Source organism: Pomacea canaliculata, linkage group LG13 (assembly GCF_003073045.1).
Source record: "Pomacea canaliculata isolate SZHN2017 linkage group LG13, ASM307304v1, whole genome shotgun sequence".
NCBI lineage: Eukaryota > Metazoa > Mollusca > Gastropoda > Architaenioglossa > Ampullariidae > Pomacea > Pomacea canaliculata.
The window spans coordinates 16,912,826-16,984,338 of NC_037602.1; the positions used below are offsets into that span (position 1 = coordinate 16,912,826).

Consider the following 71,513-nt stretch of genomic DNA (forward strand, 5'->3'; position numbering starts at 1 on the left):
CAGAAAACATACATTTCACTTGGCAGCTACAGCATTTCGTATTTAAAAACTGTCAACAGTTGCACTCTGCCTAACATTTGTGTATAGAATTTCAAAATGCCAATAAAGATCACTGTTGCAAAACACTTGCTATAAATAATACTAAATTTCAAAAAACCAATTATGTTTCTTTGCACTTAAACACATCAAAGTAACAGAAAACAAGTTTGTCCATAACAGTACATGATGCCATCACTATAGGGAGATGCAAAATTTGTTCAATCTGCATCCATTTCACCCATTTTCCTGTCATGCTGCTCCATCATAATTCCATCCTTTTAAATGGCTTAAAACACATATATACACATTTTATCATTTTAAATTTTAAATGTCTGCATACAACTGTAACAATAGAATGAAATTTAATGACTGCAGGTACAACTTTATTAACATACTTTTTTACTCCATTTCCACTATTTGATCTGTTCCTCCATACCAGAACAAATGAAAGTGTTACCTGTGAGGATAAAAGGAGATTTTTTGACAGAATCATTACATACTTCTACAACAGCTGTAGCTTTGCAGTGGTTGAAGAAGAAAGGCACAGAGAAGCCATGGTAATTAGTAAACTTTATTTTCAAACAAAAGCCAAAATGCAGACATCATCACATTCTTGGCTAACATAACAGAGCTTGCTTTTGTAGGTCTCTATCACTGGTTATCACAGCAGCATAAAATAGCAATGAAAATGTAGGGTTTTGTTCTCTTCATATATGATTAACTTTTGAAGAATGATAATATTGTTTTTCCATTTTTGGGAGGGGGTGTCTTCTTGGCTCTTTTAACTGCTCCTTGGGAAAATAGCTCATTGTCCTTGCTATTCATTGGCCTGGTGTAATAGTATGAAATAGAAAAATTATTATAAGAAACCTTAAAACAAAAAATGAAAATGCTAAAAACTAAATCTCAGTACTACTGAGTCCTTATTCTTAGTCTTTGAAGCACACACACCAGCACATTCATACTCATTTATATTTAAATACATAAGGATTATTCAAGGAGTAACCCCCCAAAAAACTGCTTATTTTGTAAATTGTGCTCTGTTTTTCTAAACCAATAAATATAAAATAGTGCTGTTTACAGTAACTGAGAAAAAAAAAGAAAACATCAATGTAGAGAAAATTCACCGGTCATAAATGACATAAGTCACCATTCTAAGATGTTGTTTCTAAGCCTTGAAAACTATTAAAACTCACCGTTTCCTATGCTGTTCATCGCTGTGTTTCTGTTCCTGGAGGATCTGTGAGATGGCGTCCCTATTCAGGCAAGTATCCACATGCTGATTGAAGCTCCCCAATGTCCAGTCGGAACGTTCAGCCCCACACAAAGGACACACCATGTACTCTACAAATTCTTTGCTAAGTGAAGACCCATCGCCATGTACGCAGACACCAGTGCTTGTGCTGTTTGAGCTGTCAAAGCCACCATTTCCCTCGGAAAGAACATCATGACTTCTACCAGCTCTGCTTTCCTCAAGCAAAGCTTCTGGCTTACTTCTTGTGTGTAATTCAGTCAGCCGCTTGTGCGCTTTGCTTGATCGTTTCTCTGTTGCCTGCTTCCTGGGCTTCTGGCTTGACAAGTCTTTGGGTTTATTTTTCTTTTGAGAACAGTCACTGCTTTGAGAAAAGTTGGGTGAGGTTCCTGCTAGAAGACATTTGTCAATATGAGCATTGAAGTCTACAAGATTTACACAGTTCACATGCTTGAAGCAAACTGGACACAAAAGAATCGGTTCATGAACAGACTGTGAGGGAAATACATAGGTATCTTGACTGTGCTGAGCTGATGTTGGACTTTTTGCCAGTAAACTCATAGCAAATGGTTCATGTCCTTCAGCTGTACTAAAGCACTGTGTACTAATTTGGCCATCTATATTCTGGGACATGGAAGATGCTTTCAAGGTGGTTTTTTCATTCAAGCAAACTCCCACATCATCAACATGAGAACAATTTCCTTCAGCACCACAAGAACTATGCATTTTCTTTCTTAAAGCAACATGTACAGGGCTATCTTCAACCTGTGATTGCAGAGTGTGAAAGGAACACATTTCCAAAACAGTACTATCTTGCTCAGGCATCTTGGGACAACTGGTGCCCTCTGCTTTGTTAATCTGTGTAGAACATGCATCAATACCTTGTACTTTGGTCACTTCAGTGGTTCCATCTTGGCATCCAGAATCCTTATCAAGGTCGTCTCTGACAAAAGATTCAGATGGTTTTTTTTCTAAGGACTTAATCTCTGAGGCACCAGAGTATGGTAAGGTCATTCCAGGGGAGGTAACTCTTTTTTCCACCAGGGAATTCATCTGTGCAAGCTTTTTCCTGATGTTCATTACTGGTTGCATTATGATCAAAATCCCCAGAGATCTGCTTACGACTTGACGAAACACTCCACAGGAAAATGACTGTCAGGATTTTTCTCAAACAATGCATCTCTCATGTAATTAAGTCTTTTTTGTCCTTGATTATTTTTTCTGAAGGTCCCTTGTTAAGGAAACCCATAATGGTTTCTTGTTTATGTCTTGGGCATTCACTTTCAAGGATTAGCTTAGCCATGCGGACACCTGTAAAAGTTTAGAGGTAAGTACCTTTAGATGCAAGCAAGTCTTAACTGCTTACAGTACAGTTTTATTACACATTAAAAGAAACTATGACAATTTTAAAATGTTAATAACTATAATGAGCTGGTCACCAGTCCGATCTTTCCACTGTTTAGCTAAAACAGATCATATATGTCCAGTCATGCACAATCATCATATGTTTACCCACTAATACACATGGAAATCTCATTAGGTGTGCATCGATTCACACATTATGGAGCATCCAGAGGTACAGCAGTTAATAAGGTATTTGTCACACAGAGATGTCATTTGGAATTGATTTTCCTGACGCAAGTATTACCATCAAAATTATTTTATAGTTTATCTGAAATATAAGGTGCACAATACATTATAACATGTAATTATCAAGCATCACTGACAATAGTTAGAATACCAGAGAACAAGATCAGAATTTTACCCATAAGACGAAGACGAAGAATTTTTGGCAGCTCTGCCTGAATTTCTGTCTGCAGAATGCTTTTAGCCACACTGAAGATGGTCTCAGAATCATTGGTATAACTGCTGAGAGTGTGCGCTCTAGTCCTAACCTGGAAATCGACTGTCTTCAGCTTCAAAGATACTGTTTTCCCCTGTAAAATTGTCAAAATGTTTGATTGTATGAGATGCCAAATTTGCCAGTGAGTGCAAACATGATCACCTTCATTGTTTTATTAAATATCTTAATCCTTTTCCAATTTTTTGTAACAGATTCTCCAAACGATCTCCTTCAACTATGATCATTAGCGCTTGTGATTAATAAGCAAATCTCATAATTTTCAACAGAATCATCACAATTACCTCCTAGATTTTCATTTTCAGGTAAGAATTTTTTTTAAGCCTAAATATATATCTTACCAAGAGGCCCTTAGATGCCAAATCAGAAGCAAGATTCTGACACAACTCCAGACACTTGCTGTAAAGCTCCTTGGGTTGGCTAAGTTCTCTGAAAGTTCTGCAGATTATAAATAGTTTAAATCTGTTGTCAAATGTCATTCACTGGTATTTATACCACAGTTCAACTTAAACTGTACTCAACGTAAACTGTGGTGTGATATATTAATTTTTTTGTAACAGCCTTGTGTTGAAGAAATAATTTTTCTGCTTCTTTTAATAGAGTGCCAAAAATATTAACATCATTATTTTCAGTATCTTTATTTGACATTTGCTGTATGTCACATACTTTTGTTGTGACTTCTCTTTCTAGAAGAAAAAAGCCAACTTTTCTGAAGCAGTACTGTTAACACCATTAAGCATTTCAACAAACATCTCCTTTTCTTCCAGAATCTAAAAAGCTATGGCACCAGTGTAACACCAGCTACCAAGAATAAAGTGAACCAGGTCTGATAAAATTGTGAAGGTATTTGAGAAATACAGGTGAAAATGGAGAAGGAAAAACAGGTCTACAAAGATGCTGTTTTCCAGGTTACTATGTTTTTTATATATGTATATTTATTAAGAGACAAAATGCTCACTGCTCTGTACTCATGCTTTTCCGATCTTCATCTCTGAAATTGGCAAGAACATGCATCTGTTCAATTCATTAAACAATTCACAAATACTAGTACATGGAGATATTCTCGTTCGATAGATGAGATAACAAATGATAAATATCAAAGGTAACACAAATATACGTATTTAAAAATATAATAAAGGTCTTTCTTTACCTGGCAACATGCACTGAACCAATGCCACAAGCAATCCTCATGAAGTAGTTGAAGGAAACAGATGAATACAAGTGATAGAGAAGAGCTCGTTGACAATACAGGTCGCTACAATGAGTAATGCCTAGAGCCCTTAGAAGCTGCTCAGTTACCCTACCAATGCCAGAGATCTGAAACAATGATTGCAGCAAAAAGGAAACAAATATTTCAGGTATTCAGGAATAACCTGATATTCAGGTATTCAAATATTCAGTCTTTGGTAAAACATTAAAACATTAAAATGATTTTCTACTGTAATGACAAGTAGTGGTTTATTGTCATAAAAACAGCTGTTTGAATAGCACAAAAGCTATCACACAGACAGGGTAATCTGCAAAACATTTTTGCTTTCTGCCATCATGTCTCTCTACTGGCAAGCACCTTTAACATGCCCTCAACTTTGTTTCCTTTGGTCAAGATATAACAATCATTAAGATGCAATTACCTTTCTTATTGGAAGCTTACAGACAAACTCCATGATAGTATTGTAATCAGGAGGCAAGAAGAACTGGCCATTGGGTTTGTTTTGATCTGAACACACTTTGGCAAGCATCATGTTGGATGCAATGCCTGAAAACATTTAAAACAGAAGACAAAATGATTATCTACACGTGAACATTTTTGTTCTATTTATCTCCCGCATTGTTAAGCTGCTCACACTGATTTTTATCTCTTTATTATTATCTATTCACTCTTAAACCCTTTTAATAAAAAAAATGTTCAGAGGATGCATAAAGAATCTACTATAACTATCCTGCTAAACAACGTCATGTGTATGAATACTTTGTACACAGATGCATTCTCACTCTCACACACACACACATGCATGCACTTGCATAAACACTTGCCCTTACTCTTTTTTACTGGCTACACTGTCACAAAACTGAATTTTATTTGTTCATCCTCAAAGCTGATCTTCAATGATTTACTTTTCTTTCTTCTAGACACTATACTATTCACTAACTTAAGAATAAGAGAGTACCTGCACTGGCAGTAAGAAGAGTGCGCTGCTCAATACGACATCTCATTTCCTGCACTGCAGATTCTACATCTGTGCCAAATGTGATAACCTCATATGCTGGAATCTTTTTACAACAGCCAGGGCATATCATCCCTGTTTCAGGCTGTTTTTGTTCAAGTCCTTTTCCATTTTACTCTCTTGATCTTCTTTTTTTATTGCATCCTGGCATCATTTCCTGATGCTTGTTTTCATTAAATTTAGAAAAAGATGCACTTGAAAGTAAAATGCAGTGAGCAGCGTCTGCTGAATGAGATGCACTTTTTGTCTTGTACCTCTGTGTCTTGTGCTGAAGACTGTGGATCTAGAGATGAGGACAACATATGAGAGTTTGTAGAGGAAGAGACTGCATTCAAGCAACTTTTTATTATTCTGAAAGAATTTTCCTCCACTCTACAGGTTGTTTCAGAAACATCTGCAACACTCTTCAACATCTGCACATCTGTTTCAAGGGATTTTGATTCTAGCAGAGATGGCCTATTGTGCAATTTAAGTCACAGCAACACAGAGAAATATCTGGTGGAGATTGGCATCGACGCAAGTATGTCCTTTGCACAGGCGAGTAAAAGAGCCTCTTTTTCATGTGATCAGTGAAACTAAGATATGCTTCATCCAAGCTAATGGGGCAGAACCCAGGATCATACTCTGCAAATACTTCCCGGATTTGTCGACTCACAGCAGTATACTTGGAGAAGTTGGGAGGAACGATAACCAATTGAGGGCACAGCTTGCGACCTATGAACCCTGGCATTGCTGCCCTCACTCCAAATTTGCGAGCCTCATAGTTGGATGTTGACTGAAATAAAAGATAAACATTCACATAGAGAACCTGTCAATATCCTACATTTGACTGTCAATGCAAAGCAGACAGTAATTTCATACCAGAAATACAAAAGATAAAAACAAATGAAAAAGGCAGTGTGAAAACATGTTTCACTCTTCCAAAACTGACATAGTGACGATACAGGCACAATATGCCAAAAATCAGCACAGAAACAATACAGGCACAAATGTACGTGTGTTTTACAAAATAAAAATATCAAGCATAAATGACATGTACCTGCACAGGCATTTTGATGTGTTATATTAACTACTTTTAAATAAATGCCATTAATCTTTAAGAAAAATTACATTGTTTAAATCTGACAAACACAACTTCATTTCAAACCATCTCAACAGTTTGGCTGGAAAATATTTGCAAGAAAAAAAATTACCAGCATTCCAATGCCCCCAACAGCCATAGGTTTATCACGGAGTGATGGTCATCTCTCATCTCCACTGCTGCGTAGAAAGCATCCATATCAACATGCACAATGGTCTGACTTAGATCAAGGTTTGCCTTCAGTTGGGATATCAGCTTGTCTGCCTGTTAGAAATCAAAATATAATACTAACTATAACTGGGGCACATTTGGAGGTAAAGCAATACAATTTCTCCCTCTCTCTCATACACACACGAGGAGTGAAGTAGAGAGTGACCAAATGACAAAGAAGCTAAGAGGTAGGAACAGGCTGGGCAGTTCCAGTGCTGACTCACATACATGCGTGTGACCCTGTGCAATGCACACACACACTCAACTCATTGATTTCCAACTAGTCAAAAGACCCGGTAACAGATCTCGCTGAAGCTGCCAAGCAAGCATTTTACCACTCATGTCACACAGACCAGTCTGGAATATATACCAATTGACACCCACTTCAGTTTTGAAATCAAAGTTGGGCAAGAACTTAAACAACTCAAGAAAACAAAAAATGTACAAAATATATGAAACTGCAATTACAGGGCATTCCAAATACTGAGGCAGTATCACTAATATGACAACTAGTCAGCGTTCAAGCAGAAGCCATCTAGGGTCTACACAGTTTCAGATCAGCCACAGGCATGAATCATATATGCATAGATATCTAACATTAACTACAACTGATAAAAGCTTATCTGTTATTTGTATTTTGGCAAATCTAAGGTTAGGAGAGATATGTGGGCCTCTTTGAACTTCTAATTTTATTGAAAAGGAAACAGTGAAACTGATGCATGTGAACACAAGGAAAATGGAGAATATAACCTTCCTTACCTCATCCAAGCCCCTTTTCAATTCCGCTTCTGTTATTTTTTGTCTGCATTTTTCCTGCTCTTGGATTCTGTGTTGCACCTGTTCCTCTTTTTTCTTTTCATTCTCAAAAAACTTTGATCCTTGAGTAGCGAAAATGAAAATTAAACAGTGGATGTGCAATAGAAAGCACATACATGGATGACAAACCTAAACGTTTCTTATTTTATCAAAATATTTGTAATTTCCATAAATCTCTAATACTGTAATGGTTAATATAAAAAATACTTTTAAAAAATTCATCATTACAATAACAAGTACTCTCACTACCTTTGGAGGCCTCATAGATGATCTGGTTTATGACAACCTTGTCAAGGCCCTCCATGCCAGCTTTGTTATCATTCAGCTGCATGCGACTCATAAGCTGGTTAGAACCATCTCTCCCAAGGCTTGCACTATTTTCTGTATCACAAGCTGTCATAACACATTTTAAAAATAATCAAACTAACATCATCATAGGAAGAGGTTATCTTTACTGAAATGTTACTATCGAGTACTTGCAGATAAACCGTTGGTTTAATTTTTGAAACAAAAACTTTTAGAAATATTCTGCATAATCTTGACTATGTTTGCTACTTTCTTAAAAGAATCACAGCTTAATAACTCAATTATAACATTAATATAATGAAAAGAATAAATGTTGCTGCTTTTAGCATTAAGAAACTTTACCAGCAATTGACTTCTGTTCACCAGCCATGTCCTTTGGTTCTGAGCAGGACAATGCTGAGCTATCTGCTGTGGACCATTTTGTATCCAACCAGTCTTCCTCGCTGCTTTGTTCTGCTTCGTCCTCATTATATTCCATCCTGATTGACTAGTAGTACAAAATCATTTCTGCCTGTTATATCTAGAACATATTCCCAGATAATACAGGCTTAATTATGGCACTAGGTTTTTCACATAACCCAAAGTTCTTTCACTTACTATATAAAATTGTCCCCATGTGGTTATTACTTTCTGTAACATTTGACTACAAATAAGTGTTGCATATAGTATCAAAGTTGTACAACTCTATCGCTTCCACATTTGTCTCTGTACCTTGTAGACTTATTCTGGAGCAGTACTGATAATAGTGTTGCTACTTGTGGGCAAAATGGGGAAATCAAAGAAAAATGTGATGTTAAAGCACTGTGAACAGTCTCAGATATTTATACAGTACTGCATGTACAGTCATCTATAACACCACGTATTGCCACTTTTCAAACATATTAATTTTTAAAATGGTATGATTAAAAATATTATGCTTTATCTGCTTGATACTTGGAGTGCTCGATATTTTGTGCTTATTTTCTTACCATCATGCAGTAACACTTCAGTTCTACATCTTTTATTTGGTACATGTATATGTTTTCTTTTACACTTAATGCCTTATTACCTGTGTTTCCCTTAACTTATAGTTCAGTGGTTGAAGATGTTTTTATCATAGCGTGTTATTCTTAGCCGTTGTTCCTGATGTCATTTCAATATTATCGCTGTTCAACGATAAGAGCGCAACCTGCTTGTAAGTGGTTGTAAGTACGGACTGATTGCAATGTTGAACGATAAAAGCTGATCGCTGTTATTAAAATTCTTATTCTTATTTTGGTATTAAATTTTGTCACAGTAATCAAGAAATGATTATTTTAAACAGGTGACGTTCAAATCATTTACTTTTATTTGTAGCAAAACAACTTACATGCCCAAAAAAATAAACTTTACGAAGGTGTTCTAACAACTTGGATTTGGCGCTTTCGGCGGAGACGTCGCAATGGAGCGGACTGACAAAGCTAGTCTGCGCGGCGCTTCGTATGTAAAAACAGAAAGTAACAACAAATGTTGATCGTCTTTGAAAGTTTAAATGCTTTTATGAAACCACACTTGCCAGTATGTGTGTATGTATATATATTTACTCAACGTCAATGTCAAAACATTTTAAAACCTGAGGTGCGATGGGGAAGAAGAAATAACTATTAATAGCATCGAAACATTTCCGACACGCTTTCGTTTTTTGGAAAATCCCAATGTCTAGAGAAAAGATTTTACTGTCCCAACTTATTCGCGCTGCAGCTTGAAAAGAAAACGTCAGACTTTTATTTCTGTGGTCATCCGTCTCATACCTTGTTACAAGGATAACTTTAGAGAAAGACTTTCAAGTTCTAAGTTCATAAAGGTGTATTCATGATTGTTGAGAACCCAAAGCTTTGACAGATCGAACAGTAATTTGTCCTCCTTCGGGGTTGTAATTGTGTCATTTAGCGACTTGATGCATGAGGTAAGTTTTCTCGCACTAATTAAAGCTCATTTTATTCAGTGTTACGCCATTGCTATAGCTTTTCTATTACTTAATACTGGGTTATATATATAGCTTTTCTATTACTTAATACTGGGTTATATATGGTGGGCTGGGCAATCTACACAGAAGCTTCAGTAGTTGACCTTACATTACCTGCAATCGTCATACTCTTACAAATAAACTCATGTAAAACGATGGCTTAGATATATAGCTTGCAACGGTAACATTGTTTTTAAAGTTCATACTTATAGTACAAATGTGGACATCTATATATGTTCCTGTAAATGATAATGAAGGTGATCAAACAATAGAATCGAGTAATAAAGAATGTTTCAAACATCATCAGGAACCAAAAAAAAATCAGATAGGTTGTAGTGAAGATCTTCCGAAACATTCATCACAGAAAGATAGCATTTGTACTTTATTTTAAAGTCATATATCATGCTTACATATCTTCATGTTTCGCTTTAAAATGAGAATATGTCACTAACATTGTAGGAAACAGAACACATTCTCAGTCAACAATCTGAGGAAATGGCCCCAGTCTGGAGGATGGTCACACACTATTGAAACCAAATTTTTCACCACTCAAGGAAAATAATTTCATCCCAATGGGAAAAACACATTTAAGTGTGGAGAAAAGTAAAATATTGTGATACTTCCCTGTCCCCTATATGCTTATGTACCCTTGTACCTAAACCTTTGTGTTTCTACATAAATGGGATATGAGAAGTTTATTATTTATCACTGAGACTAAATCAGTCACAGCCTCTGGAGATGAAGCAAACTAGATGATGTATTAATGTTAATGTCAAGATTGGAACAACACATCTATTCTAAAGGTCTATATGTTGTATGACTAAATGGCATATGCTAGTAAACACTTATAATAAAACCAGATAAAATGACTCTTAGTACTTTCAATGTCATGGCATCAAGCTAATCTTTCCACATGCTGCTACAGATTTACCTATTGACTTCCATGTCTAAGATGCTATGTTGAAGGTAAGGGAAGAGTTAAGAGCTAAACAATTCATGCTTCAAAAAAAAAACCTTTGAAAAAAAAGAACTTTATGATAAACTAGTTTGAGAGAATCAACTATCTTCAATAAGACAGGATGTAACTGCTACCTCTATAAAATAATAATCCTTACAAAAATTCAAATGTGGAGCAATCATTAGCTCTTCGAATACTGGTTTACTGAATCACCCCCATATGATATTACAATTTCTCACTCTTGGACCACGTGAAAGCTAAAAGCATCCAGGCTGCAGATGCTGGAAGATATGCCCCTGATGTAGGCAGCGTGATCCATAACATTTTTTTTTTAACAAGTGTTTCTGTTTCAGATTGGCTACCTATGGACTGTAACAGAATAAAGATTGGCAAAGTGAGGCGATGTCAATATAGCAAAGACTGTGGTTGTGAAGAAAGTCTCAAATGGTACACAACTTTTAAATTGTGTCGGGTCATATTTTTACATAACTTAATAAAAAAATAAAATAATATGCAGAAACAACCGTATTCTATAAAGATATTTAGTACAAATTTATTATGTGCAACACCCAACGATTAAAATGCAATAGAAGGAAGGTCTATCTGTCTGTATGTTGATGTCTCTGTCTTTTTAAGTGCCTTTTTCACATGTTGTCTCAATTTTGCTGAATGTTTCCAGAAGCTGGGTGCTTTCTCCTTGTCTAGTCAGCTTTTCTCCCTTCTTCTTTCTCTCTTTGTTTTGCAGCTTGCAGCTTTACTGCTATATCACATGCTCCTTTTTATTTCATGGGCATTAAACTCACCGCCAAACTGGGAAATGCATCGTAAAAGTGCTTTATCAGCATCATCATCTTATTTCAGTCAATCATATTCTCACTTCTTTGGCTGCAGCAGAACAAAGTTGCTGGTCGCAAAACATATTGTGTTGTAAATATCTGTCAGATGTGCCTTTTAATACACTCTTCCTGTACAGTTCACACCCTCGAATGCAAGCGTCTTCATAGCTGTAGCTGAATTGCATCGATTCGTCAGGATCGAATAAGTTAAAACTGCTTGTTTTTAATGAGACGAATTTAGCATAATCAACATATTTATGGATTTACAGCTGTTCATGTCTGTGTATTATGGAATGTTTGCAAGTGTATGTGTATGAAGGTTATACTGATGTTAGTAATATATTTGTTTCTGAAAGGAAATGAAAGTCAAAAAGGGCAAGAATTGTATAAAGAAGAACAGTCGCCAGTAACAGACAACTCCACTTATGGGGATCATGAAAATGTGTCAGATGAAGATCAACAGTTGCCACCAGCAGAGTATTGCCACATATGAGGATCAAATGAATGCCAATAGCTCTGCTCAAGGTGTGCATATATATCAGCCATTTTGACATCTGCAACTTATTTAGTAACTGACATCAATCTTTTAGATGAACATATGATTTCATTTTTAGTTTCTTGTTTTTTCCTGTATCCAACAGTATATTGTAAATGGCAGTCATGTGCAAAAATTTTTGTTCTTTGGTAGGTCTGTGCTAGATATGACAACATGGCAGAAAAGTGGAGAAGGGGAAAATTATTTATTTTGTAGGAAACGGTATATGTCCTGCTGTTGTAGTAGCCATGTGTGAAAGTTTGTGCATGCACTGCGTGTGTGTGTGCATGTTTTCTTACTCCTCAGGTATGCACATTAATGTTAAATGTATTAAGAAGCAGACAATAGAAATGCTCATTTTCAAAATGCTAATAATAATAATAATAAATGGCCTAGAACACAATGCTCTCAAGGCTAAGGAATGTTATGTTCTGGACTGGATGATTTTGCAAGATATGTTGTCATCTTAATTCTTTGTGTAGGCATCCATACACTTTTTTTGTGATGAAGAGAATTTACCAAGAACTGATAGAAATTTCCCAACATTAGCAAAATGATTTAAAAAAATAAGTAGGCAAGTTTATTTTGTTGTTTTTATTATGGAGATAGATATTTTTCTTAAAATACAAGCTGAAAAAATTTTAGACCATTGATACACATTCAGATGACTCTGGAATTGGTATCTTGAAGAAGACAATTTTAATCATGCCTGATGCCTAATGTTCTAAAATGGTCTCTGTTCTAAATATTAGATTATAAAAGATTTTTGTTTTGGAATATAAAGTTAAAAAACATACAGAATTCTAAAGGCTTGATTTGTTCTAAATGTGCTGACTTTTAAAAATATGCATCGTCAGATCACCTGCCAATCATGTCTGAAGAGTTACCTGCCCCTGTCCCAGTGACTGGTGAGGATAGTAGCAGCATGAGGTATGCTTTACCTGGCCAACCAATGTCCGACGACAGAATGGAAAGTGATGGTATGTAAATAGAGTCTTTATTATTTTTTCCCCAAATATTTTTGTTTTCAAGTATTTTACTGACCATAAAACTGAAATGCGAACAGGCCAGCAAATTCTAACTTTTTTTCTTTAGATTTTTAAACCACATAGCAATTTCATGATCTGTTTATTGCTATGTATCTCTAGTGACCTTTTATTTCAGTCAACTATTATTTTCATGCTTTATAATTTATTCCGTGATAAAAAGAAGACAGTCTCAGATGAATAACACATTTCTACATTCCATCCTACAGACTAGGAATAGATAAATTTTGCAATGGATGAGATGATTTGATGAATTGATTATATAAATAAGTAAATGAATAGAATAACAACAGATACATTTAATGAGTAAAATAATGCATATGTTTAAGGATAGTTTGTTCTTCTAATTTTGCACAGATGCATACTACTTATGAATAGTGTTCACCCTTGTAAATTCAAAGATTTGTTTTCAATTATTAAATATTTTTTTAACACCATCCAGGTTTTGTTGATCTCCAAAGGGAGATCATTTATGTAGAAATAACACAACAGCTGATGATATGGTGGCCAGTCCAATTGCTATGAGTGACCTCAAACACCATACTTTTGATTGTGAACAGCCAAATAGTCATCAAAATCAGGAGGAAGAAGTGAGTTCTGAGCAGAACTCTACAAATGCTTTTGAAGACTCTTCATCTGGAAGCTCATCACACTTAGAAAAATTCTCAGTTGGTTGGGAAAACTGGTAGTCCAGATAGTCCAGGAAATACCGACAGACGCCCTTCAGTGGTGGCTGAATCACATAAGAGGGAGGTATTAAGCATAGATGAGGTCTACCCAGCAAAAGACAACCAAAAAAACAGCCCAGAACAGAATGACAGCAGATGTGTTCAGACTGATGGATTAGAGGAGTGTGGACATATTACAGAAACTAAAAGAGATTTCCCTGATGACAGGTTTTTAAGTCGTGCACAAAGCTGGAGCTCACAAAGTGTTTCGAATGGAAGCCGAAGCTCCCTATCATCACAGAGCAAAAGCATTCTTGTGGTTGAGAGGGGTCCTCTCCTGCTGCAGGATGATGTTGACCCTGAGGTCTCATTTGCAGTCTTAAAAACAAACGATGAATGCTTAAAAAAACTCAGCACGCAAATTCATTTCCAGGTAAGGTTTTTTATTGGGGGGTTTTATATACATGTTTCTCTTAGGGACTTTTAAGATATTGCTTTAAGGTTTAAACAAAGCATAGCTGAAATACTTTAAGAAAAAGAACATTAAGATGTCAGGGTTCATTAATAGTTTGGTTGTTTTTATTTTGAAGGGGAGGGGATTTTTTTGTTAACCTAATTATTAAATTTTTACAGATGAAATAAGTAGGTTTCTTTTTGATTATATAGATGGACCATGTGATCTACTGAAAGTACACTGGAAAGGTATGCGTGCCTTGGTACAGACTTTGTGGTGTTTAAAACTAGAGTCAGCAATGAAAATTCCAATCTCCATGCAGAACTTGTATAGACATGTGCGTACCCTCTTACAGGAAGCACAAGCCCATACTATTCGAGCCATTATAAAATGCCTACTTGACAGACAGATTTACCTACAGAAATTAGATTGGGAGGATGGTCTGGTGTTTTTTCTGGGCCACATTAACCCAAAACAACAGGAAGGCTTGCCTCCAGGAGGAGGAAGTAGCCATCATCAAGGAGATACTGCTGCAACTGATTCCAGAAGACATGGCAGCGGGTGTGATCATGGAAACTAAGGTACTTGATGAGAACGAAGCAGACATTGGGATGGAAAACACACACTCATCTCCAGAAGTGTTTGAGCACTCCGTGTCAGGTCAAATTCTTTATCATAGCCAGTCACAACCAGCACTGGGGGTTGGGATGAGTGATTCTTCAGTGGCACAAAGACTGATCAACTCCCTGCTGTGGGAGGAAAAACTTCAAAGTAAGTGCAATATAAATTCTTTGTTTGCCCTCATTGATGTACAAAACTGAAATCATCATGGAGTTTCTCTTCGTGCATAACTGGATCATGGATGAAAAATACATTTTCAGCCTCACTTAAAATATATATATATATGTTGCTGCATGCAGAAATTTTCTGTCTCTGTCTCACACTTTATTTGTCTTTCTTTTTCTTTCACATATACACGTTGTTGCAGTCTCTCCCTCCCTCCCTTTCTCTCTCTTATGCACAAATTCACACACATACACAGACATAAATGCATTCATATACAAGTTAATCACCAACTTGATAGCTTGATCTCTGATATATACTTTTCCACCCAAAATACAAAACATTTTGATGCATAGTGTGAACTGTAAATTTGATTCATATATAGTTGATAGTGTAAACTAAATTTTATTCACAGTGGATACTTTAAACTGTAAATTGGATTCATAGCGGCCAACAGCATCCTGTGTCCGTGGAAAGGTGCTGTGCTCTTGTTTAGTAAGAGTCCCATGTCTGGGGGAGGGTGTTGTTATTGTTAATAAGCATTTATAATTTTAATTTTGCTTGGTTCCCAGGCATTATTTTATCTTTCTTCTCATCATTTTACATCTCTCTTACCCTCATCATACATAAATATATAAATTAAGCTGGATTAATAAGATTTACAAAAGAGAAAAAATTAGACAAAGGAAGACAGTGTCAGTTTGTAAGAATTGGAGTGAATTGACATTTATTTGTTTTATTTTAATTATACAACTTATGTCAGAAAAGCTCTGAAAAATGATTTATTAGTCATTCCATTTTCAGCTAATTCTGTTTCTATGGAAGTAAACACAAACTATTCCTCTTTTATATTCTCATATAGTTCAAGTTTTGGTGTGTGGGTTTTTTCTATTTTCTGAATGGTTGGCACAAACTGATGAGCAATCCTTTCATTTACTCTTGAGACTATGTGGTATGTCTACCACTAAGAGTTTTCTTGCTATGGTTTTCTTGTTAGATTTCACAATGGGCAACTTGCAAATGCTAACTTCTAAATTTTTGAAACATTATTTCGAACTCATTCTTTTTATCTTGGAAAGGCATATTAAGAACCAGATCATCTACCAGGCTACATGCACATGATGAATTATAGTCACTGTATAGTTGAGGTGTTGACTGTGAAATCTCAGCTTATAAAATAAGATATGGGCTACCTTTGATGGCTGTATACTTTCACATTTATGTATAACTGTGTTTACAAGCTTATGTGTACCTGTCTGCACTATGTTTAAGTGCATTGAACTACCTTACTCTGTACAAGTTAATATTACTTTAATCATCACCAACCATCTGCAGAAATATATAGCATAGTCAAGAACTGTCATAGCGAAAAGAGTTGTATGCACTAAAATTAGAGAACTCATCCTCATCCTGTTTTAGTCCCATAGACATAGTTCCTGACTTGTTTACAGTCAATTCATTATTGAGATTTTCTAGACATAGCTTGTTTGAAATTGAACTATAGTTATTAAAGAAATTTTATCCTTCTACATCTCATTCAGAGACCACATCACAGATACTAAAGAAACAGGAATCCCTGGACAGAACAATTCAGAGTCAAAGGGAGACAATAGACTGCATGCAACAAGAAATCAGCCATCTGAAGAACCGGCTCCAAAGTGTGGATGAGAGTGTGCAAAGCAGGCAGTTGAAGAGTGAAGAAGCCCTCAAAAAGGAGCTAATGGGGTACTTAGAGAAAACTGCTGAGGAGCATTATAGAGATTTCTCAGAACTGCTGAAAAAGTCGACAAAGGTGACTTGTTCTGAAACAGTTAAAAACCAACCTGAATGGTTTGCATTGTTTTCAAATATCAGTAGATATAGACAATATAAAAGTAACCTGTAAATTTCAGCCTCCAAAACCCATCTGTTAATTATCCACTACGATTCGCACCTGCGATTAACGAGCGCTGATAACAGTGTACTATGTCACGTTGGTACACTATTCACAACATTGCCTGCAGTCAACACCAGTCAGAAAGAGAGAATGAGCGACAGTTCGGATTATTTGAACGCTGACAGTCTGCATTCCTCATGGTTCTGCTACCGTAGCACAAGAAATGTAGACTTTCAGCATCCAAATTACCCGAACTGTTGCTGTGATTGATGTTGACAGCTGGCAATGTTGTGAATGGTGTACCAACATGACGTAGTACACTGTTAGCGGCGCTCGTTGATCACAGGTATGAATCGTGTACTTTTCTAGCGGCTAATTAATGGATGGGTTTGGGTAGCTGAAATTCACAGGTTATGTTTATATCGCCTGTTTCTACAGGTATCTGCAAAAAAAAACCCTCAAACCATTCAGGTTGGTCTTTTAAGAAGGTAATTTATTAACAATTGACAAGCTCTTTTCTGTTTCCTTTATTTATCAGTTTTCTTACTTTTTATTTCTTCTCACCTATTATCACTAGACTGTCCCCAATGCTCCCTCTTATCTTCTTAGATGTGACAGTCAGCCCTGGAGAACGTGGAATATCAGCCATTGACATCTAATCATCATGCCTCCTGTTATAAATATGTAGTTTTGGAAAAGATTAACATGATGCAAATTTTGTATTACCAGGGACTTCCTGAACTGCTTCATTGGCAACATGAGTTTGAAGGTCATGAGAAGAGAACTCTAGAATCAGCTGTCACTCAAGTACAGAAGTGTGTCTTCAGCATCAGGAAATGGTGGCTGAAAGTGAGAAAAGCATTAAGAACCAGCTTTTTCAGCTTCAAACAGAGCTGCAAAATCAGATTACTACAGAGAAGAAGAATTTGGAAAACTTCAAGCAGGAGATGCTTAAAAGGGTGATGACATTTTGAAATGCCTTCCAAGATATATAATTTTTCATAATGTTGAATTATATATTTTAAGCTTTCTTCTGAAGTATGAACATTTTTCGTAACACTGCTAGTCTGCTTGGATTTTTCTCAAGAAAAAACTTTAATTATGATCACCCACTCTTTTCCTATGTCTGTCTTCTAAGCTTTATTACATGACTTTAAACGTTTTGCAAATGTGTATAAGGCTGAAATAGGTTTCGAAAAAGTATTAATGACAACAATTATTGAAAAATGAATGTGGGGACCTTGAAGTATCTAAGATTATTTTTGTCTAGCTTTAGATTGAACTTCAGAAGAATGTTATTGTGCATTTTATGGTTAATTGAAAGTAATTCTGCATGCCATTTGTTTCGTCGCCACACCTAGCGAAAGTTGCATGTCACATGACTGGAACATTTGTTATTAGGGTGAAAGCCAGGGGAAGAGTGAAGAGAGACGGCATCAAGGTTTGCTCATGCAGCTCTTTCAGATGCAAAGTCAGTTTGAGAAACGTGTTAGGGCAGTTGAGGAAGCTCTGTCTTATCAGACATCATTGGCCCAGGAGACAGACAGTGCGGTGCTTGGTGCAGAAGGTGGGACTGCGAGCTATGCTGGGGCATTGTCTGAGATGGAGAAGACAACCGAATGGAGAGCCAAGGAAGAGGTGAGGTAGATTCGTGTTACGCACTAAGAAAATAAAGAATCTCATAGTATGAGAGGCTGTAGGATCAGTGAAAGTGGTTCACTATGTCTAAGGCATAGCATGTGAAAAGTGAATCTAGCCTTTTGGAGATTCGACCATGGAATGATCAGCCAAGTTGATTCAATCACTGTTGAGGGTCGATTTAGCCTTGATTGATAAGCTTACATGAGGTGCTGAAGTTTCAAAGCATGTTGATGATCATGGTTATTTCTTGCAGATCACCTTCAACCAGTATGACCATCTTCGCCTGGAGGCACCACAGTTGGAAACATCAGCACAAAATTCTAGAACAAGATCACTGGAAAGTCTTTCAGCTTCTTTACCTGCTGACTCTGCCACTGGTCAGACCGAAGAAATGCAACAGCTGGAGGAGACCACACCGAAAACTCCGTATGGTCAACATAATTTTTATTAGCCACTGTTGTTTATTACTGCTTAGACTAAAGTGTTTTAAGACACTGATAGCCCCATCATTCTTGAAAACTGATGTCTTTGACTGAAATTGATATGCACAGATAAAGTTCATATGTCACATGCCACATCTTTAATTCCATCTTTTACAGTATAGATATGTGCATGTGTGTGTTGGATGATTTTGTCCAAGGCTTTACCCCATCATGTCTAGCCAGTTATCAAAGCTACAGGTAGAATACAAGCAGCATTTTCATGATTTATTTATTCATGAATTATTCAGATTTTATTTTATATTATTATCAGGAAGCTGGTGGATCTCACTGTAGAACAAAACATTAAAATGATGGGCATATATTATTCACTGAAATTGTAACCATGTCTCAGTCCATTTTTTTTTTTACTACTTTTTCGTTTTTATTTTTGTTGGTTTTTTTTTTTTTTTTGTTTTTTTGCTGTTTAGAGTTGATGTCACCATTACTCAAGGATCACAGAACACTAAAAGCTCCTTTGAGACATCTGTAGATGGCAGTACTAGCAATGCTGATGTCAAGGAAAGGTAAATGAAACATTTGCATTCCTTAAAGGATGTCATTTCTGACACCTGCTGCTTTGACCTTTTTTCAAAAGTAAAACCCTACTAAAGTCAATCACTTTTTAATGATTGTTTTGCTTTTCCTGTAAGTCAACATCAAACTGACATGTAATCTAAGTGGCATTTATTTTTGTCATCACTCTGATGAATCTGTCAAGGGATATTACCTATTCACTTGTTTTTCCATAATGAGGATTTTAGAGGGAAGTTTAATACCCTTTGTCCTGTCCACCTCACTACAGCAAATAGCACCTTAAAATGTGATCTACACATTTGAAATAAGAGCAGAGGAAGAGTGAAACTGTAAATGCACTTGTGTAGTGAATGTGCATGTGCCTTTCTACCTGATCGGGAAATTTTGTACTGAATGCATGTACATTATCCTAAGTAGAGGTGTGATGAATAGAAAACCAGTAATTTTGTTGCAGTAAGCTCAATCAATGATTGATTTCATCACATGCTTCTAGAAAGTGGCATCACCACTTCCACTCAATATTCCTCTTCCCTCCTACTTGTAAACAGCTTGCATTTTTATTACATGTTTAATCATTGGGTTATTACAATTGTTGTTCTTTTATAATTTTACATCATCAATGATTGGAAGTTATAAGCAAGAGTATAAGCAAGATGTGTAGGTTATAACTGTTTTTTATAGTAGTTTAATGATTGTTGGAACAAGGTATGAATTATTCCTGTAACAATGAGTGCCCTTACTATTCATTTTCTAAACAATTTTTAATGAGGTGCATGCAGATTGCAAGATTTGACTAAATAGAGGATTTAAATGTCATACTGTCATGTTTGTGTTCTCTAATGTAATTGTTTATAAACTGTCATTCCAATTATTTTTTATTGTGACTGCCATAAGATTATTAAACTTGTCATGGATGTTATTCTCTTTCTTCCATATATATATACTTTTCTTCAAAAATGATTTAACAATTGCTTAATTCATTATTTTTAGTAATACTTTGAAAAAGGATCAGTAATAGTAATAATAATGCTTATTTATAGAATGCATTTCCCACCAACAAAGGTGGGCTCATGGTGCATTGCATACATAAAGTTGCATGGTGTGCTCACTCAGTAGCCATCAAGGCATGTCTTACAAATTCATTCACCTTAACTCAGGTCTTAACTCTCACGTTCTTTCCCTTTTACAAACACACACACACTGGCACTTATAAAGGGTAGAGCAAACCAGAGTACCCAGAGAAAACCACTGACCTGTAAACAGGTGTCCCATCCGGAGATATATAGGTGTCAGAACAGAGATATGAACCTATGACACCCTAATCTCATTGTCATGATGACAGGCGTTTTTGCAACTGCAACCATAAGCTATCCAGATCTGATTATTTGAAAAGTTGGTTGATTTTGTGCAAACAATATTTTCTACAGCTTAAATAGTTTTTTTAATATTTTTGACAGTGACATGTCAAGATCACCTACAGAGAGGGAACCAGAAGATACAGACAGTATGTTTGCTTCACAATAGTTAAAAATATTTTTAAAAAGACAATAACAATGACAATGACCAACTTTATTTGTCCCAGTGGGCAATTTGAAAATGGAAAGGTGCTGTAGTCACAAAAGTAAAAGTTAGAAAGAAAATAAGAAATAATGGGCATTGCAAGGTGCAGCGTTAAGGATGTCAACATGAAAAATAGTAATAAATGAAAAAAGAAGGCAAGTGACAATTATATGAAACAAAAATATTAATACATTACAATAGTAACATTCCCAAGCAAAACCAGGGGCAGTTTGTCCTCTTGGCACATAGTTTGTTTTGTTTAAAAAAAAAATCAAATTTCACTTTAGCGGGTGGTCTTCAAATTGAAAATTCCTCTCAATCTGACAATGAAACTTGATAGATATCAAAACCAGCCTTATTTATATAAAGCCAGTGACACACTAAATCGTTTCCTACAAATTTGACTGCTCCATGTTGTTTCAGTTCCATTTGGAGTCCATTTAAAAGTATGGGACAAATATGTCCCTTGGTCCTCAGAGGGTTCATACGTATACATTTATAATACTTTTGAAAGAACTGTGTGACTTGTCACAATGTGCAAAAAATGACAGTAGTTGAAAGAAATATAAAATCTTGTTTTTATTTATTGCTAGTTTAAGAGATTTCATTGCAGTTTATGTTTTAGTATGATCTGTATATAGATCATGTGCAAAAGGCTGATTTAAAATCTGTTTTTACATTGCAGTGTCCAGAGCAGAGCAGTTTTTAGACTCGTTGAGCATCAGTGGAAGCCTAAGATATCATAAAGAACCTATCAAAAATCCTCATGCAGTCAGTGCATGAAGCTTTAAAAGAAGGTAATAATATAACCTTTGAAACATGTTGGGATATAAGACCACATCTAAAACTGTCTTTTGTAGCTTGTGCATTCCATTTTTATGTTCATGGTAAATTAGAGTTGTGCCAGTTTACGGGCTAAATCTATTGTCACAGGGCACATAAACTCACACACACACTTAAATATATATACAAGCATACACTGCTTATTCAGTTTATTGATAGGTGTTTATTATTTGCTATGCTTAGAAGGTAAATGACATGTGCATGCACACATACACACACATATTCTAATGCATCCATTTATATGTAGCTGGATAATATTTAAACTAGTTATGATTATCAATTTTTGAAAGAAATAGTTTTTTATTCTTAGTATTTTGTGAACCACGCCTTTTCTTTTGTCCTGAACATGCCTGAAGGTAAAAATAACACATGATGGACTTCTGCTGTAAAAGACACATGAATTTATAGCGCAAAAAAAAAAAAGGTTATTGAAGAGAGAGTGTTTGATTTAATAAACAGAAAAGCAACCACCACCACGTGCCAAGTCTCTGGACACCATATTGTGCTTGGACGTGTCTGCTAGTGTGGTGGAAAATCCGGGTCTGGAGACAGTGAAGCAGATTGCCCTCAAGTTTGTAGATGGTGTGTGTATTCTGCATAATGTGTAAAAAAGCTTTTGTGTAGTTAAGCATCCATGGATCACCCTAGATAATTTGCTGTAACCTGAGTTAAAAGATTACACAAAAATAATTACTTTAACACTGGAAATTTGTGACAGTGTGTATTACATGAAACAAGAAAAGAAAGGAGTAAATGATAATAACCTTATCAGTTTTGTTTGGGTTTTTTTTTGGGGTGTGGGGGGTCCTAAGAAGATGAATGAAGCTATCTGTTAGTCAGACTTTATATGTTTATCCCAAAACAGGTGTAGAAGACTTGATGGAAGAAATGGACTTAGAGGAAAACATTGCTGTTGTGACAATGGGGAAAAAGGCAAAGGTCATCCAACACTTGACCAATGACCTCAGTCTGGTCAGGGAAGCTATAGGTACACCCATCACTTATTCTGTCTAATTCAACATGATCATTATGAATGTCATTCAGGAATATGATTTATATAAATCAGCTTGTATCAGTATTGCACAACCACTCTAATGACAGCCTCAAGGTAATGCTGTAACATGATAAAATATTTATTGGAAAGGTGATGTTGTCTTGTTACCTTTTACAGGGTTTAGCTTTGATTATTGTGTGTAGACTTATTTAGGCATCGTTGTCATGAAATTTTGATATAAAATCAAAAGTCAAATTTTTTAGGAAAACAATTGAAACTTTCAGCATATCAAGTAGAGGCAAGGTAAAAAAAAAAATTTTTTTTTAAATATGTGACCTAATGCAGATCTGGAATATAGCCATGGAAAATGATTAGTATGTGAATCTTGAAGGGATTTTATGGTCACGGGTATGTTTTGATCTTCCCAATAACAATGCATATAAAGTGCATCTCTTGTGAACCTATTTTCAAACTCAGTCCTGACAAAATGCTGATTTCATCTGGACCTGAGCAATTGCTGATGACCAATAGCTAGATGCATTTATTTTGGAAATTCTTTACTCGGGAACTGCTGTTTGTTCTAGGGAGGAACTGCTGCACTAAAAAGTAGAATAAATTCTCAATAAAATTATAGACCTTAAATTATTTCTTGTGATTTCATGATTGAGCTAATCTAATATTTTATAAATTTTGCTTCCTCCTTGGACTCTTGTAATCTGTTCATTTAGAGCACTTTTTAATGGCTACAAAACCATTCCAAATTCCTGAACAAAGTCCTTAAATGCATCCCTGTTATTTTCAGAATCTGTGGACAATGAGGCTGGCGGCCGCTCTCCATTTATGCAGGCATTGCTCGTGTGCCTTGCTGCTAACAAAGGCAGAGGTATGTGTCTGTATTTAACCATAGTTGTGAATGTATCATGTGCACTTATGAAAGCTGCTATCTATTTATATTTATTTATTTTGTTCTCGCTTCCTTGTCAAAACCTGTCACTCAGATATATGCTTGTCTTGAACTTGCATGTCTCTGTAGCGTTCTCCTGAGAATATTATTTAATGTAATGATGTTTGTTATGTCTTACGCTTGTCAAATGGCTGAATGTAACAAATTAAACCAGAAAAACATTATTTCTTACATGAAAGTTTTCATTTCACAATAATATCAGCAATATTTTGAATGTGTCCTTCATTTTACATGCTTCAGCCACACAGCTGATAAACTATTTGCTTGGGCATTTATCAGAATAGAAAGCAGAGTTCTTGATTAAACATACTGTTGTATTGCTGGAACTTTTAATTTTTCAGCAAATTTTTTTCCCCCTATAATTTGCTACATACCTATGAGAAGTATAAATGAACCAGTAGGTAAGCAAACCATCAATGTATGTATATATAGTGTGTGCATGTAAGCATATCTGCATTTAAAATATTTTCACTTTTTTTTGATCAATTGGAAAAGGTGGTATTGTGAATGTCGCTGGTGTGTACAAAGTGTATCCTCGCATCATTTTCATCACTGATGGTCATCCAACTGACGAGTCAGTAGAATCAGGATCTGATAGTCCAACCAACCTGAGCCAGGTATAGTTTGCCTCTCTTGATTCTATATATTTGATTGAAATGTCCATATTATGAAAAAGAATATAAGTACAATAAAATTCATATAGCACATTTACTAGAAAAATATGTTTCCCTTGTGCATTGCATTTTTGAATGTAAAAAAAAATCAAACTGATTTGCTTTATCCCAACAGGCGCACAATATATGGCATGTAACAGAAAGGGGTTAAAGAAACATTGCATCCTTTAACCCTCTTGATGTTAACCCCAAATCTTACTAGGGCTTAAATTTTATGGAAAGATAATAATTCTATTTCTTGTTAATGTTATCTAAAGCAGTTAACCCTTGAATGTCACTGCAAAGGGTAACCTGATTTGACCCAGATTCAGAATTGGCCAGAGTACTGCTCGGGGTTAACTGTTTTTATGTAAATTTCAAGCCCGAGTAACCTTTGAGAATTAATGCCAAAGAGGTCAAGTAGCTTTAATTTTTCTGTAATTTGACAGCAACCAGTACTTGTTATGGGTCTGGCAATGTAGTGAGTTCTTCTCATTGAAACTATAACTATAAATGCAAGTTGTTTATTTATTTTCTTTTTTCAGTGAAGAAAGTTTATCAGAACTGCTCTAAAATGTTCTCACAGGTTAAGTTTTCCCTGGTGCAGCTAATCACTGAGATTTCTTCCAAGAAGCATAAGTCTACCCCAAAACCTATTTTCTGGGTGCCAGTGGGAACCAAGGCAAACATGGTATGGGGGACTCACTGATAAATTTTTCTTGGTTCTTCATTGAGAGACTCTTAAATATTGTTTACACACAGTTTCATGAAATGATAGTCATCAGCATTTTGTATTTAAAAAAAGAAATATGAATTGCATGTGTGTCTGGACATTTGCGTGCATCTGTACATTCACGTGAGAGAGACATCTCAAAGAAGCCTTAATATAATGCTGATGGATCATGCCAGGCTCATCTAGAAATGTGTGACCATTTGCGCATATTTCAACTTTTCTTTTTGCCAGGCATTCTTAGATTCTTTGGCTGAGCTATGTGGTGGGAGATCAGTGCCTGCTGAAGACATCAAAAGCTTGTGTCGCTACTTCAAAATCCATGTGAGTACCTGAAACCTCTTAGTTTGATTTATTCAGAGAGCTTACCCAGTTTATCCAAGTAGCCGTGAATGATGCTGATGACAGATGCTGTCATTCTTACCCTTCCCTAGCAAGCCTTTATCAGTTTTGTTCATCTTTTTAGCAAACAGCTGGACGTTTGTACAAGATGATAAAAAACCACCCAGACCGCTATGTAGATCAACAAATGCAGTCAGTGGTAACAGCCATTTCACCAAACTTGACCATCAATGAGCAGGTTAGTCATCATGAATTAGTTGCATAATTTTATTTTGACATGTAATAAAAAGATAAACATACACTTAAACACACACTTATAAACCATCTATCTGGGATGGAAGTGGTGGATTTTTTTTCAGAAATTTACAGAGTTTCAAATGGACATCTCAGACACACTTAAACAGGACACAATACTAATTTGTATCCATGGCATTGCTGCAACAGGATATATAAAATGTAGAAGTTTAGGGGAAACAGGAGTACAAAATTATTTTGAAATGAGTTGATGTAGTACATGATACTAGACTAGTTCCCATAATCTAAGCAGACAGGAGCCTCTAAAAAAGAACATTTTTCACATGGAGTTTGGAAGGAGATCAAGACCTCCAAGCCATTTCTCACTGTGTCACAAGAATAGGTTCACAGATTTGACAGTGCCTCATTAGTCACTGTGTCACAAGAACAGGCTTACAAATTTGGAAGTGCATTCATTAGTGTTTTTTTCAAAGTCTCACACTAGCTTGCAACCTTCATTGATATCAGTTGGTGTAGTCTGTGTAGCTGTCTTAAAATTTAAGTAAAATAATGTCAATAATGCATTTTATATAAAATAATAAGATTGCTATATCATCTATATTAAGTTTTGTTTTATATCTTACTCATCTTTAAAAATAGATACTTAGCTTGTTAAGTAAGACAGGTGGGTGGTGAACATTTTTGACATTATCAAAAGAAGTGTGGCTTAAGGCACTCAGTTTATATTTGTCTTTGTAGCGTACAGTTTTGGAGATTGTGATGAAACTGAAGGATAAGCCACCAGAAGAGGAAGAACCAGAAGCAGACAGCTTTGGCAATTTGTATGAAGACAAAGGTGGGCACTTCTTAAGATTGATGCCTAAGCTCAGAGTTACACATAAAACCAGACAAATGTGGGCAAAAGTTTGAGTAAATTTGGCAGAGCTTTTGTACAACTGTCATGTAGACACTTCCCCTTACGTTTAACAATGCTTGAAGTTAAGTTGTGGGTAGTGGTTGTGTCCCTGCACACTGTGGCTCTCAGTAAGCAAGGAGGCAGACAAACTTGTCTGATGCTCGTTAACCAGGCAATCTCTTACTTTGAGGCCAAAGGCCTGCTCATGTACCACTTCAAAAGTTAGTAGGTAGACAACCACGACCCACCATTAGACAACCAGATACTGCATACAAACACAACTCACCCTTACATGACTAGATGCTCAGTCTCACAAGCACCAACCATCATCTTCTGGACACTGCTGACAGTGTGCTCATATGCACCACCTGAAAGCTGTCACACTGACAACTGCCCATGCGAGACAGACCCACTGACCCATGAGCATTCTGCAGCTCTACCCACTACACAAACAGGCACGGACAGAGCTGTGGCCTCACGGAGGCAGAAGAATTTTGGGACACCGACATTGAAATTGCTGAAAATATCAAAATCTGATAAGCACGCTTTCAGAAAGTGATTGTGGGCTGGAAAGGGGTCATCAACTAGAATTTCCTTTTTTTTTTTTTTGCTTTGCTTTTTCCCATATCTTCCTACTACCCATTAAATCAAAAATATAAAATTTTAGCTAAATTATTTATACTAAAATATCTAATTTCATCCTGTTGAAACTCTGAGCTAATCTTTAAAGTTTAAACATGGCAGGAAATGTGAAGAAAAAAATGATTTTCTTCTATGTGTACTCTCTCTCCAGAGAAAGTGAAGACTGGTGAGTTGTTGCCACTTGGAACTCGGGTGGTTCGTGGACCCGACTGGAAGTGGAAAAATCAGGATACAGATGGTGCAGGCACAGTGATTCAGCATGACAAGGAAAACAGTGAGTAACCTTGTATCTTCCATGCTTTTCCTTTAAATATTGTAATGATCTCCCTTTGAAAGAACATTCTCATATAAAGACTGCAGGAATTGCCAAAACAGCAAAGTAATGCAATAAATAGTCCTACAAGCCCATATTCACCATAAACACCCAGTCTTGCTGAGCTGAAAAGAAGTAAAAATATATACTTTGAAACTTCCTTATTAAGACTTGCTAAAATGCACCAAAATCAGTCTTAGTAGAGAAATCTATCAGTCTGCTTTCATTTCACAAACTATGACTTCAAATGCCTATAAATTCAAGTTTCTTTATTTGAACGATGAAAAGAAAAGTTTTTAAAACCATATTATAATGCTTTTCTTTGTCATGTTCACTTTCAAAATGATTTCAACAGATGACTTCTCCAAAACACAGACTATCAATCACAAGTTGCACTAGCAAGGTAGATGACATTTACACAGTGAAATATGTCCATGAAAAGTTTTCGGGTTATATCCAAGAGGGAGTTGCAATATGGAAAGTCTTAATGAGGAGGTTTCACTGTATATACATATACACCCCAATATGGTAAAAAATAATTCAGCCATATAATATATAAGTACATAAATAAGTAAATAAATATGATGTGATCTTTCTATGCTTTCACCTAATTTTTTAGACTGGATTTATGTGAAATGGGACAATGGAACTCATAATGCATATCGATACAACGAAAATGGAAAAGTTGATGTCGAGGAATCAAAACATCATCCCAGAGAACTACCACTAGACAGCCCCAGCCTTGACTTTGGAGTACGAGTAGTCAGAGGTAAGCAAAGGATATTGTTTATTTTTCTGACACAATTTAACATGAACTTTTCTTAAAATCTCTGCTGATAGAAAGAGAATGGACACTTTGCTACTTTGCTACATTTTATGTGAGTGAATATATAAATATATGTATGTGTTTGAGTATAAACATTGGAGTCCTGCCATCTCTTTTTGACCTCTTGTCTTACCCCATAAGGATCTTTCTCTACATGACATCGTAAACAATATAATAAAATCATTCCTTTTTAGTACTTCAAAACCAGATTTTCTGCTGCTTAATTGAAAAAATCCACTGCATTTAAACATCAAAAGAATTAAGACACACTCCTTAATCCTAAGGTCCTGACTGGAAGTTTGAAAATCAGGATGGCAAGGGCCCAGGCATTGTTGTGCGATGGCGCAAGTCAGATGGAAAGTGTAAGGTATGTCTGTACCAGCTGCAGTACAGTTTTCATTATGTTGGTCTTTGTAAGGTACATTTTTATCTGGTCTTTGGCATCTCCTTGATTTTTGAAAACAATGAATCTAAAAGGTAGAGATGATTTGTGACAAATGACAGACTGAAACTTATTGCCTCGATGTTTCTTAAACAAATGTGTTTTAAGGACACATTTAAATGATTTTATCATCTGTTGGTGGTGTGTCATATGATGGAAGGTGTTCCAACAAGTTAATGCTGATCGATGAATAGCTTAAATATATGAACATGTATGCAACAGAAAAAGAGATGCAGACCTTGCTGCATAATAGTAGATTGGAGTTTTTTTCATTATTCTCTACATTTACTTACAAAAGAATATAAGTGGATATGGGAAATACTTATTCCAAAGCTTATTCGTTAGTGACATATTTTGTATTCCATATTTGATAGGTTCGATGGGACAACACGGGTACATTCCATGAGTACTATTACAGTGCTAAACGTGGTCATGAAGTGCAAATCTAGTAAGTAAAGATTTAGTCATCTATTTCTCCTGTTGTGTGTGTTGTGTGCATTTACGCCTTGCAGTTCAATACAGAACAACACTACTGTAGTGCAGGTCTTGTCTAAAAATTGGTATATCCACCTGCAGTATGGATGAGCATAGCTTCTTGCCATTATTATTTTGTTAAACGTGCATCTCATTGAGAGTGTGAAATATTTATTTTCTTTAATTAAATATATTCTAAATTGCTAGGCACTGATTTCTGAACTTAAAATGCATGCGTAAAGTAAATACAAACATTAAAGAAAGAAGTCATGTAATCTGTTTTTGGCTTTACAGCACACCTCAGTTTGCTAGGGATGGAACAATTCTGCAGACAGATAATGGAAAACCTACAGAAGAAAGTGTTGGGCAGACTTCCAGTATGTCATTATTATTGTTTTGTTTTGTTTATAGGGTTCTTTTTTGTGGTGGAGGGGTTGCTTCTTATTGTATGTCTTGTTTTGTTATTTTAAACCTGTCACCAGTGCAGTGAAGGTTGGTCCACTGGTTTTGGTTGTCAGGGTGAGCTGCTGGATAGACACAGCAGTTGTCATGATTTGCCAGTTAGGTCTGTCTCGGATAGTGGTGACATTTCTTCCTATTCTCAAGATTTCTCAATATGTTCTCAATCTTCTCCTGATGTTACTAATCCTTGTTTTCTAGAGTCGTCGCTGCTAAATCTGTAGCCATTGCCCTTTGCATTCTTCATTGTATATCTTTGTGATTATTTCGTACATCCTTTAAGTGCATTGAGCTTGCCTATTGGCTGAAATATTGCACTGTACAAATAAATTTATTATTAAGGGAATTCTAGGAAAGTGTTACTTTTAAACTATTTCTTTTAAATCTTTGTCTAACATCCATTTTAATGCATGATGATACTATTCATCACTAAAATCTTAAACACTTTGAGACTTAATTTGTGAAATGTAAGCAAAACATGCCACAGAAATTGAACAAGGTCAAAAGTTCATCTTAAACACTTTCAGCAGCTCCCTATCTCATAAAAGGCAACGTTGATATTGTTTTATTGCCTTCAGCAAAGACTATTCCTATGTGGAAGTGGAGAGATGAGAATCGGAGGTGGCGACTCTACAGTGAAGACATTTCTGTTTAAACTGGAGAATGAATATCAGAAACGGCAGCAGGGTTCTGCAGTTATCATGAAAAATGGCATAAGGTTAGTGTAGCAAGTCTGTGATTGGCTGGTATTGTCCTACATAAGATTTGTGTGTGTATGCGCGCGTTTGCACGTGCACAACCATGTACCATGTTTCCATAAAATGATGGTTCAGGATACTCATCATAAGATAACTGTCAGAAGATAACTGTAGTAGAATAAACGTAGATTTTTGCTCATGAAAAGATTAGATATCCCCTGAATATAAGCCCTAATACTTCTATTGGAGAAAAAATTAATATAAGACCAGGTCTTTTTTAAGGGAAACATGGTATATTGTGGTTAACATGAAGAGAATAAGCTGGATGCAGACCCTGCTATAATTGTACGTTTTTTCTTATTTCTGTACATTTGTTAATTTTTTAAAATGTGCACAGTATGAGATGGATGTCACATTGCTTACTCGTGGACATCTGTCCGTATTGTGCTTTTTTTCTGATTTCCTAGCTGGCGCGTCAGCTTCAAAACATGGCAGGAGAAGGCTGTGGACAAGGGTATTGCACATGATGTGGAGAGAGAGTGTAAGTTTGTCCACTTTAGTTGTAAACTTGAGTTTCTTGATCATCGAACACAATGAATTCATTTAATCAAAAAACTGATGAAAACCTTTAACATAATGTCACAAGTGTGCTAATATTTCTTTAGTTTCTTTGTCATAGCTCACAGTAGAATAAATCCAAAACAAAATTGAAATATAGGAACTTTATTTTCCTTACAACAATTAAGTGGAACAAAAATAAAGAAAAAAGGACCATAAATTTTCCTGTCTTTTTTTTTTATCTACAGCTGGTAACTAGATGTTTTTATTTTCAGTGGTGGATGAAGAAGGAAAAAATGATCTACTAGCCTTCGAAATTTCTCTGCAGATTGACTGAGATAGAGTAAACCAAATTGGATAATCTGGTCCTCAGCTAATGATAATGATACTAATGCTGCCCTTCAAACCTTTTGTAAGGATGAAATCTGTGCAGTGAAATGGAAATGTTAATGTGAAAACTTCTGCCACTTCTCCACTTGCTGGTCTTTACTCTAAACAGTGGAATTTGTGCCATGAATAGTGCCATTTCTGCTACTGCTGTGGTACATAAAATACCACAAAAGATGGCATTTTGAGTATGTGCTTCTTGTATTGCACATATTATCACCACAGTTATTTGATATTTTCATCATTGTTGTGGTGATGACAAAGTATTTGTACAGTCCTTAACAAGATATTCTGTCATGTCTGTGAGACTTGATCTACAGGCATGTAGTACAGAGAGTGTGTGAGTGTGGGTGTGCATGTGTGAACAAAATCAAATTATTCACATGGCAGTTATATTTGTTAAATGGTCAGACTGGTGATGTTGAACTTTGTGATATATGTATATATATTATGCACTTTTTCCATTTGGTGAGATCTTAGCTGTGAGCAGGGCACTAGAAAAGCAACATTTTCTTGGAGCTGATGATGTTCACACTTTATAAGTAATTGTTGAGTGGGGAGAGGGGACAATGATATATGGGAAGCAAAAAAGTTGCAAATGTTATTCATGATTCTCTTGAGCTGTATTTGCCTAAGAAAAAACTTAGTTATATTGCCAGCAGTAAAATGCAAAACATCATCTGTTCAAACTATCAAGTTACAAAGATTATTGTTTTAAAAACAAGTTGCATCCCTTCATGAATTCACATTTCTCAGGGGTAGTGCACAAAACACAGACAAGTGACATGCCTAAAACAGTAAATGGCTACTCTCAGGTTGCAATGTACTGCACTTTGCAGGGTTTGCATGCCTTGCCAATGCGCTCCGAGCTTTGTGCAGGGCTCACAAAGGGCCTTGAAACAAAGTTTGCAAGGATAGGACACAGTTCTGTTTTTCACAAGGCATGATCTACATTGCATAGCTGTAGCCAGTCAGAATGTTCAAACACAGTAGGCTCCCTTTTACCTCCAAATTATAATGTGAAAATGCCAAAGGTCTGAGGCAAAATGTTTTATGTTAAGGGCACTGTGGGAGATTAATATACCCCTGTATACTCAATTAAGCCCTTGCGCCCTCACCCACATGTTTCTCCTTTCTCTCTCTCTGGTTCCTCAAGTAATGTGACTAAGGTAGCTGCAGTATCTTTTTGTCAATGTTGTCTGCTGTATGCTAATTGCCCATACTCTAATGGATGACATCACCTTGCAAGCCATTTGCGAGTGGCCTTGTTGCATTAGAGGAGAATGGTGTTGCAAAGCTTCATTCCAAGTGAAATCTTGCACACGCAAACCTTAAAAACATTGCAGCATGAGAATATAGCCCCTAAATCTGTAAATGTTAAAAAAAAATGAAATTAACATCTTTGTATCCCAAAGGCATCAATATTTTTGCTCTATTTTAACTCATTCAGTACGGGTGTATTGACACAGTTGAGCTATAGCTATGAAGACCTCGCAGATGCAAGCCATATAGGAAGATTTACTCTAGTTCCTACTGTCATGTTAAAGTGAATAAGGTTCTTTTAAGAAATGGTTTGCTTTCTATTTTACCATGGTTGTACAATTGCAGGATGTTTATTTTCCAGATTGTGATAAATCTTGTACTTTTAACATTGTGATTTGCAAGCAATTTTTAAATTATCCCATGTCATTCTTAACTCTGTACAGATTTACATAAACTTGTTCAGTCAAAAACCACATGGTGGCATTCATCTACACTCAAGAAGTTTATGCAATAAGAGCTTGCAATGATCAGCATAATTCCACATCAAAGTAAGGTCAACATAAGACACCACCAGCAAAGCTGAAACCAGTGCTTGTGTTCATATACCTGTGTGTACATGTGCACACATGTACATGTCATGTGTACATATGTACAAGAAAGGGAAGGCAAGAAAGTGTCTCTGGAAGGCTATATACATGTGGTTTTGCTTAGGACTTGACGAAACAATAAAACACTAAATTATTATTTGGTTTTGCTTATGACTGGAGGCAAAAAATCTGGAATTTTGCATTTGCTTAAGTACATGTATTCCTGAATGTTTTGCAGGTGTGTCTGTGTGTAGTTCATGGGCTCACATGACTGCCAACATAGAGTCAGCTGTAGCTCATTTACAATTTAATGAAGGTGATGCACTACACAATCGTCACATTCTGCTATCAGTGCCTTTATGGTCTGGCCCATATGGAGATGGTGGCTCGTCTGCTCAGATGACACAAATCTGGCCACAACTCCTTCTGTCCCCAGAATGTCTTCTTTCATGCAGTAACCACTGTTAAACCTTCAAGGATGGCCTTGACCCACACGATTATCTCAACTAGTTGGTTATCTCCTTTTCAATTTTTTTTCCCCTCTTCCCCTTTTTTTGTAGCTTACAAATTTTGCAAGTGTATGTTTTTCTCTCGCTGTGATTTTTCTAAGCACACAGAGCTCACTGACAGGTGCAAAATGAGCTATAACTGTGCTTTTTATTAATTTCTGATAATTTCTCTTGGGGTTCATCTGTAAAACTGCCATTCAATACACCCATCCAATCATCTAATAATCTCTTCCAGCAGTACAGACATCTTACAATTCAAACAGAAATATTTTTATACACATTTTTTTATTTACACATTGCAACATTAAGAGTGGCTAAATAATACTTATCTTTCTCCAGTATTATGTTTGACAACAATGTTGTCACTGCCAGTGGGGTCAATGAAGTATGCAAAGTAACATTTCCACATGCCAGTTGAGCTCTTGCAGAAGTGACATCAAGCAAACAAATCAGCCAATGAGCCTGCATTGTTGAAATACATTGTTTCGTTCCAACTACAGTTGGAATAAACTTCTTTCTCTCTTAAGCTGTTGTATGCTTTTTGAACTTTACACAGTGACAAAAGCTTGAAAAATATGCTAGCAGCAATGATGGGAGAGTTAAATATGCTTATTTTACCAGCAAAGACCACTGCCATTGAAGAATTTTGTGAGGGATGTTCCCTCCCTTTTTTCAATTTTTTTTTTTTTGTGTGGAAGGGAGGGGGCGGGGGAATAGGTGTTTTACACTGAACCAGCAACTAAGGCTATATCACAGCAAAGCAGCCAGTCCTGTAAATAGATGCCACATGCAGAAAAAGGACAGCATGCCTGGGACAAGATCTGAACCTAGGACAGCCAATCCTTGCTGTATTGGTGATATGAGCTAACCGTTTGGCTATCAGACTGCTAGGAACACAAGAAGAATGTCAAGACAACAGAATGAGTGTTTGTTATTCCACCATGGACCATGGCAATTAAAACAATCCATTAAACACTTAAATTTATCGATGACTAAACCATTCTTATCCAGTTTACTTTTCTGGAATGGACCTCACAATTTAAAGGTTACATGCAAGGGAATGTATCTGCTGAAGGGGTTTGGTATGTCTGCTCAGCAGACAAATTGTGACTGCAATGAACCACTTTTCACACAGATCTTTACATCGATGCTTCTGCATCAACATCATCAAAAAGTCCTTCAATTTCATCCTCATCACCACCAACTGCACGCCAAAATGTGACTGCAATCTAGTAAACATACAAAGAAGTGTCAGTAAAATTTGATAAGTCAATAAAAAAAAAACATTTTGCAATTTACTTGTCACAAATATTCTGTTATGAAGAAAACAATGAAATGTCATTGCTATTTTGTATACCAGTAAATGTCAATGCAGTCTTTCAAACAAGGATCAAGAGATATATATATGTGAGAAGTATTATAAGTATGTTTCCTCATGTACATTAGTAACATAGATGCTCTGATTTTTATACCTAGAGCAGCAGCTACATAAAATCTCTAACAAAAGTTTCATATTTTTTTCATTTCATTAATGGTATAGATGGTGACATATAAAATGGCTAAAACTGCAGGCAAGTGTCATGTCATTAAATTTCCTCTGTGCAATAATCAGTGGTTTTTTTTAATTTTGTGACTTGTTAAAGTTTTTAAAAAATCAATTTTTTCCATCTTTTTTGCTCATCCCACTTCAGTGTCTGCATGTTCATACCATCAGCAACTGATTTCAAAACAAGTTACAAATCAACATGCTATACCAAACTAGATCATACATCTTTCATCATATGATTAAAGTGATTTACCTTTTCTGCATATATTTTTCTTTCTTCTGGTGACAAGGTTGCAGCTTTCTCTGTGTAACAAGAGAAATATATATATATTTTTTTTTACAACAAAACATTAGGAATGACAGTAGTTCGCAAACAAGTATTTTAAACAATTTTTACTAACCCGTGAACACTTATTTGTGTGATGAATTCAAGTGCTTAAACTGGTAGGTTTTTTTTTATAAAAGATTAACATAAGTTTTAGTACTTTCTATGTTTGCCTACATAAGCTTAAATGTATAAGCTTTGTACACAGAGAAAAAAAACGAGATATTCTTTCCCTCTCTTTACCTTTCATTAAACGCAGTCTTGTAAAAAGCTGTTCAAAAGACTCATCGCCTGGATCTTCATTACCAAGAGCTGCTAGCAAGGCCAGTTCATTGTCATCTGGAATCAGACCTTCAAACAAGAAAAAAATTACCATGATGCTCTATGTTTAATAGTGCTGTTACATCTTATATTATAATAATAAATGCAAATTTTGTAAAGCACATACTCACACTGCTATGGAGCATGCTCTTAGCACTTAAGAACAAAAAGGAAACATGGACACCATAAGAGGGATCGGAAAACAAACAAATAAAATATGAACTATAAAAGAATAAACAACCGTACTAAACGAAGAATAAAATCAAATACAGAAAACACAAAGAGGAACCAAATAAGAAAAAGAGCTAAGAGTAACATGATATTGCAAAATATATATGCTTATAAGGAAGATATAAAAGATTGTTAAAAATCCCAGTGAGAACCAAAAAAACTTATTTCAATTACTAAAACTGATCAAATTCAAACCAACACCTAAATAACATTAAATAAAAAAATTAGATTTTCCCCTGTGCATTTTCCGGCACCAGTTTGAGATATGCCAAAAAACTGAAAGCACTGAAAATGAAAAGATTAATATTTTTTTTAATGGAGAGGATGAGAAATGGTTTGGCAGAAAAGGGCTGACAAAGAAGGAGAGAAGGATCATGGGGGGAAAAACCCGAATCAGCTCTGTGAATGTCTCACAATGAAATCTAAACCCAGGACACTATAGTTCTGACAGTAATGAGGAATAAGCAATATAATAAGTATTCTGCCAAAAGAGTCCCATAAATTTTACATACAAACTACAATCAACAGGAACTAGAAGCAGAAACCCATTGCCAAGTTTGCACATATTCTAATCTCACCCTTTAAAATCTAGCCAAGGGGAGAAAAGCACAGCTCTCAATGGGCTAGAAAAAAAAATCTTCTCACCAAACTCTGCCTTTGTATCAGCAGCCAGCTGGCCTTCTGCAGAAACTCCAGTTCCCGCGCCATTTGGAAAGAGTGGCTGGCCATTATGCCCTGCCTCTTCTTCCTCTCCTTGTCTACTGCTGCAGCCATCAGCTGCTCCAGCCTGCACAACGTCCTCCCGAAGGACTGCTTGTGACGACTGCTCTTCTGTCCCTGCTACCTGTTCTGATTCTGTGGCTCCTTTGCTAGCATCCGAACGTTCATCCTCACCCATGGCTGCTGCAGCTGAGGCTCGAAGTGCTGCCTCTTCCCGCATGAGACCCCTAAAATAGGGACTGCATACAGGCGACCTGCCTGAAAGGCAGAGATTGCTAAATGCCCTTTTTTATATTTGAAGGAAACAATTGCAAAAAAAAGCAAGCTTCTCATGACACCCCAGCATATCAATTTATGACAATATAAAAACGAAAGTTTGAAGAATGAGAAATATGGTAATCAAAGCCACATCTCCAAGACAAACAGATTTTTAAATTAAGCTAAATTCTAATAAAATATTTCACTATTTGGCGCTTCATGTTGTGTAAATATATATTTTTTTATTCTGCTTTGTGATCCACATTCATGACAGGAGCTCTCTGTTCCATCTTTAAGTTACCATCTTTTATTAAGATTTCAAATACTGAATGATCTCATTTCTGATTAGTCTTTTAATGCATACTTTTCAACTTCAGGTTGGGCCATGTGTGAGCATGAAGAGCTTGAATTATTCTTTTTACACCATTGGACTCCACAAAGTCATCATCTGCAAAAATAAAATTTAAATAAAAAAAAAACAAAATAAACAAAAATAAACTTATAATCGCTATCCATACATCTTTCATCCCTTCACTCAGTCTTTCAGTCCTTTCTCCCTTTTTGTGAGCAAGAACATGCTGTGCTTGAAACAGACACTCATCAGAGAAATAACTACAACAAAAACTCAGTGATAAAACATAACTCTGAAAGATATATTTATATATGGTTGTTGGTGATCTGAGGCTTACTACTACTACTAATAATAATAATAACATTGTGCGTTTTTATAGAGTGAGTATCCCAGCCATAGCCAAGCTCTACAAGCATAACAAACACAAAAACACAAGACAGATAAAATTGTTGTGGCTCTCTCTGTGAAGTTAATGGGAATGCCAGGTCATTCTTCAATGAGACAGTTTGATAGTCATTGGACTGGAGCAAAACAGATTAATAATCAAACACAAAGATCAATTCATCAGGAAAATATCCAGATGATCACGAAGCAGAAATTGCACTACAACATTGAAATGCATGACTGTTTGGCACTGATGTAAAGTCTGTCTAAGGGACAACTTGTAAAATGAAGAAACTGTGATGGCTTAGCAGTTAAACACAATGCTGATGATGTCAGAAAAAAGTGCACCTTGGTAAAACTACAAACACAAAAATTCCAAGAAGAAAATGAAAATGTGTTCATGGAAATGTCATCCAAACTACTCACCCAATATACTGGTGACTAATTTATTAGGAAAGGTTAAATAAAGGCAGCGGAGAGAATAAAAGTCTTAGGGTCAGCTTTCTAAATGCTGTTCTTCTGAAACTTCACTTCCCATAAAACTAACACGTTATGAGATCTTTTAACTTTTAACATCTGGGATACATAGCATCATAACAAAACAATCACCTTCATCATCACTGTTAGCCTCAGGCTCCAGCTCCACCAGCTCAAAGCCATGTTCAATGCACCACTGTTGTGCTGTCAATCGACTGACAGCTGTCACAAAAAGAGTCTCTTTATATGTTAACTCACTCATCAGACATGACACACACAAACTTAATCAGCAAAAAATTCCTAGGGGTGACAATTTAAAAACCTGCTTTATCATTATCATTTATCTGTGTAGAAGGAGTCATGTTTGGCCTTGAGATTTTTTTTTCATTTTCGGTTTTTGTCACTCTCTGATTATAGCTTTCTTTTGGTCACCAAGTAAATCCTTTTTTCTTGAATAAGATTTCTCTTTCACAATTTAGGTATTTTGATATCTGCCTCCATCACTTATTTTCATATGAGCATACAGAATATATTATCTCAGTCGAGAAAGTTTTTTTTTTTTTCTGAAACCTTTCGTTAATGGTGCAATCTGCAGCTTGTGCAACAATTTAAACTCTCTCTCACACACACACAGGGGAACATCTACACGAAAGAGTCATGTCTGCACAGCTGTACAGCATCAAAAGATCATACGGTCATCTTGATGACTGGTTTGACAGACCAGGATCTGTACAGCAGGATTAATGTGTCGAAGATATGACATCCATGACTTCACACTATCAAAGCTTGAGACCTGAAGATTTTAAAGAAAAATTTAATAACTGATGGCAGAGATATTTCTCATGATCATTTATGATGATAACGCTGTCTGTGATATCATCTGATCATAATGACTGGTAATGATACTCTTAATTACTCTGGACTTCATGAAGTTTAATATACAAAAACAAAAATGTAACAAGCAGAAGTTAATGTGAATGCATGAACACTCAAAATAATGGAGAATGCATCAAGCTAGTTTCAATCTGCAATTCAAGAATTTTAACCAAAGTAAGCCTTTTTACAGAAAACAGGCAAACATGATATAAAAATGAAGACTTTAACGTAGTCAGAGTAAAACTCCAGAGTCTGTTACAGAATGATTTAAATTCAAATTTAAAAAGAAGTACAGGTTTATTTATCAGCAAATAACAAAGTGAAGAGCATGAAATCAAGCAGAAAACATTTTAAATAAACATTATGCATAAGCTTCTTTTTATCTTTCTTCTTTCTCTAAAATGTAAAGAAAACTACATCTGGTTAACAAGACTGAAACTGCACATCTCTCACCTGATGGATTAAAAGAAACGAAAGAAAGTCCAAGTGTGCTCCAATCAAATGAGCATTAGTTTTAAAGAATTAAGATCAACATTTTAATAAGTGTGTAGGTGTGAAAAAAAAATTCATGAAAATCTGATACAAGCACCAAACGGAAATAACATTTAAAAATAAACAGTAAGCAAAACGTACTAATGTACCTCTCTGGAATCAAAGTATACAACAAAAGCCTGCACTGATTGAGCAAAATTTTCATCACCAATGGTCCGTGTGCTAGCTGTGCATAGATGTACATCAGCTGTATAATATTTGGTGTCTATGTGCCAGTCATATGCTAGTACAGATTCTATAACTGGTCTCCCAGCAGGCAAGTCTGTCACATTGAGAATTTCTGCACAGAAGAAGCGTTTGTCACTTTGAGCTCATTTGGTTCAGCGATTCTTCTCTAATTTATGGGTCTTATAACTAGTAGTTTATACATGAATTATCATTAAAACTATTTGAAGCGTTTGATCATGAACCAGTAAGTATATATATTCCTGACTGTTAATCTTTTTATATTTATTATCGTATGTGTATCACAAGTGTAGAAATGGTTTATCTGTTATTAACACTAGTATTACTCTCGGTGGGAGGAGACATGGATCATCGACGTCTGATTTGAAGATACTGGGATTAGTAGATCTATAAGATTAATTTATAGGAACACTTCTTCTCCTCCTTATCATCAAAAATATTTTCTGACGCAAAAACATGCATGCATACGTTTCACAAGCTCCTCTGGCTGAAACGCAGCACAGCTGGCAAATAGTGCACAGGGCGCCGCCATTATGGACTGCCGTGTGGTCTACGTCATCATTCTGTGTTGTTTGAACTGTTGCTGAGGAACGTCATTGCTCTTTGCTGTGTGTGTGTGGCTGGTATGGGCATACCATTTCATATATAAATTGTTTTAAAGTACTTCTCAAAGCTTAAATGTCTGCATTTGAGGATTGATTATTTTTCTTTCATCATGACTGACATTGAAATGCGTCCAGAGGACGTAGGGCAAATACTCGTCAAAGTAAGTATCATCTCCATCTCGCGCACTGGCATATATATATAAAATTATAGTTCTTCCTCCTTTGGGATCTTGCATTTAAGAGAGGATTCGCAATTATGCAATTACTAACTAAATTAGACATTATTATGCAGATACTGGCAAAGGATTGCATTTTATATTCAGCCATAATAACTTTGATTTCTGTAATCAATAATAAATATAATATATGGATTTATAAATTCTCATTGATTTTATATATATATATATACAATCAACAGTGAATTGACTATAAACTGTTGTAAATTGACTGTAAACTGCCTGATGCAAAGTGGCCAACTCAGGCTTTCAGTGATTAATTACCATATTTCTCTAACCAGGTTCAAGAGGACCTAAAGCAGCTTCGAGAGAGGTTTATACGGAATCCTGATGGGCAGGTCAATTTCTCTGAACTAGAGGATGCATTGTCCAAGACAGAAAAAGGACTACAGGTATATAAGATGATGGCAGTTACTTTGTTTGACTTTTGTTACAATTAAACACTAACCAAAACCAAAATTATTATCAAATCGATAATTATAATAAATTTATTTAAGGTGTATTGCATTTCATGAGATGCATGCTAGGCCTTTGATCATAGACAAATATTAGCTTCTACTTAAAAACTGATCATGCCTCAAGTGACTTGTAGCTTTCTTTCAAAATGTGTGCATATTTCTATGTGATGGAAAATACTGAATAATGTATGCGTCTTCTATATGCATTTTGCTGTTTACTTTTGTCATTTAATAGACTTTTTTTTAAAACCCAGAAACGAACAGAGGAGGTGGTCAACAGACTCAATGACAGAGTGCAGATGATTCCTTTCTCAGATCAAGCTCTTCATGAGGAGCATTCTCCAACCTTGGAAACTACAGTGAACCTTCAGCATGCTGTCAACTTAAACAAACCATCCTACATGATGCGGTCAGCATCTGCATGTAATTGTGTCTGCTTGTATGCATGGCACTTTTGATTGTTTTTGATGTAAATGATTTTTAATTAAATGTGCAATAGTTCCAGTGATTTAGATGCCACAGATGCTTCAAGGGCATTTATTGTTAAATTTGTAGACAAGATGTGATCATCAATTTTTTTTAAGGGAAAAATGGCTGATGGACTATTTTGTATGTACAGCCAGCCACAACCACCTGGAGTTATGTTACCTGCCCGGCGTGTCCAGCTGAAAGGCCTTTCGCCTGGCCAGAGAGTGAGTTGAGGTCTTAACATGTTTTTTTTCCTAAATGCTTTAGACATACTGATTCTGATGATTTAGAACTTTGTTTGGCTTCTGACCATCCTAATGAAAGTTCCTGGCAAAAGTTTCATAATGAGAAAACAAAGATTCCTGTAATTTCCTTTTGTAAAAGAGATGGCTGACCCTTTAAATTTTTTTTTATGTCTGCAATTTGATTAATTTAATGTGTTTGCAGTCTACGCTGTTAGGAATGGGAGTAACCATTGTAATTCATCAGACCTTCATTAGGAGCTGGATGTTTTTTATTCATTCTTTGTTATTGCAGATAGGTCTTCTGTTTTATGTGCATTTTTGAACCTGTTTAAATGCATTCACAAATTTCATAATCCATGTCGTCTTTATCAGAAATAAAAAGTAAAGGTAATGTTGAGTGGTTCATCTTATCTAGGCTATGGCATGTAAAAGATATCCCAACCCTCTTCTTCTGCTGCCTTTTACATTCCCTGATTAATAGGGTGTTCATCTACTGGATGGGCATGGGAAATTTTCCACTCATAGGCCAGATCCTCCAGCCAGTTAAATTTAACTAGTTGAATGTGCTAATCATTAAACAAAAAGGCCTTCCTTAAATTAAATAAAAATTAATTTTAAAAAGCTTTGGGGTGGACTTAAAACTGTCTTTCTCTAGGGTAGGGTGAGGAGACAATTTGTTTGAAATCTTGCGCAGGAAAGCAAGAGGATGTATGATATAACTTTGCTGGAAATATCTGATGCAGCATCATCAGCAGTGGGCTTTGAGAACTATTTTCAATCCACACAATGAACAGAACCGACCAGTGATGCGGGAAAACTTTGGCATCCAGTTGCCCCTTATTAATGAACGCAGATCACAGAAGGTGAGAGTGGATTTTCTTCAGCAGTATTCAGTGATATTTATTAATCATGTTTATTACTTTTTAATTCAGGTTCTTGATGTCCAAAAGTTGTTTGAAGGCTTAGCATAGTTGATATCTCCAGACTTTCTTGGAAAATGTGAATTGAATTTCATTGCTACTGCTGAAAGCTACTGTTCAGAACAATTTCAGAAACCAAAATAGAATAACATTTGGACCAAAATATTAAGAAAAGATCAGTCTTGTTAGCGTAAAGGCATGGGGAAAACATATATATATATATTGTCTCCGTCCATTTTGTCCCTTGTTATGCTAGTCAGCAATGGAAAATATATGAAAATGATGATGCTGAGTTTTCGGGGTTTTTTTATTATTGATATAGCCACCGCCAAAACCAATACAGGGCACAACAGTAGATCATCTTACTGTTTTGCCAAGAGCTAATCGTGTTGATCCTCAGGTTAGTATTGGCGGAAATGAGGGACTTTGATCAGTAAAATGTTTGGCTTTGGTGAAATATGATTTCTTTTTTTTTATCTTAATTCTCTAAATGTTTCACCAAAGCATTAGTTTACAGAGAGGAAATATGAGATAAAGGAATAAGAAATGAAGAAGAATGAATGCATGTAGATGAATCGTGCATACATGAATGTATGTAATCCACACATATATCCCATTCTGTGTCTCTGTTAGTTTCATATTAATGTTATGTAAGTGGCCTATTCTGATTGTTAAAGTTTTAAATTCAGACTACTTAAACTTGTCCTTGTGTCTTCTGGATTTTACCATCAGCTGGCACCACCTCCGATCACTGAAAATGATGCACGTAAAGGCATTTTAAGTCTGCTAGAACGCGGGCTCATTCCACAGGCAGCCCACCTGACCCTTGACCCCTCACCTGTCCATCACAGGGCTGTCACTCTGCTCAATACTGACAGCAAGGCAAGGACAGGAGTAATAGGTAATTAGAATATGGATTGTTGTAGCTTTTATGTCTTCACATTCTTATAAATGTTTTATTTTATGATAATGCTATGTAATTAAATGAAGACATTTCATTGTTTTGTTTATTATGTTCATCTTTTGCCAGGTAATCATATGAAGGGTGGAGTAAACATTTTTGCTATAGTAGTCAGTATTAAGACTCAAATATAAGTTACATAAAAGTCATCCTTTTTTTTTCAGAAACCTCTGCAGCAGTGCCTAGTCTTCAGTACTTTAGTGGAAAGTCAAGTGGTGACCAGATGGATCTGAGTCGCATACCACCTGTGCCGTCTCGTCCTGCACCTACACCTGAGACTCGAAGTCAGTCTGCAAAATCACGCCCATCTTCAACACTGTCTGGACACCCCAAGACACCTGCCACTGTCAAGACTTTTGAAATGCAACTGCAGCCAATGGTAAGTAATTGAGTTATGTGAATTTTACTATTATTATTATTAAGGTAAAAATAAAAGATGGTCTAGGAGCTGTTGGGTAGTGAACCTTCTCCCACCCTGTTTATTTCCCCTGATAAATCAGGTACCCATTTCTGCAGAGCAGCCGCTAGGTGGGAGTTAATGCAGCCATAAATCCAAGCAAGGCCTGAAAACAGTAGGCTTCTGCTCCATCAAGTCTGCTAACATCTATAAGCTACACCATCTCCCAATTGTTATTAATATCTCTGTTTGACAGAGAATTATGAAAGGTAGAGTAGAGATAATGTTTACCATTTTGCTTGTAAATACTATACTGAGCTTAGGACATTGAATTAATTTTAGTAGATTATTCAAGTTGAAAGACATTAAAAGAGTTCAAGCAGATTATCTACAAAGGTGTAGGAGTTCAGTTTTCTACCTTAATTGGTGAGATTCAGAAGTTTGCCTCATTTGGAATAACATTTAGTATCGTTTGTGTATGTTTGGTAAATGACATCTAATTAAAACTTTTTTGTTCGTTACAGCAAGTGTATACTGTATATAGTAAGCCTAAGTTCAGAAATATTGTTTAACATTGGGCCTATCAACTCCCCAGACAATGCTACCATTTTCCTCTCATTGCTGCTATATATGTTCTTGAAACAATCTTTTATCAACAATGCATTTACATGTGACCTTATGTGGTCTGTCTTCAACTACTTTCAAATAACATTAAGATCTTCTTCAAAACTTGAGTAAAGTGTTAAACTGATAGGCTTTGCTTCATAGTTCACAGTGGTGTGTGGGTGACGCATATGTAAAGTAATTTATAGGACGTACTCTGTACTTTATTATTTGTTTAAATCTGTATGTGTAGTAGCTTCACAAAAATGTAAGTCTATTTCTTGCTATATATTTTAGTTTGAAATAGTGAAAAGATTTGTGTTTGTTCACTGTATAAGAAAATCTGTATTTCCAATACATTCAGGGAGATTTAATTTGATGTTTGATGAGGGGGGCTGGGGATTGAAGGTTAATATTATTTTTATTTAGTATTCTTTTAAATGCATTAGCATCTATAATTTTTCCATTTTGTGCCTGACAGTCAATTTGTAAGTCATTCATATTCTATTGGTTCATGGAAAATTTTCCTTTTTCAAAATTATCACATGCATATGTCATCACTCTGTTAGTATTTTTTTAGGTGTGAATCTGTTTTCTGTCACTGTCCTATATGATATCTTTATTATCACAGTAATTTTTCCATCTCTTGTCACCAGCTTCCACTGATACAGGTTTCAAATTTTGATTGTTGCCATACATATTTCCTGCTTACATGCTTTAAGAATCAGTTTTATTTGGAGCACTTATGTATGTGCACATTTTTATTTCTTAGCCCTACTTGGTTATCTTTCTTGTCTCCCCTTAATCATGTATAAGAAAATTATTGATAACTATGGATATTTTCACTGTCGCATACAGTCTTCTGTGCTCAGTGATGATTACAAATTTATGAAGGAAATCTGAAGTCATGTATAAATGGTAAATCAGTACAACAGTGGTATAACTCTGGTATATGTAAAAATCATATTTACCAGTGAACTGAAGGAAAAAAGTAAGTCTGAAAATAACGAAAGGAAACGATCCTTGTCATACATCTTCATCAAATTTGAACACATGTTCAAGGGACAAACAAATTATGTTCATAGTTTTAGGTGGGACATTGTTCAGATGTTCATGATGAGTGATGGAAGTGCATTCTTTCATGCTTCTCATTCTGTCACTTTGTTATTTAACTTAATATCTAGTTGTCGTTAATGTGTAGTTTATCTATCTGCTTTGGCTTTAATTTATCATTGGCACTTATGCATTTTCCTTATAAAATAAAAATCTGTCACTTGCCATCCCACCAGTATCAATAGTAGTACATAGTGCCTCATCCAGGAAGAAGGAATCAGGATATTCACGGTGTGAACAACATTGCTTGTGGCGGATTAGTCTCTCAATTCTGACACCTGTGTTAGATATCATGTACCCTCATGAGAATCATATTTTCTTCCTACATTTATTTTCTTAATAAACTTTTCACGTTTTTTCCTTCTTCTAGAGAAGCTGGCATCTCACGCTTAAACCTTATTTTGCAAATTCTGGGAAATATGCTTAAAGTGCCACTGCACGTAATTTTTTTCAGGGGTACTCTTCAATCACTTAGAAACTTTACTTTCTTTACTTAATTATTATCAGCTTTTTAAAAAAAAATTAATAAATATCTTGTGCTAAATTATTTACTACAAGACAATGCTTTGTGTAAAGACCAGTTTAATGTATTGTAGACTGCCTCTATGCAAACTGTATATACATTGTTACCTCTTTAAATGAAAGCCCCAAAAATCAACATGTAGGAGCCATAATATAAAAACAAAGATTTTGTTTTTGTTTGGTACATTAAAGCAATCAGACATTAGGGCATTCAGCACAGAGTGTGGGTTTCGTGTTTGAATGTATGCCTGTATTTTTTTTATCTCTCAGTGTGCATGCATGCATGCGTGTGTATGCACATATGTATGTGTATGTGATTTGAATATACATGAGATTGAAAATTCTTTGTGTGTGTCTGTGTGTGTGTATTCATAGATTTATGATGGTAGATGGTTAACAGGTGCTGTTTTATTAACCTCTAAACAAATCAGTGTTTATAAGTGTCATATAGTTATACTTTATTCCTAATACACCAGTTTAAATGATCAAAGGTTATTTACACATAATCGTGATAGTAGAAGTATTTCACATTGTAACGCTTAGTATGGCCCAGTGTCTGTCTTTTTCTGCAGCCTCCTCCCACTACACCAGCCAGTGGAGATTTTAAGACACAGAATCACCGTTTTGCAATTCAACATGGCAAAGTACGTGACACCCAGCCAGAGTTTCTGGCCTTTAAGCAACACTATTGTCTCACATGGGGCAGGTAAGTTCTAAATGTTTAAAATGTTGATACTACAGTAGTGGAAAATATGAGGCCTTAGGAAATTGTAGCACTAAAATTGATTTTATTTGATGGGGTAAAGCTGTTAATAAGTGGCTGTGGCTTTGGTGAAGGGTTCATAATGATGATAAAGTGATAAAAATTCTTGCAGCAGGAAAGTTAATATGATTACCTTTCAGACATCTGTATGCTGGGAAAAATTTAAATACTTAGGATGTGTGTGTGTGTAAGAGAGAGAAATGTGTTGGCAAAAGGATGACTGATGAAGGGACTGGCAATATTAAGAAACAAAATTTGTTACTGTTTATTTTTTCATTTTCAGCATTGTCACAACATTAAAATACTTGGAAAGGATGCTGGCTAATTTTGCAGTTCCTGTTGCATTTATAAATGGAGACAAGTAAGCAAACTTTTTTCTTATCGCCTCTATCTAAAGTTTATTATTTCTGAAATCAGCAATGAACTTTTGCACAATTTAATTTCCAGAAATATACTGCGTGCCATGTTAAACAGCTGTCTCACAAAATACACACACACACTGTTTTACTAATTTGTACTAGCAATATTAATAATAACAATAAAACAACAGCAGAACCAGCAATAATACAAATCTTGAGCAAAGGCCTTTTTCTTTCAGTTACATCCAGTATATATTTTTTTTTTTTGGCAGGCTGGCAGATTTGTCTATAGAGTATGAGCTGGAGAAGGCACCAAGTATTTCAGAGTTTCTGTCTGTCATTGTCAACAGGGAGGATGTTGAAGCCATCATCAGCAAACCGGTTAGGGCATACATATTTTTATCAAATAATGCTTTGACTAAAAATTTTTTTATGCACAGAGAACATGGTTTACTTTTCTATGTTTCTTGTAAAAATGCTTCTGAATAATTACATTTGTATACCAGGGAAGGCGTTTTTTGGGCCCAAATGGCCAAAATATGGCAGCCACACATATTCAGTCTACATGGCGACGGTATCGTGAGCGTTCACAGTATCTTGGAGTATCGACGGTTAAAGTGGGCTGCTGGTGTTATCGCAATATCTTGGATCATGCACATAAAAATGGCCAAAATGCGAGAACAGCTACGACAGACCCGGCAGTACAACTTGAAAACTTCAAGCAAAGAGCAAAGGTAGACCTTTCCCCTTTGGAAATGAATGTAATTAGGTATTTTATGAGCTAAAGAAAATAATCAGGACTTAAGGAATTTTCTTTTGGCTTCTCCTACAGGAGGGATGGAAATTTCATTGTTAAGTAGTTAATTACACCATCCAAATATTTTAAAGTGTTGGGTCTTTCTGATATTCTTGTTCATGACCAATTTCACCATCATCATCTGTCCCAAAGCTTTGCTGTGCAAAAAAAAAAGTGATGGCCATAGAGCTGAAAGCTTTTGACAAACTTTAATCACTGTGCCAACAAAAACTTCTCAACAAAGCTTTTGTTGGAGTCTTGGACACCCAATACTGGTCGCATCTGGATTAGAGATCCTGTTGCATCATTGAAGTGGCACAGTGCTTGCATTTGTTTGGGTTGCAGAAATTTTCCGCAGCCTGGGACCGTATTAAAAAATCCAAGCGAGTTATTGTACATCCCTTCACTGGGACTCAGCCAAAACATTCGAGACAGCATCAGTGACTTTGGTGTGCGGCAGAACACCCAGATGGCACGACTGTGTGACATCCAAGGTTTGTGTACCATCACTTAGCCCAAATGTCTGTGTATTTATGCTGGGGTTTTTTTTTTAATGCATATAGACAACCATGCATGTTTCTGTGTATTATACTACAACTAGTAATAATAAATGGCACATTTATAGCCCACTTCCTCACCAATGAGGACAAGCTCCATAGTGTTACTGCTATATTTTAAATAATTCAGACAGCCTTAATTCAATCAAGTTTGATTGCACCGCTAAAATGACCATTAACGATCAAGATGGACAACTTAATGTCCTGAGTAAGCTAGATTTGGATATTCGTGTGGTATATACTCAAACACACACTGGTGAGAGATATGTAGATATATGTCTGTGTATGTATTATGTTTATGGATACATAAATATGTGTGTAAAATATTACAGATCCGAATGTGGATGTCATCTTTGTGTCACCTGTACCACTAAGTGACGAGACACTGCAATACTATTCTAAACTGCTAGGACTGTCATCAGCTGTGGCTTCTGGAGAGGTTGATGACCAGTGTGACATGTCTGAAAGATACAAAATCTTTGTTCCTGAAGCTGTGAAAAGTTTCCCGGTGAGATTAAGATACCATTAGTGTTTGGTTTTTACATGAAAATTGTCTAGCTTTAGTTCATAATCACACACACGCACAGACAAAGGAAAACGGGTACCCAAGGTGTTAAAGCACAAGCATATGGTGCAGCATACTTGATCCAGTTTATCCAGCTGCTGAAGGACTTCCTGAACTCAAAGTGTAAAGCAAGAACTAGGAGCAAGAAATAGGTAATAGGCAACGTCCTTACCAAAAACTGCACCCAAAATAAGTGCGGGCTCAAACACCTTACTCGCCAACAAGCTAAAAATGGCTACAAAGCTATTTTACCTTAACTTGTACAGTAATCATCATCTCTAACTCTTATTTAAGCTAAAGTCCTGACATGTTCTTTTACTTGTCTATGTCTGTTCAAACTGCATGTTATCATGATGGAATGCTTCCTGATGCAGACAGTCATATTATCATGATGGAATACTTCCTAATACAGATGGCCATGTTTCTGCCATAGGCTCACCGAATGTGCCTGTCCTCCATTCTCAAGTATTCTCCACGAACACTGAAACGCATTGCAAACCTCATCCGAGGCCGAGATGCATACATCGTTACTGGCATCCCCCATAAAGATGATCTTGCTGTAGCAGACGCCCTGAACTTGCCAATCCTGTCACCTGAGCCTGAGTTAGCACATCTATATTCAACCAAATCTGGATGCAAGCGGATTTTTGCCTCTGCTGGTATCAGCACACCCCCTGGGGAATACGATGTTTATAGTATTGGTCAGGTAGATATTTTTCAACATTTCAAAATTCTTCACATTAACGTATAGAAGAATATAAGACATTTATTAACAGCATATATACATGATTAAAAGCTGTTGTAGATCTGCAGTAATTTGTAATTTGGGTAGGTATACCTAAGTATCATCATCATATGGCCCACCCTTCCCCCATTTATTACGAAGACACACTAAGACATGCCAAACCATATTGCTGCTGTACAAGACATTGTACTAATCAACTTGCTAAATAAAGTCATGTAATGTTATCAAAACAAGTTAACAAAATCTGGCCGGCTACTTTTAACTGATTATATTCATGCATATGATTAGAACAAGATTATAGGTTTATCATTTTATTTATTTTAAATATTATTGTGTATTATTTAAAAGTATTATTAAACATTAAACTTATTTACTATTATCTAAATGTTATTTATTTTAAATTATTGATTTGATTTTTATTTAAAATGAATGTAATATTTCAAAAAATTATTGTAAAATCTGTTGACAGATCACATTTTGTTCACTATTTCTGGTGTTAGAGACTAATTTTTATATTATGGTAAATTGCGAAAAAAAAATATTTTAATTTGGCTTTCACAAATCTTTCACTAATGCATGCTGTAATCCTATATTCTTATTATTTCCCCTTTACTCACTCAGCTACATGAATGCCTGGCGCAGCTTGTGACAGAACATCTCAGTGTTAAGCGCTGGCTGTTCAAACTGGACAGTGAGTTGGATGGACGAGGCATTGCCTTCTGTGATGTTACTGAGCACCTTAAGTGCTTTCGCTGGGCTCAGAAAGAGGCTCAACGATATGGTGACAAATGGAGCAAGAAATGGGCACAGGTTTGATTATAAAACTTCCTAATTTAATTACTGCCATACAGTTAGATATTCTGCAATACAATAAACACTGACTTTCAGCAGCCAAAGAGCTTGTTTACTGTTGCAACCAAACTAAAATAAATCATAATATAGTGAACAAGTCTTAGCTTGTTCATTAAAGTGTTGTCAAGCATGATTTTAGCTTAAGGACAAATGGCATTGGTAGGTAACTTTCTAAAACTCATTGTACAACAGAATAACTGAGTATGCAGTCAAAACAACCCATACCATGAAGTCTCCGTTATTTGTCCCAGCATGTAAAGCTCAAATCCAGCATTATCCCCTTCTTGCAGAAGTCATCCTTTGGTCAGCTTGTTGTGGTGATCTGATATGATTTATCATCGTTATGATTTCCCATCATTGAAGGCATTAATTTTAAAGGTCAAAGAATGCGAAATTTCTGAAGTAAGAAGCAGGATAATAAAAAACTGCTTGGTGAAAACCTTTTCTATAATCATTGTAAACCACCACCATGAAAGGAAATAAAAATTTCTTTTAACATGTTAAGTGAATGCTTAAATGCAGAATTTTCATAGGGATTTGGATGCCTAAGACTGCTTCAGGCTGACAGACATCTAAAAGAAAAGAATATGCTACCCCAAAAGAAACAAAAGTTGGAATGCTTAATTCAGACTGAGGAGAAGTAAAACTACCTTGGTTATTAGCAGAGATCATGCAAGCATGACATCCCTTTTTCAACCCCTTTGTGATATTAGAATCATCAGCATACTATTAAGTGGTTTGTAGCATTTAAAATATTAAAATTTTGTAATGGAGGAGTTTGCTATTTTTCATCAGGAAGCAGCATACATCAAGATTCATGCAGAGATTCCAGACATCCTTTCAGAGTTTGCCAAGCCTTGCAACACAAAGATCTATCCAACATGGGAGCACTTTTTGAATGCTTTTCTGTCTTTAGGTAAAGACTTAAGTGTGAATATATTCAAGCAGGATGCACTGATTTATGTGGATTAGTGAGTGGTCATATACTCAAAGAAGAAATGCTGTTGCTGGGTTTCTAGTGTTATATTCAGCAGGTGGTTTTGGGGAAGAACACAGTCATATTTATCATTAAAGAAATATATTTTCATATGTTGCTTAACATTAGTCTTCCTAGACATGTTGTGGAATATCTAATTCTCATAAGAGCATCATATTACAAAATAATGAATTCAGTCTAGATGTTTCATGAGATTTTTATAAGATCTGGTTCATCTTCAAGAGCAGAGAAAGCTACAATAAAATAGCAGAGGACTCTGCACAGGTCTCCAGTACACAGCTTAGTATTATCTCCCTGATATGCATTGTATTACCCTTCAAGTTAAGGCAATAAGAATCTCATGATTTTGACAGGGGGTGTGATTGAGGCTTGCCCACCGTCTGACAGCATCACAACTTTGACTGTGGACATGCTGATTGAGCCAACAGGTCAGCTGCAAGTACTCACATCAGGCGACCAGATCCATGCAGAGGGGCAATTCCAGTGTTGGGGGTGTCACTACCCCAGTCTTCTGTTGAGCCAGCCATTCTGAGCGCAATGTGCAAGCATATAGGTGATGCTTGCAAGTCCCGGGGCATCGTGGGATACCTGCGGATTGATTTTGTAACTTTTATAGACCCCAAAACAGTAAGGAGTTACCTTTGCCTTCTATTCTGGTGTTTCTGTTTGTGTTAATTTTTTTTATTTCTGAGAACATTGTGAAAATTAGGATTGAGAATAAACATGTGGTGATGGGAGTTGTAAAATTATTATTCCATGAAAGGGGTAAAGGCAGTTCTCTAACTTAACAGTCACTGGAGAGGGGAGGTTGTAGAGACCACACATTCCAGGCTCAGTGTTTTGTGAGATCAGTGCCAACTGTACTTTTAAGTGAACCAGTAAGCTAGTCCAGTTAGGCCAGGTGATCCGCCTCATCAAAGACTGTCCTTCAGTGTACCTTGGAGGATGGTCAATGCTGTGGTGGTCAGAGGAAGAACTGGGTTACAAACGTCAAAGACTGGACTGGTAGTCCTGTGCAGGGCAGATACCAGTCAAAGGACAGATGACATAACTGACTATACCCATTTCTATGCCTTTCCTTCCCCAATCCTCTAGGGGCCAGGGAACCATTGAACAGAAAAAAAGGGAAAAGTATCCTGCATGACACTGATGCTGAACCAGTTAGTGTTCATACTACCATTCTGGGCTGCATAACTCTAAGCACTCATCTCAATACTTCCCCTGTTATGTACCTGTAACAGATGGAGCAGGTGGTCTGGGCCCTCGACTTGTGGTTACACTACAGTGATATTCTTGCCATGTTCCAACTTGCATGCTTTGTCACACGTGGCCAGTTCAATTCTCGAGATCATACATTCACTGTCAGTCCTCTTCCAACTCGGCGCAAGCTGCGGCGAAGGAGACTGGCTGGCACTGAAGAAGAGGTATTGTCAGCTTGTGCCGTTTTGACAGAAATCTAAGTTTAGGCAATGTGAGGTTGGGTGTTTTTAGCCCAGACTTTGTTGTATCCTTAATTTATCTAACAGACTTTTTTAGCATTTCAACATTAACTGATGGCTCACAATTCATGTTTTACTGCTTACTGACTAAATAAAATCATAAAACATGCATCAGCTACACAGACATGTTTTATTTTTCATCTTGATTAATTGCCTCAAGATTCCTGACTGCTGCTGTTAGCATCCAGCCTTCCTGTTAGTATCATACCATTTTTGTGAAATAGCATTAAAGTGATGACCAGTAAAGGCATCTATTTAAAAATATAAAGATTTTAACAAACATCAGTTTGTTTCATGTTTGCTTTAAGCCTGAACCTCATGCTGGTCGGTATTGTGTTATGAGTACAAGACTGCACCACACCAACCTTGCTGTTGTTCACTACAGCGTGTTCTTCCAGATGTGTCGTGCTCATGGCATTGGCTATGATATCAAGGTATTGCTGTCTGTTTTTCAGATTTTATATTTGTATTTCACACATAGTGTTTCATAGTTTGACCCACATTCTTCTATTTATATGCATGCCTGTGTGTGTGTGAGAGAGAGAGAAAATGTGGGTCTGCACACATTCTTGTACACACAGGCACATTTTACATGTTTAAATATACCAGTTACTGTAGTTTTTAAGATTGTTTTATTATATGACTATATTTCTATGATACTAGAGTACTTTTATGAAATCTTACAGGAGAAGCAGGGCACTATGTTTACACTGATTGACAGCTTTAACAGGGAACGACTTGGACTGATGTAAGTGTAAGCTTGCTACTTAACAGTAGAACTGGCAGCACAAAATAATATGAAAATATTAATTTTTTTTTATAATTGAATGCCAAATATATTTTTCAAGCTATTATTTTCTTATAATTTTGTTTTGTATCCATAGTTCATAGGTTTTGCAATGTGATTGATTTGCATTTATTTTCTTTTATTGTGATGTTTCAAAGTAATTTCACCTAAATCAGTCTTCAGTAAGAAGTTTGAATTCTAGCACAAGAATGTGTCCCTTATCTCATTGATATGAAGAGCAGATATGGCATTTCCATTTTTGTGGCAAGCATAAAATGGTTTTAGCTGAGACTCCTGTGTGGAATGATATTAACATGCTTATGTTCTCATCTGTTATTGAAATAAAATGTTTATTGGAGAGATCACCTCAGTTACAGCACGTCATTTTTTCTCCAGTGTTTTATTTATTAATGATGACATTTTATTTCCTGTCTTTGTTTTTTTTTTAACAGTACTATTGGAGACAACCTTCAAGGGGCATTAGCTACATTTGCCCGTAACCTGTCAGTTATACACCAAGAGGTGTCTGCTCCCAATATGCAGGGAATCAACAACTTTAAGGTCAGTGTTGTTTCCTCCCCTGTATATTCTGAAATGTTGCACAGTGTTCAGTAATTATTTGGAAGTAACATCACTTAACATGACCTTAAAGATTTAGGCCCTAAAGACATCAAAATTCAGATACATGAGCCTATAATGTATTTGAATAGGCAACTTAATTGTAAATAAACAAAGTGTCATGTAAATTAACATTGAAATATCTGAAAAATCTAGTCATGAATAATCTGAATTGTAATGTGAAAAGAGTGTGTAATCAGATGCTTTTCATATCTTATGTACATGATCAGTTTACTGAATGGCAAAGCATATCTATACTAGCTTTGAGAATGATACCAGGTTTTCTGCTGTCATATTTTATCATCTCTTATCTATCCCGTTTATTTTTGTTTTCCAAAAAGGGTGCAATTGAGGACATTGAAGGTATCTTAGGAACTACAGTGCAAAATGCAGAAGAGTTGGATGGTGAAGAAAGCAAGGAGACCTGAGAGCCATTTGCACCTAATCCACAATCTGTAAGACAATGTCCTCAACATCTAATCCACGATTGTAATAAAGCTCCAACACCTGCAGGAGACTTCCTGTAATATGGACACGAATCTACTATCTCTAGATTCTAGAAGGATGGTAGCTATTTAAGATTTCTGTTTGTAATTATCAAAAATATAATATAATGCCACAAAACATTCCAAATGTGAAACCTCTGTGACTCTTAAAAATGAAACATATCTAATTATAGACATATCTATATCAACATATCCATGACTTTTGTGGAAGTGATATTTAGTGATTTTAGCAAAAAAAGCTGGATTTGCGAAGCATTAAAAAAAAATTGCCATTTGTGCTATTTCTCAAGTGCTTCCTTCTTGTTACATTTTTTTAAAATCATTTTATAGCCTTACCAAAGGTGACATATATGTATGTCCCTTTCCTATTGTCTACATAGTGTAGACGGGCCATAAACTGATACTTTTTTTATAAGTACTTGAGACAACACAGCAAAACAAATTATGGGGGTATAACATATCCCCAAAGTTACAGCTTTATTGATTTTATGACTTTAATAACAGCTCTGTGATATTTTTAAGAATCCGTCCAGAAAATGTAGCAAGCACTTGAACCTTGCACTTAAAAACTCATTGACCTTTTTTGCCTACAAATTAAATTATTGTTTTGTTCTATATTTTCTGTTATAGTGCAGAAAATAATCTCATTTCCAGATTAATTTCCTGACTATAAATTTGGGGATAGAAAAACAATATGCATAGACATTTTGGATGCATAATTCACATCAGAATCTGTAATCTCAGTATTTATAACAAAGACCTATTACTTTCAGGAAACTATAATTTACGGTCTTCTTAAATGGAAGCAGGTTGTTGAATATGTGACTGCATGTTTGTCTGATGTTTGTAGTAATGTGACATTATAGTAGTATATGTACGTTTCAGAACCTGTTTGGGTTAATGACGATTACAATGATATGAATTTACTAATCCATTCTGAAATGAAAGACTTTGGATAAATAGAATGGTTTTGTATGTAATTTATTTTTATATGACTCAGTGGCAAACAATGCCAATTATTGTAAAAGAGAACTTTTTCTTGGTTTCGCATTGCAATGCAAATTTTACAATCTTTTCGGGGTGTCATGTTTTCAATACTAAGACAGATTAAATGCCATTTTCTATATTTCATGGGTATATGGGTGACCCATTTGTCTCATAAGGCATCTGTCACCAATATGATCAGGATGGTAAGTTCTGACTTTGGGTCTCGTGTCGGATCACCCATATTTGAACACACAAAAAAAAAAGAAAAGAGAAAATGTAGTCATATATATTCAGTTGACATGGGAGGTAAGGGGAGGGGGTTGAGATGTAGTAGTATCTGCAAAGTATCTGTGTCTGAATCACCTTAAAGCTGTTTAGTGGGTACATGACCTGTGAAATGATTGTGGAATTTAAGGAGAGAAAGTGAGAGAATTGGGTGGGTAGGCATCACACTCATAAAAGAGCTGATTCTTGTGGGTAGTCTTTGACAGCTCAATCCCAGCCACCAATGATTTACTGGACTATTTTTACCTTTTTAAAAAAAAACGTCTGTGATGCGAGGGCTTTTTGCAGGGTGGTCACCAGTGTTTTTTCCTATTTACTCTGGTTTCCACTTTTTTCATTGTACCTTCACCATTAGACAGAAGCATTAACGGCAAGGTTATGTTTGTACATTTGATGTATCTTAGACAGAAATACATTGTTGATTTTTCTAGAATAGCAAACAGTTACAAGAAACTAGCTTCAGATGTGTAAACTTTTACTTATAATTATGTATACTTCAACTTGTTAATATTGTGTCGGTGATGTATATATGCTTTTTCTGTGATGCAGTGCAATTATGCAAGATTTTGAATAATCATTTTCTTTGGACATGCACACACACACACACATACATATCTTTCTCATCATGTTTTAAGATAATTGCAGGTTATATACATGTTGATACTACTGACATTTAACTCCACAAGAACAGTGCACTTTTTGCACTTGTTCTCATTATCTTGCAAGATGCAGACCATGTAATTCGCCTTTTAAAGAAAAAATATTTGTATGTTTCAGTATTGCAGAAAAGATGGGTGATAATCAGAAAAGAGTATCATTCGCATTTTATTTATCCGAAACTGTTAAAATGTTATTATACACTAGAAAAACAACAGGATAGCTATACGGGGAAAAAAACTGCAAGGGGCGGAGTGACAGCAGAACTGTAGAAGAAAAAAATGTGTGGGTATAAGCTCTTGTAACTGAAAGTCATGGTTAAAATAGTCGCCAAGGTTCCCCGTTGCATTTTGTGATAGCGCTTTGTGGTGTCTTTGCCCTGTTTTTACCCCTGACTGATGTCTTAGTCCTTGCGGACTCGACGTTGCAGAAGTGCCTTTGATTTACGAAATAACCATATGAAATGGCTTGAAAGTATTAAGTTCGGCAAATGCTGCTTAAAACAAGTTTGATTCCATAATGGTCGTTTCTCTGGTGCATTACGGAATTTTTATTTTATTTTCATGCCTCTGGCATTTTCTGGCATAATTGTATTTTAGGTTTAATATTGTTTTCACTTACGAAAAACTTGTCTAAAAAACACACAAAAGCTTTTTTTAATGCTGTATCTAGTGGAGGCATTTTAAGATTACAGATATACAGATGTATTTATGTGAGTGGGTGTATGCGTGTGGTTGGTGCGTGCGTAATAATGGAGCTCAGCAATGTATACTTGTACAGTCCCGTGAAGCTTACAAAGCTATAACATTAATTTTTTCAAATAACCCACATTAGCTCTTTATGAAACACTAATCATAAAAATATGAGGGGAAAACGCCGTGGTTGTGGGGGAGAGGGTAGAAACCATTGTAACATCGAGATCCCTTCTGCAGTTGACATGACGTCGTTGTAGGACGACATTGGACGAGCCCTCGCCTACTTTGAAATATTTTCTCGGATCTTGTACTGATTGTGGCTTCGACGTGAAATTTTTTAAATAAGCTACCCCTGTATTGTGCTCTTCGATAGAACGGATGATCAACATAATGGCATTTTTGGCATTAATGACGGATGACCGCAATATAACTTGTTATAATTCCTTAGCAAGTTCAAACAGTATGTCGCACTTGTTGGACTTCTAAACTTTTTAAAACTGTTTTTCTGTATCCACATGATTGTATATGAAATGTATATGTGTTAGCAGAATAAACGTCTGAAATCTTTAAGATAATCTAGAGGCATTATAGGAATTAGAGGTTAAAGGTCGTATTTGGATGTCACCTCCCACATTGCCCAGACGTGCTGACTGTGGTTCGATCATGCATGATAGCTTTCTCGACTTGGACCTCATCTGAAATATTGGCTTAAATGCTGCAAACTAATGTACATGCAGGTTGATAAAGCAGTTTATTGTCACTACTAAAGAGGAAAAATAGTATTTCCACGTATTGCATGCATGCTGTATGTTACAGTATTATCTTGTTTTTGTTTACTTGTAAATGTAGGAGTGACAGGAAGAATTGAAAGAACGGAGTTAAACGTTTTGTATAGAAGACTTTTATTTTAAACTTTTGACTTTATTGCAATGTTTTATCCTTACAATATTGAGTTGTAGAGATAATGTCTTGGAGATAATGTTCATTTTATCTAACATCTATCCATCGCTGGTTTTTTCCCAGCTGACAAATGTGTTACAGACATTTGGTCAAGCCTTTCTAGCAACAGTATTATTGCATTTTGTTCTTCTATGATGTATTGCTTCAGTAACATTCTGTGATTGCTAGAGTATCATCATTACATATTTTTACGAATTTGCGTGTTTTCATGCATTCATGTCTAGCGCTAACATGGAGATGGCCAGAAAAAAGCAAACTATAAAAAATTAGCCAGATTTCGCCTGTCATATGCAAAACATTAATTCTAATAACTAGAGAATTAACAAAATAAACTGTGATTTTTCTGTTCAACTCTGTGCCGTTTTATATTGTGTCTATCCGTGTCTCAGGTGGAAAATAGGAAAACACGGTTGAACTGGAGGGATACAGAGAAGACTCGCCACAAGCACGCGCGCACTCCTGACAAATCATTTCAGGAACTTACTCTCACTACATGTAACATGTATATACATCCGCAGATCGTTCCAGAGCGCTGTCGAGCGATCCGGCGCGGAGTGACGGTTAACGCCTGTCACCAATGCAGTGAGGGTTGGCTGCCCTGGTTCATATCTCGTCCTAGACTCGCTATTCTTCATGCGACAGCTGTTGATCGGTATAAAAAAAAAAAAAATCATTTTTCCATATCCTTCAAGCACTGTCAGTTGAAACAGCGTGAAGTGTTCTGACCCTCCCCTCTTTTCTGTTGTTGTGAGGACTGCTGCGAAGACCGCAAGGTCCTGGGTTCAGAAATATTCTGAGGACACTGCACTTCGCTCTGTATGGAACAGCTCTCTTCACAGCTGGGCGCTTTTTTTTCCACTTCACCGTCCCTTAACTAACGAGGAAAGCACAGATTTTAAAGTATCTCGATCGATCTCGTGTCAGTAACACTAACATTGATAAATTTAAACAAAAATTAATCTTTCCAAGAGCTTTAATTGCAGCAATTTGTTTTCCAATTTGTTGGAACTCTTTGAATTGCATTATGAACAAGTAAAGACCCTTGCACGCCTACCAAAAGGTCACAGGTCACGATCATACAGCGATCACGTGATTACCCTGCGGTCAAGACCTATTAGCAGCCCTCCTCCCACCTCAGACACCCCTTCATAGTCCACCCACTTCACCCTAACCCTGCTGTCAGTAATCCACTGTTCCCACTACAATCGTGCTTCAGATTCGTGCTGAACCGTCATTGTTTACACTTGTTCATGTTTACATAATTCTTAAAGCTCTGCTTCCTGCATGCAGCTTTCGCTACCACACGTGTGAGGAAAAAGTCCGCGCATGAATACATCATGTACATTTTTCCACAAGCTGGGGATGTTGTCCGGTCGTGGCCTTTGTGTAGGGAGCAGACCCCGGCCAAAGCCGAGAACTCACGGAAGCGTAGGTAGCGTGACTGTTCATGTGTGACAACACGCAGGTAAAGATACACTGTGCAGCACTGGTGGTATATATCATGTTCCACTGATGAATATATGTTACTACTATACGTCGGAAAGATAGATCTTGTGGTAGCCGAGGATGAAGAATAATGTACTTAAAATATTTGCTTTTTATGGCTGATGTCTCCCTCTTTCCATACAACCCACCCTTGCTGTAGGGAGACTTCTTTGCACGTGTAAATGTTAATTTAGCTTTCGCGCTTTTCTCACTGACTTGTATGACTGGTTATAGACTTAAAGCAACAATTAAAGCTTTACAGTAAAAATCAGGGACTGATTGCTTCAGAATAGTAATTTTCAATCATGTTTTTCAGTGACTCAGGGTTCTAAGCGGTTGCAGTGACCAACATGTTTACCTTCAGCCTCAGGCAGAGGCCCCTGTGCAGGGAGTTTCTAGCCGAAGTCATTGGAACGTTCATTTTGATGGTGAGTTTTTATTGTTTGTTTGGTTTTTTGTTTGTTTGTTTGTTTGCTTGTTTTTGCTGAACATTCTTTGAAAATCCAACATCTAGTCTACAAGATAATGAATACCGGTCCTCCTTCTGTCCAGGTGTTTGGCCAAGGGGCGATTGCACAACACGTTCTGAAGCCAGGGCACAATGTCCTCCGGTCCTGCTGTGACTCTCACCTGGGGCGTAGGCGTTAGCATGGGTATCTACGCTTCCGGTGGTGTGTCAGGTAGGGAAAGAAACGTTGATCATTTCTCAGACATGGCGACTGCCGAATAAAGCATAATGTTTGCCTCTATTTTCTTTTCTTTCTTTCTTTTTTTTTTTGTTTTTTTTTTTTTTTTGTTTTTTTTTTTCTTTTTGTTTTTTTTTTTTTGTTTTTTTTGCTTAAATGTTAATGTTAGGGTTTTTCTTTAGCTTATTTTGTTAGGAAAGAAATATTTTTTGCGCAATATTGTCTGTTTTTCAGATAGAAAAGAAAGTTGGATCCAGAGAGGAAAGATGATCTTTAAGTAATTAATAAATGACATCGATAAAAGATCTGTTATATGTCTTTTTAGTATTTGTGTTATTATTGTTCTTCTACAATCGTTCGTGGTTTTCTTTTTCAGGAGGGCACCTTAATCCTGCGGTGTCTGTAGCCATGGCGGTGCTTCGCCGTCTTCCTTGGACAAAAGTCCCCGTTTACATGGCCGCCCAATACATTGGAAGCTTCTGGGCCAGCTGCGTCACTTACTTCCTGTACTATGGTACTTATCGTCTTCGTAATGAATCGTCGTCAGTGAAGGGTGAACTAGATAAGAATTTTAACGAAAGGCGTGCATAAACATGCTTATTTGTCAAGCATAATGCCGGTGTCTACCTTTCTGTTTCTATGAGGTCAGAGTTGATGAGAATGAGAGTCTAATGTATGAGGCAATACACGAAATACCGGTGCTAGACAAATATTTGGCACTGACGGTTAAACCGTAATCTGTAAAACGGGCATTACCACATGTCCTCTACTGCGGTCGTTTGAAGTATTTGGATTTTGCTCGGCTAATTCTGGAAAAAAATAAGCTTCCACAACCATGGATTTTGGATAATGTTTGCACTTGTTCTCTTGTGGCGCTGTTGCTGTTGCGATCCTGATGCGGATATCTTGCTTGGAACTGCCATCCTTGGAGAGGGTGGCTCCCTAGTATTTAAAGCTGCTAGAAGGACCTGTCATCCTTAACTGATTCTGCGGGTAACAATTTAATTTAACAAGGTAAGTAAGCAATTGTGTTGTGATGCTTTTCAACAGATGCTCTGGAGAAGTTTGACGGTGGTGACAGACAGATGTTTGGGGACCATGGGACAGCAGGAATCTGGGCTACGTATCCTCAGTCCTACATTAGCGTGTGGACAGGACTTGGTGACCAGGTACCGTTTCTCTCTCCTTTTCTCACTCTTTCTTTCTTATCTTTCTGTATGTCTTTCTCGGTATAAGAAATAAATTGTCCAAACAATTAGACCTGTACATCTTGGTCCGTAGTTATGAAGCGAGAGTTCTGCTCTGGGACAACATGGGGCACTCAAGTTCAAGTGTCTTGTTTCCCAAGTAATAAAGCGGTGCCAGGCCACGCAGATGTTTTTCCCCAGGAGCTGTAGTTATAAAGCGGTGACAAAGGTGTCCCTGGGGTAAAGAAACATGAAGTAGTGGCCGCGGAGTCTGGAGACCGCTTTATAAACTAGGAAACAAGAATTTTTCTTCGAGGAAACGACTTAATCTCGCTTCATAACTAGGAGCCCGGGAGATGATATAAGTAGTTCTTCATATGTCACGCTTTTATGCGAGATGTACAGGCATGAGACTTTTTCGCTGAGAGAGAGAACGACAGAAGAAGGAGGGTTAGGGGGATGCTATACGAGTGTACACGTTGTGGAACAAGTGATTTATCAACTGTACAAGCTCTTGTTGTTGTAGCTGGTTCTGGTGTGTCATCTTCAGATCTTCAGCACCTCTCTTCTGTTGTTGTGTGTGCTGGCCATCATGGATCCCCACAACATGACACCGCACAAGGGGCTCATGCCCATTACTGTCGGCATGCTCATCACCGCCCTCGCTTTGGCCTTCGGCTACAACTGCGGCTGCGCCATGAACCCTGCCCGCGACCTGTCACCTCGCATCTTCACCGCCTTGGCGGGCTGGGGTCTGGAACCTTTCAGGTAACTAAGCAGTTGCCTTGTTGGCAATGAAAGTCATGTCTCTACAGCAAATGTACTTTAAAACTTGCAAAATTACAGTTGACTCACACTATTTCGCTGAGTGTTAAAACGATGAAACACGTAGAAAAAAAAAGGTGAAAAGCTTTTCAGAAAAGCTATCCATCCTGTGATGAGATAATTCGAGGCACGTAAATGAGGCTAAAGTTTTTGTTCGCTTTTTAAAACCTGATTTCCTTCACATGTCTCGAATAATGGAGCGAGGTCGTGCCCTGCGAACACCACCCATTACATATCTAAATTATCTAAATATCTAAGTCAGTTGATTGTGTTGCAGTCTGCGCGGATACAACTGGTTCTGGGTCAACATTGTGGGGCCTCACATTGGCGCAGTGGTGGGGGCGCTGATGTACCAAGCTTTCATCGGCTTCCACTGGCCCCACCCCGATTCTCCTGACGTACCCGTGGGACTTGATGAAGCTATGGAGCCTCTGGTAGGCGAAGTAACCGAGCAAACTGAAAACAGCCACGAAGAGTTTGAAAAGAAAAGTGAACTTCTGATTCACCGTGTCGTGACGACAGTATAAGTGTTTACAATGCTTGTGTTTAAAAGTGTTTAAAATGTGAGTAAGAGAGAGGAAGAGGAATACGAGGAGAGGAAGAAACCAAAAGAGGAAGAACGAGCAAGAAAAACTGAAAGACAAACGGGTTAATGACCGTTCACTTGCATTCATGTTCACATTATTTCCATTGTCTCATTACTAATTTTGGAAAATATGTAAAGCTTGGTTGCAAAAGACAAACTCTGAACATCATATGATATACAGTGTTGCCGTATTGTACTATCCATATGAACTTTTCAGTTGACCCTGATGTACACGAGAACGAGGCTATCAGCTGCATCTCAGTGCTTCAAACTTTCAGGATTTAAAATTTAAGCTATTTTATTCGTTTGGCACCATAATAGGGCATTGAAAATATATTTACAAGTTTTCTACTTACCGATCTCCAAGACCATTTACAATGGATGTTTCGAACCCTGCCAATAATGTCTATGTCGTTCGTGTCTGTCAGCGACTATATTCAGAGTATTTTTGAAAAGAAGTTATTTATGGTAGCCAAGGTGATCTGGAAACCAGTCGGCCACATAAAAAGAGGCAGGAAAACGGTGGGCGCTATGGCTGTCTTTTCGGCAAACCAACCATGAAAAGTGGAACGATTCGATATCTTACCTTCTCCTGCACCATTCCACACCCTGCCTTTCGTCTTCACGAGTATGCTTGCACGTGCTGTTCACAGGGCGTGTCATCATGGCCGTTTATTTCTTCTCTACACCTGCCCTGGACTCGATCTCCCACAAATCCCAGCGCCGATGGATATAACATACATGACATGCAGTGTTCTGTGTTCTGCGCCCCTTAAAAGAAATTAAATATTCAAGGAGGGTGAACACCATTTTGGAGTTGTCAATCATTTTCAGCATTGTCAGAATAGAAACAACTGCAATAACGCTTCACGAGCGCTTGCTTGTTTCTAAACTTTTATCCAATTCATGAAGGGAAATCTGTATTTCACATGCCTATATTCAATAAAATTTTCGCTCAATGTGTACTAATTCTGATTTTTAAAAAACTTTAAACTTTTTCTTGCATTTGTTAAAATACAGTTATTATTTAGTTTGCCTGTTCGTGTAAAATCTGGGCGTGGAAAGACGGAGTAGCAAAGAACATGCATGTTCTCTCCTTCCATATTTAGTGGGTTTATGAGTGGTATAAGATATCCTTAAAATCTTCGCTCATTCGCTAGACACAGGCCTTTCAATAGTTAGCTCCCTTTACGGAAGTAGTCATTTATCGTGTCGTCACAAATGTGGGTTTGTTGCCTGACCCATTAAATTGGTACATGGATATGAACCCATTCTGCGTAGAATCCAAGATGTCATTATGTCCACGCTCCCCTTCTAGTATTTCTTTTTAATTTATTTATTTATTTTTTTTGGCAATCACCGTGAGTGAATACTCTCCCCATATGAACAGGTGGGATGGAATATTCCCATCAGGGAAGGTCATGCAAGGAAAAGGTAGAAAGTAGGAACACTGACGAGGTAAGTCAAATTCTGGGAGAGTTTCTCAAAGTGCTGTTGCCTCACATGACCTGTTCGTGCAGCTCCATCGTGACTGCATTTCTGATAAGCTGACCTTCATTGTTCCAGCAAATAGTCACCGACACGTCCACGACATGATCATTTACAAAGCCATACAGACTCTGTTTACAAACAGGCAGCGTGATGCTGATCAGCCGAGGTTTGCATGTGGCAGGTGAGGGAAAAGCATGAGATTCTATGTGACACGTGATCAGTCATGGCGCTCCTGTTTTCGATCACGTGTTTTTCAAACTTGATTACACCAAGTGCAGTCTTTAGACGCGATGGCGCAGATGACAAGACCGTGTCCATCAAGAGCTGATAGTGCAGTGGGCGTCGCCATTGTGTAACTGCGCAAGTCTGGCGGAAACGACCCAGCGACTCGGCGAGCCTTCAACAAGACATTGACGTCTGCTCGTGGATGAGGTTGGCTGCAGTTACAGTTATTTTCCTAGGAAGCATTGTTGCCTTCCAACTGACAAAGCCTACCTCACTCGACTTCGTCTACGAACTCTTTTACAGCTTCGTCCCAAAGTTGTCTCTCGACAAAGCCTCTCTGCCTTTCTTCTGGGCTGGTGGCCTTTGCGACATTGGATCTTCTGCTCGTGAAGTTGGTGCGTTGCCTTGGCTACAGAATAGTTACTGACCTCGGAGCTTGCTGTTTCATAGACGGGCTATCCTGCTATTGGTTCAGCCATGTTGATTCTACCTTTCGACTGTAAGATCAAAGTTAATTAACATTAGTGTTTGCGGTCATTCCAGAAAATAGTTGTTCAAATTCATCTATTTTCATACAGATATACACTTTTCTTTCTATCTCTGTATAAATGTACTTCTAAGCCTGAAAATACATAAGCAAGACACGTAATGTGTTTGAATACTTTACATAATCTATAATAATACAGTGTATATAACTATAAACAATAAGTATGCGTTTTACATATTTATAATTATGAAAAATATACATATTTAATTGTGTGTATACTCGCACAAAAATACGTGTCGGTTATAATTATTGTCTCGGAAATTGCTTTTAAAACGTTCTTGTCTTTTACATATATATGTGTGTGTGTTTGTTTACAGCGTTGTAGCACACCGGCCCCTTGCTATCAACTGAAGTCGCCATGCAATCCTTGGTCGATGTCTGTTAACACAATAACGGTCAATATTACGCAAAACTTTCCCCGGGTGCATTAAAGCTTGGTGTCAGTCTTGCCGTAAACCAATGTCAGGGTATATTATGGAACTTCTAAGATCATTCAACCTTCGTCGGCGCCCTCTTCTGAGAGAGTTTCTGGCAGAGATGTTTGGAACTTTCATCTTAATGGTACGAAATTGTTTATCTTTCTCTCTGCCCCCACCTCTCGTTAAAGTTTCATTCTTCATCTCCTAATCTCTTTTTTTTTCTTTCTTTCTCAACAGACACAAAAAATGCACATGCACACCTATATGATATGGTTTATTCCCTGTGTTTGCGAAGGATTACATTCAATTAAGCCCTTTTGTTATTTTCTTTATTTCATTTCATTATCTCATAATTAAACATTGATTCTTTATGCGGAAAAAGAAAGTAGCACGGTTTAAATTTTTTTTTTTTTAATGACGCGAAAGCACCTGCTGCCTTTCACATATTCGTAAGGTGTTCTAAAAAAAGATAACAGACGAGAAAAACAACGGTTATCACTTGCCGGTTACGAAGCTGAACTGTGCTTGTTGACTGCGTGATGCAAGACCACTTGGAAGCATCCTTGACCTCAATGATAGCTCACAAAACAGATACCTTACCTTGCCATATTCATGTTTCACCCCAAGTACAGCTACCCTAATTTGTGGACAAAATAATTAAATTGCTAGGGATGTTCAAGGTTACTAAGAAAAATAAAACACCATTGAAGCTATTTGAGATAAGTCAGACTTTTGAAGATAAAGAAATAATGTACTTCATTACATGACTGACATGAGCGTGTAGTAATACCGTTTCTTAAAAACTTGAATAAACCCTTTAATATAATTTCTTTAGCAGCATTACAACACTTAAAACTCGTTAAGAGGATTGTGTTAGTTTGATTGGAAGCTGATTAGTATTTCTGAGCACAGTTCCTTTCTTGTCAAATGGAGTCAGGTTTTCTTCGCGAAAGTGTACAAACCATTCGTCCTCAGATGTGTTTTGGACATAACTGGAAGTAAACGGTCCGTTCAAAAGTTGAAGCGGAAATGATTCAGATCATCAAAACCTATTATCTCAGTCCAACTTTTACATTCACGGCCTTTTCCGTTTAGATCATCAGGGTTACTGTGGTCTATGATTTATTGCTTCCTTCAGACACCATTCACATGAACTAGACGCCGAGTTTTTAATAAATTCTTTTCCAGATATTCGGAATCGCATCCTGTGCGCAGTCGACCCTCAGTGGCAAGACGCAAGGGTCACCGATGACTGCCAGCATCAGCTGGGGCTTAGCCGCCGCTATAGGTGTCTCCTCGTCTGTTGGAATCACTGGTCGGTCCATTTTATTATTTTTTTTCCTTGTCTCCTTCTTACTGCATTCCCCCCACCACACACAAACACTTTTTTCCCTTTTATTTCTATTTTTCGAATAATCTCACCCGTTAAAAATAAATATCTTGACACGTAAGGAATTATAATCTGGTGCAGAATAAAAACTACATCATAAACCATTTGAAAAAAAGACTTTCCTGTAAGTTTCAGTTAAGTCAATGTAAAATTATCTCCTTCACTTTGAATGCATCACATGAAATCAACCTTCACAAATATTTTTTTTTCCTCTTCCTCTTCTTCTAGATGTCGTCGAAATAACACAGTACGATCATCTGTCTTGTTTTGTTTAAAGGTAGTTGTGTTAACTCAATATTTAAATAATGTCTATTGGTTTTAGGTGGCCACATTAACCCGGCAGTAACATTTGCCAACGCAGTCATTGGTCGCCTCCCGTGGGTGAAAGTTCCTGTCTACATGTGCGCTCAGTACCTGGGCAGTTTTATCGCTTCCGTTATCTGTTTCTTCGTCTACTTAGGTATGATTCAAATTCACTTCCATTGATTATTTCTTCATTAAAAACTCAGCGAAGTTTATAGAAAGTTTAACTTATCCACAACATCTCTTTATAGTTTGTACATAGGTGCACTAACATTAGTCAAAAACCGGAAGTCATGTCTGCACTAAAAACCAATGTAGTCATATTCGTTATATTGTCATATCCTTCTGTTTATTGTGAACAGAATAAACAGGACAAAGCATATAAGTAAAATAAAACTGTCTTTATTGACGTTCGTTGGCATTTGTTTTAAACAGAGGCATTAAATCACTTTGATGGCGGCGTTCCGCCAAGTGACCGGAGACCTGGCCACGGCAAACATTTGGGCAACGTATCCCCAGACCTATGTCTCGGTGTGGACAGGCCTTGGTGACCAGGTATGCTTTTTGCACACCATCCCTGAAAAGCCATTTCTTCTGAATTTTTACCAGCCTGGGACACTTTGCTTTATGATCTAGCATAGCTCGTTTCGGTAGCACTGTGTAGTAAGTAGGAGGCGCAATGTGTAGTATGCATGAAGTAGCACTGTTGATAAGAAAATAATTTTTTGTAATAATTACTAAACATTACTGGTGTAACACAGCACATAGTAATAAGAATACAGTTTTGTGTAATAAGAAAACAGTTTTACGTAGTAATAAGGAAATAGAAGTGTTTATCAAGAAGTTACACTACAACGATGCAGAAACTGAAAATCTGTTGTGGGTCAGATCCTTGGCACGTCCTTACTGATGATGTGCGCAATGGCCCTGTCAGATGGCCGCCAAAGGGGCAACAAAGCGGCGCAACTCAACCCGCAAGTCTTGACCGGCCTGGTGGTAGTCCTCGGTTTCGCCTTCAGCCTCAACTGCGGCTGCGCCTTGAACCCGGCCCGCGACCTTGCTCCGCGCTTCTTCACGGCCATCGCCGGCTGGGGCCTGGAGCCGTTCAGGTGAGGTGCTCCGTGATGGGGTCCTGCAGGTAGCATGCGACCTTATTACGTCACGTGTCTGCCTCTCGTAGTCACGTACTAAATCTCGCGAGATAAGATGATGAATCTGGTGGGTGGGATCTCGTGTCCTGGGAACCGGGTCGCGCAAACGTCACGTGACAATTTCTTCACCGATAGCCAGCGGACGACGATAAGCCCACCCTGACAAAGAGATAATGCTGGGGTTTGAGGTGGGGTAGGAGAGGACCCGAATCGACTCTTTGCGATTTTTCTTTTTTCTTCGGCTTGTTTATTCGAAGACTTATCGATAATGGGTCCGGTTACAACTAGCTCTGACTAACAAACCTTCCATTCTCGATATACCAGTTGATCGATATCTTCATTCACAGAAGGAGGTCAGACCCACGAGACTAATCTTAATGATGTCATTTGTGACCTCATGGGTCTGACCTCTGCAGTCAGATGATAACAAAGTTATTATAGAGATTAGAAGCCGACACTTGATCTCTTGCTTACCTTGCAACGATTAACAAAGATTGTAGTATGAAGTAAGAAGAATACTTTTCACATTTATAAATGGTGTAAGAAGAATTTATTACATCATTCATTACGACGGGGAAAGTTTCTTAGGAATGAAATAAATGTCAAATTTTTAACGTTATGAAAAATATATCATAAGCAAAAATCCATGCATTACGATTCAAGATAAAACAGTTACTATTCAGACTATTGTAATTATTTGTATGGTATTAGGCAGGGCATTTTTTTTTTCGCCAGCATGTTAATGTTTTACATTCCTTTTTAAGAGACGCGTACGTATTAATAATTAATATTGATAAATAGAAAGGTAAACTATTATTTCAAACATTTGTATATTTTTTCCTAAAAGCTTTGTAGAATAAAAAAATAAGCATTATCATAAATAACTATAGGATTGGAAGAACAAATTTCAGATTACATAGAAAAAGGACTGCGATATTAACTACAAACAAAAAAAAAAAAAAAAAAATGAAACGAATAATACAATTTACAGTTTAGATAATGTTGGTGATGTGTATCATTTTCATATGAGAATTTTCCCACCAAGCCGAAGTTTAATGACACTCAAATTCTACTAGAAAATCACAAATTCAAACAAGTTTAAGCAATTTCTTAGCATATCTTTTTTTTAAAAAAAAAAAACAACAACAAAAAACCATACGTTAAAATGTACGTTACAAACTCACAAACAGGGAAGCAACAAGTAAGGCGTAAGTTTATTGCAATGTTTATTTCCCTTCTACCGATTGCCGGGATGTTGCTCTATAGATATATATTTTTCGAGTTCTCTAAACTGTCATTATATTCTTCAATTTGCAAACTTAATTACCTCATGTGGAGTATAATAAGGTTACCTTTGCGATTTTCTTTCTTCTTCAGTTTATGATGATGTCCTCAGGAATTTATCTCGACAGTGAGGTTATTCGGTCAGGTCTTGTAAACACTTTGTGGTGTGTTCGGCCCAGTAAGTTTATTTTTAATCTGCACTTTGATAGACCTTTACGCAATGAGCCCTGGATGCATTCACACGAGAAAAGCCTTCGTAAACTCGGTGACATTAAGTGGGGTTAATTTTTGTCAGGCCGTGTGATTACATGTTTCCACTCGTGACATGCCGAAATCTTTTGATCATTTAGAGTGCATAGTTTGCCCTGTGCTCCTCGAGGAGTAACAAGGGCTAAACTGATCGCCTTCCCACTCCTTTCCGAGGGTGTGCTTGTCATGGGGTGGAAGTCACAGCTCGTAATTAACACATTCAGCTCATGCCAGCAGCGCACTATGTACAGCAGGGGTGGGCATCCGGCCCGTGATCTGCCCCTGGCAAAGCAACTCCAAATTCAGTAACTCTAACATTT

General features: G+C 36.7%; 6 protein-coding genes across 6 annotated transcripts in view; 4 read left to right on the forward strand and 2 right to left on the reverse strand.

The window, feature by feature from the left end:
- Positions 1-592: 592 nt before the first annotated feature.
- Positions 593-9,711, reverse strand: LOC112554490 (DNA polymerase kappa-like). The gene is given in 16 exon segments (XM_025222272.1): positions 593-868; positions 1,236-2,443; positions 2,478-2,602; positions 3,057-3,228; positions 3,494-3,590; positions 4,111-4,143; positions 4,303-4,469; positions 4,784-4,908; positions 5,321-5,452; positions 5,789-6,152; positions 6,571-6,620; positions 6,623-6,722; positions 7,428-7,546; positions 7,734-7,877; positions 8,133-8,310; positions 8,839-9,711. Coding segments are annotated over 15 exon segments (3,084 nt in total). The 5' UTR covers positions 8,269-8,310; positions 8,839-9,711; the 3' UTR covers positions 593-756.
- Positions 9,712-19,482: 9,771 nt separating this feature from the next.
- LOC112553731 lies at positions 19,483-31,218 on the forward strand. Its single transcript, XM_025221143.1, has 18 exons — positions 19,483-19,577; positions 21,045-21,091; positions 21,833-21,944; positions 22,450-22,572; positions 22,856-22,978; positions 23,787-23,867; positions 24,444-24,565; positions 25,188-25,292; positions 25,566-25,655; positions 25,798-25,911; positions 26,667-26,763; positions 27,617-27,739; positions 28,398-28,547; positions 28,889-28,971; positions 29,421-29,494; positions 29,815-29,897; positions 30,558-30,697; positions 31,145-31,218. Exons 3-17 carry the CDS (start codon positions 21,914-21,916, stop codon positions 30,632-30,634), a joined length of 1,476 nt encoding a protein of 491 aa, XP_025076928.1. The 5' UTR covers positions 19,483-19,577; positions 21,045-21,091; positions 21,833-21,913; the 3' UTR covers positions 30,635-30,697; positions 31,145-31,218.
- Positions 31,219-34,249: 3,031 nt separating this feature from the next.
- On the reverse strand, positions 34,250-40,771 carry LOC112553733 (alpha- and gamma-adaptin-binding protein p34-like). The gene is made up of 9 exons (XM_025221147.1): positions 40,678-40,771; positions 40,113-40,303; positions 39,289-39,388; positions 38,728-38,817; positions 37,747-37,830; positions 37,050-37,382; positions 36,096-36,203; positions 35,781-35,830; positions 34,250-35,210 (listed from the first exon to the last, which is right to left on the reverse strand). The coding sequence occupies exons 1-9, from the start codon at positions 40,739-40,741 to the stop codon at positions 35,121-35,123; spliced, it is 1,110 nt and encodes a 369-aa protein (XP_025076932.1). The 5' UTR covers positions 40,742-40,771; the 3' UTR covers positions 34,250-35,120.
- Positions 40,772-40,803: 32 nt separating this feature from the next.
- On the forward strand, positions 40,804-56,077 carry LOC112553994 (IQ domain-containing protein H-like). The gene is given in 28 exon segments (XM_025221541.1): positions 40,804-40,975; positions 41,332-41,442; positions 41,763-41,917; positions 42,128-42,200; positions 42,965-43,084; positions 43,464-43,541; positions 43,874-44,042; positions 44,267-44,481; positions 45,759-45,773; positions 47,310-47,443; positions 47,784-47,861; positions 48,132-48,240; positions 48,366-48,455; positions 48,457-48,559; positions 48,562-48,593; positions 49,001-49,053; positions 49,055-49,149; positions 49,545-49,720; positions 50,211-50,483; positions 51,144-51,332; positions 52,170-52,290; positions 52,725-52,862; positions 52,865-52,998; positions 53,613-53,795; positions 54,179-54,304; positions 54,557-54,618; positions 55,110-55,218; positions 55,617-56,077. Coding segments are annotated over 28 exon segments (3,279 nt in total). The 5' UTR covers positions 40,804-40,924; the 3' UTR covers positions 55,704-56,077.
- Positions 56,078-61,382: 5,305 nt separating this feature from the next.
- LOC112553993 (aquaporin-2-like) lies at positions 61,383-64,343 on the forward strand. The gene is made up of 5 exons (XM_025221540.1): positions 61,383-61,530; positions 61,913-62,050; positions 62,587-62,705; positions 63,274-63,491; positions 63,826-64,343. Exons 1-5 carry the CDS (start codon positions 61,452-61,454, stop codon positions 64,073-64,075), a joined length of 804 nt encoding a protein of 267 aa, XP_025077325.1. The 5' UTR covers positions 61,383-61,451; the 3' UTR covers positions 64,076-64,343.
- Positions 64,344-66,206: 1,863 nt separating this feature from the next.
- Positions 66,207-71,513, forward strand: part of LOC112554491 (aquaporin-7-like) — a 5,590-nt gene continuing 283 nt past the window's right edge. The window contains exons 1-6 of the mRNA XM_025222273.1: positions 66,207-66,349; positions 66,715-66,958; positions 68,005-68,131; positions 68,529-68,666; positions 68,945-69,064; positions 69,398-69,618. Coding sequence (XP_025078058.1) covers positions 68,963-69,064; positions 69,398-69,618 — 323 coding nt within the window. The 5' untranslated portion in view covers positions 66,207-66,349; positions 66,715-66,958; positions 68,005-68,131; positions 68,529-68,666; positions 68,945-68,962. The remainder of the gene's footprint in view (positions 66,350-66,714; positions 66,959-68,004; positions 68,132-68,528; positions 68,667-68,944; positions 69,065-69,397; positions 69,619-71,513) is intronic.

Excerpts from the sequence above, each read along its gene's own strand:
- LOC112553731 (XM_025221143.1), top strand. The coding sequence starts at position 21,914 with ATGCAGTCAGTGCATGAAGCTTTAAAAGAAG. Across the intron at positions 23,868-24,443 it reads TGCTGCTAACAAAGGCAGAG|GTGGTATTGTGAATGTCGCT; the intron begins GTATGTGTCTGT and ends CAATTGGAAAAG. Across the intron at positions 24,566-25,187 it reads GTCCAACCAACCTGAGCCAG|GTTAAGTTTTCCCTGGTGCA; the intron begins GTATAGTTTGCC and ends ATGTTCTCACAG.
- LOC112553733 (XM_025221147.1), bottom strand. The coding sequence starts at position 40,741 with ATGGCGGCGCCCTGTGCACTATTTGCCAGCTGTGCTGCGTTTCAGCCA. Across the intron at positions 40,304-40,677 it reads GCCAGAGGAGCTTGTGAAAC|AAATTCTCAATGTGACAGAC; the intron begins GTATGCATGCAT and ends TCTTCTGTGCAG. Across the intron at positions 37,831-38,727 it reads GGCTAACAGTGATGATGAAG|ATGATGACTTTGTGGAGTCC; the intron begins GTGATTGTTTTG and ends TTATTTTTGCAG.
- LOC112553993 (XM_025221540.1), top strand. The coding sequence starts at position 61,452 with ATGTCCTCCGGTCCTGCTGTGACTCTCACCTGGGGCGTAGGCGTTAGC. Across the intron at positions 62,706-63,273 it reads GGACAGGACTTGGTGACCAG|ATCTTCAGCACCTCTCTTCT; the intron begins GTACCGTTTCTC and ends TGTCATCTTCAG. Across the intron at positions 63,492-63,825 it reads TGGGGTCTGGAACCTTTCAG|TCTGCGCGGATACAACTGGT; the intron begins GTAACTAAGCAG and ends ATTGTGTTGCAG.